The 72089-nt window shown below is 43.7% G+C and overlaps 2 protein-coding genes across 2 annotated transcripts; both read right to left on the bottom strand.

The window, feature by feature from the left end:
• Nucleotides 1–25502: 25502 nt before the first annotated feature.
• LOC123449839 lies at nucleotides 25503–29315 on the bottom strand. The gene is made up of 7 exons (XM_045127182.1): nucleotides 28894–29315; nucleotides 28547–28618; nucleotides 27385–27553; nucleotides 27133–27290; nucleotides 26898–26981; nucleotides 26439–26775; nucleotides 25503–26276 (listed from the first exon to the last, which is right to left on the bottom strand). The coding sequence occupies exons 1-7, from the start codon at nucleotides 29208–29210 to the stop codon at nucleotides 25689–25691; spliced, it is 1725 nt and encodes a 574-aa protein (XP_044983117.1). The 5' UTR covers nucleotides 29211–29315; the 3' UTR covers nucleotides 25503–25688.
• A 540-nt stretch (nucleotides 29316–29855) lies between these two features.
• LOC123449838 lies at nucleotides 29856–33925 on the bottom strand. Its single transcript, XM_045127181.1, has 11 exons — nucleotides 33681–33925; nucleotides 33268–33594; nucleotides 32961–33104; nucleotides 32632–32715; nucleotides 32444–32481; nucleotides 32300–32341; nucleotides 32032–32079; nucleotides 31363–31452; nucleotides 30741–30830; nucleotides 30497–30580; nucleotides 29856–30095 (listed from the first exon to the last, which is right to left on the bottom strand). Exons 1-11 carry the CDS (start codon nucleotides 33827–33829, stop codon nucleotides 30088–30090), a joined length of 1104 nt encoding a protein of 367 aa, XP_044983116.1. The 5' UTR covers nucleotides 33830–33925; the 3' UTR covers nucleotides 29856–30087.
• Nucleotides 33926–72089: the final 38164 nt, after the last annotated feature.

Here is a 72089-nt window from a genome sequence, read left to right as displayed (position 1 = left end):
TTCATCAAGATAATCATCAAGACCAGTGTTTTTGAACTCGGTTCCATTATCACTCCTGATGTGTTTGATCTTGATGCCAAAGTTCGTCGAGGCCCTTGAAGAAAATCGTTTGAAGATTTCCTGCACTTCAGTTTTATACACTATGATATGCACCCAAGTATATCTGGAATAATCATCAACTATGACGAAGCCATATAAAGATGCTGCATTGGTTAGTGTGGCGTAGTGAGTAGGTCCAAATAAATCCATATGAAGCAATTCGAATGGACGTGTAGTGGTCATGATGGTTTTAGAGGGATGCTTGGATCTGGTCATTTTCCCAGATTCACAAGCACCGGAGAGATGATCCTTGAGGAATTTGACTGATTCGATGCCGATGACATGCTTCTTCTTTGCAAGCGTGTGCAAATTCCTCATGCCTGCATGACCTAGTCTTCGGTGCCACAACCATCCTTCTGAGGTTTTTGCTAGTAAGCAAGTGGCTGGTTGAGGACCTGTAGATAAATCAACAATGTACAAATCCCCTCTTCTTACACCTTCGAAGACTTTGGATCTGTCAGATTCCATGATGACTACACATCTATATCTACCAAAGATAACAACCATATCAAGATCACAAAGCATCGAGACTGACATGAGGTTAAAACCAAGGGATTCAACAAGCATCACTTTGTCCATATGCCTATCCTTGGAAATAGCTACTTTGCCAAGTCCCAATACCTTGCTTTTACCTTTGTCAGCATGTGTGATTTGCTTAAGAGGTGATGGAGTTAGTGGCATATTCATCAGTAAGCTTTTATCACCAGTCATGTGATGTGTGCAGCCACTATCGAGAACCCACTCAGTATTTTTGGGTTTGTCATCCTGTAGATGAATTAGTACAGCTTACCATCTCACATGCTTCAGATTTGAAGAATATGATACTAATTTCATCAGTTCAGTAATTTCATCATAACAGAAATGTAAGGACGTGTGAAATATTTCTATTTCATCAATTATTAGCTAGCGTCCTATCAAGCATTTCCTCAGGTCTCCAACAAATTCTTCAGATGATGATTTTCATCTGGAGACCTGACCTGTAGAAGTGATTAGTTCGATTTCTTCACCACCCACATCTGAAGGGGTGGTAAAGCGTTCATCATCCTGCGAGCACCATATGAGAAAGGTGGCATTGAAGCTAATGCACTTATCTTAATAGTAGGGGGATTAAAGTACTCAAATGAATATGCAGAGAACTGGTTTGAAGATTTATGAACATAATGATTTGAGGAGTAACACTCATATTCATATTCCTTGTAGTTTCCCTGCATGTTAGACGCATAAGCACGGGTACGAGCATAGTTTTGACCAGTTGAGGATTTTGATCCTCTTGAAGACTTTGGTCCTCCTGATGAATTTGATCTGGAGTTCAGATTCTTCAGTGGTGGTGTCATGAGGACATTCACCTGAAGATTTTCAAGACAACTTTTGAGAACCCAGATTTTCCTCAGAGGAGGGCCATTCCTGCAGTTAGTTCCAACATATCGAGCAAATACTTCACCAGATTGATTTTTGAACAGTTTATAGTTGGAATCAAATGACTCATCCGAGGAATAGGATAATTCACATGAGAAGCCAGTTAGATTAGATGGATCAAAAGGAGGCCCAGTAGCAGCAACCCATGAGGTTTTGGGATACTGCTCGGGTTTCCAATAAGATCCATCAGCATTTAATTTCCTCTCAAAGGCAATTCCTTCTTTCCTCGGGTTCCTGTTCAAGATCTGCTTTTTGAGCATATCACAAAGGGTTTGATGTCCTTTGAGGCTTTTGTACATGCCTGTCACGTACAATTCCTTCAACCCTGCATTTTCATCAGTAACATTTGTGTTTTCCTCAACTGAGGAAATAGACACAACAGGTGCAGTTGAAGAATTTGTAGCAATGGTAGCATTTGATGACTCTGGTGAGGAATTAGCAGTTTCGCGTTCAATGCATTTAAGACATGGAGGAATAAATTCAACTTGACTAGAGCTGATCTGTTGAGATAGTAATGAATCATTTTCCATACGAAGATCATCATGGGACATCCTCAGCTTCTCAAGATCAAGCTTCCTTTGAAGAAATTCGTAGGAAAGCTTCTCATGATCAGTGAGGAATGTATCATAACGATCCTGAAGATTATCAAATCTAGACTGAAGACTTTTCATGTCATCAGTGAGGATTTGGTTAAGGTTCATTTCATCATTCAACAGATCATCACTTTTGTCTAGCAGTTTCTGAAGCTTTTCCAGAGCAGTTTGTTGTTTAGTGGCAATGATAGCAAGTTTACTGTAACTGGGTTTCTTATAATCATTAGGTTCACAGTCACTTGAATCAGAGGAGGAGGCATTATTTGATACCTTTGAACCTTTTTCCATGAAGCAATAGGTTGGAGCGAAGTCATCAGCATAGTCATCAGTATGAATGGTGCAATCATTTTCTTCAAGATTGAAGATTGACTTGCTGGCGAAAGTGGTTGCTAGTGCAAGACTAGCCTGTCCAGATTCTGAGTCTTCTCCAGAACCCTCTTCTTCATCACATTCCTCTGATTCTGCCTCGGAGTCCATTTCCTTGCCAATAAGTGCCCGAGCCTTTCTGAAACTAGTCTTCTTGTGTGATGAGGGCTTTGAAGATGAGGATTTTGAAGATTTCTTCTTCTTCTTCGAGTCATCAGAACTGTCATCCTTGTATTTCTTCTTCTTTGATTCCTTTCCCCAATGGGGACAATCAGCAATGTAGTGACCTGATTTCTTGCACTTGTGACAGGTTCGTTTCTTGTAGTCCTCAGATGCAGATTCTAATTTCCTCATGTCACTTCTTGATGATTTACCGAACTGGCCACGTCGTGTAAATCTCTGGAATTTCCTCACAAGCATTGCAAGCTCCTGTCCAAATTCTTCAGGGTCACAAATGCTGTCATCTGTGTCTTCTTCTTTAGATGAGGAAATTGCTCTAGCCTTCAGTGCACGTGGTCTGGAATAGCTTTGTCCATATAGATCTCTCTTTTCTTCTAGCTGGAATTCATGAGTATTTAGCCTTTCAAGGATATCAGCTGGATCCAGCATCTTGTAGTCTGGTCTTTCTTGAATCATCAAAACTAGAGTGTCAAATGAAGAATCCAAAGATCTCAGCAGTTTCTTCACAACTTCGTGATCAGTGATGTTTCGAGCTCCCAGTGCTTGCAGTTCATTTGATATGTCAGTGAGGCGATCAAAGGTGTCTTGGCAACATTCATTGTCATGTCTCTTGAAGCGATTGAAGAGATTACGAAGAATATCAACACGAGAGTCACGCTGGGTTGATACTCCTTCATTTACCTTGCACAGTCTCTCCCAGATCAGTGTTGTAGAGCCCAAAGCACTTACTCTTCCAAACTGGCCAGGGCTTAGATAGCCACATATGATGTTCTTCGCTTGAGAATCGAGTTGCTTGAGTTTCTTCACATCAGCCGCAGTGACACTGGCAGAGATGATGGGGACTCCATTTTCCACAATATACCAGAGATCATTATCAATAGCTTGTAGATGCATTTGCATTTTGTTCTTCGAGAAGGGAAAGTTCTTTCCTTCGTAGGTAGGACATGCTGCAGTCACCTTAAACATGCCTGCAGTCGACATAACTAAAACTCCAGGTGGTTAAACCAAAATCACACAGAACAAGGGAGTACCTTGCTCTGGTACCAATTGAAAGTGCGTTATATCGACTAGAGGGGGGGGGTGAATAGGAGATTTTTAGAATTTCATCACTAAGGAAATTCCTTATGAGGAAATTCCTCACTGATGACTAACTTACAGTGGAAACAGTAAAGGATCAGACGTGCAAACGTTCACACCAGCAGTATTTCAGAGTGAAGAATGTAAAAACAGATTGCACAGTAAGCAGGCACGCAGAATACAGATGATGATTAACTATTGTGAAGAATTTCGGGTTGAGGAAATTTAGAGAAAGTCTTCAGCAAATTCTTCAAACAGTCACAGTGAAAGTCATCAACACATAATACAGAGAAAGTACAGAGTTGAGGAATTAGAACCCATTTCTCAGTGAAGACAGTCATTGATGACCCAGTTCCAACTGTTGTGACAGTTGTACATCTCGTTTGGAGCGGCTTGGTATTGAAACCAAAGGACACCCAGTCCCGAGACACACAGTCCCTACCGTATTCTCCTTGAGCTAAGGACACACAATCCTCGCCCAACACTCGTGGTAACTCTTCAGGGCAGACTTCCAAACCCTCACAGACTTGGTCACTCGACGATCCACAATGAACTGCTGGAACGTTCTAGACCATGACGCCGAACCGTTTGGAGGATGCACAGTCCTCAAAGGTAAAAGGCTTCAGTCCCACACAAGAGTAACTTCTTCAGTGATGCTCAATCGCTAGGTTTGGTTTGTGGTTTCGGTGGGTGGTGTATTTCCTCACTGATGAATTACTCTCGAAGACTCTGAGGAATTTGGGTTGCTCTTATGACAAGTGTCAGTTTATAACGGAGCAGCCAACCAGCTAGTGGTTGTGGGGGTGGCTATTTATAGCGTGGGAGCATCCCGACATGATTTGACACTAATGCCCTTAAATAATATGACCGTTGGAGTGGATAAGACCAGTGACTTGGCGTGGCTATCGAAACGGTCGGAACCCTCAACTGTGAGAGTCCTCATGTCACTCATATTCCTCACTTGAAGCTTTTGGTAGGATTAGGCTTGGGTTGAGCATCATGAGGAAATCCATTCCATAGTGTTACTTTGACCCCCTTTAACAGTAAGGTGTTCCTATTCATCAAATGCGAAGAAAGTATAATAGAAAGCGTAAATCTTCACGCTTCAATTTCTTCAGAATGATTTTCTTCAGGAACCACCGGTCTTCTCAATATCAGTATCTTCATGAGGAATATCAATTTCATCGCAGATTCCTCGTGATTCATTTCTTCAGCTTCAGACCAATTTCTTCAACTGAAGATATACATTTTTACGGGTCGATATTCTTCAAATATCTCAAACTCCTCAATGACTTATAGATCATGTGTACACTTATAAACACATTAGATACTTAACCTATAAGTCTCCCATTCATTCTTACCATGCATATAATCAGGGGGAGCCTCGTAACAAATCTCTCCTAAGCCACACATGTTTATTACTATGTTGGAGAGCTATATGTACGTTGTCATCAACTACCAAAAATGGGGAGATTGAAAGTGCAGTCATGCCCTTAATCGTGTTTTGGTGTTGCTGACAACACACATATAGATAACTAATCACTAATCCCCTTTAAGCTGTTGTTAATGATCATGTGTTGATAAGGACAAGCTCATGTGCTAACAAGGACAAGATCAAGATAAGCATTCCTGAGTACTACATGCTTGAATCTTGTGGATGCTCACATGATGGACAGATGAAGATGAATACACAAGCTAGGATTTCCACATTGTGTATGGGAGAGCTTCTTGAAGACTTCATCATGTCTTGCTTTCAACTTGAGTCAAGAAGGAACAACACCAAGCTCAAGTGAAAGGCTAACTCAAAGGTATCAGTTCCTTTGACGTTAGTGGTGCGGAGTGATGATCAGCGAATAAAAGTATACACGCAAGTATAGATCATCGGTACCCCTTCTTTTTATGATTCTTGAGTCTTTAGGGATCTCGCACTATTAAGAGGGGATCACTGGGTATTGCAATAAATTTGCTCAAACTACATCTTTACTTTTCTGCTCATGCCACATCTCCACTGCTCTGCTTTGATCCCAAAACAGAACCAATGCCTCGGACATCCGGCTTCCTCCGGACGTCCGAGGGTTGGACGCACAACCACTTCGGAAATCCGGAACCTTATACCAGAGCCAAAGTCTCGGACATCCGGCTTCCTCCGAACGTCCGAGGGCCGGACGCCCGACCACTTCGGAAAACCGGAACCTTGCACCAGAATCAAATAACTCGGACTTCCGGCCTCCACCTGTCGTTCGAGGGCCGGACGTCCGACCACTTTCAGAAATCTGGTGCCCTTGAACAGAGCTGAACTCTCGGACATCCGACCTTCTCTTCGGACGTCCGGTCCCTGTTCGACTACACAGTGGCAAACTGATATGAACACTCCTTCGGTCGTCCGACGCCTGTCAGAGTCTGGCAACCGTCGGACGTCCGACCACTGTCAGACTTAAGTGGCCCCAACGGTTACTTTAGTCTCCCCACTATATATATACCTCCCTCCCACTTCGTGAGAAGGGGTCCAACACATCCATATCTTCACAATAACACATTTCTACCTCACACTCATTTGCTCACACCAAATCTTAGATCCCAAGAGCATTTGTGAGCCCCTTTCAGAGTTGTTCCAATCAAAAGATAGATCGTCTCCCTCTCCTCCTCTCAACCCAAGCTATTTGAGATTTGAGCAAGTTTTGAGCATTCCCCGTGATCTTGTTACTCTTGGAGGTTGGAGACTCCTAGGCGGCAGGAGTTCTTCGGAGAGGAATCAATCCGTGTGATTACCCCCGGAAAAGTTTGTGAGAGTTTGGAAGCCACCTCAAAGGCTTACCACTAGTGGTTGAGAAACGCCTTCGTGGTGTTATCTCAAAGGGATATTAGGGTGAGACTTCGTGGCGTTGGTGTGCCTTCGTGGTAACATCCACCTCTCTAACGGTGACTAGCTTCCCTCCAAGGAAGTGAACATCGGGATACATCTTTGTCTCACTGACCTTGGTTATCCTTAACCCTAACTCCTTACTTGTGGTTTACTGGTGTTACTTGAGCATATATACATTGCATATTGTCTGTGCTCATCATATTGTGTTGGCTATTTCTTTGTACAAGATTAATCGTTCAAGCATACCCTCTATATCCACACGTTCACACTTGAAGTTTTTGATATATTGTGTGCTATAGTGTGATCTAGTATCTTATGTCGTTCACCTACTCGTCGTGTGATATAGCTCAAGTAAGTTTGTGTAACTTACTTGTGTTTGTTAGTAACCGTGTTGTGTCCATCTTGGTAGATCGTGTTGTTGGTGCATGTTGCGGTGCCTATTGCATTTAGGATTTGTGCTTGAAAAGTATCCTCCTAGTTTATTTCCGCATTAGGTTTAAGCTAAATCCGAAGAAATTTTTAAATAGCCTATTCACCCCCCCTCTAGGCATCATCGTGGTCCTTTCAATTGGTATCAAAGCAAGGTCTCTCTTTAATTAGGTTTCACGACCTAGAGAGTATCGATGTCGACTATTGGATTAGTGCACAATGACACCTTTTACTTTGATGGCACAAATTACACCCTATGGAGAATTCGTATGCTCCATCACTTTCGGTCCATGGGCCCAAATACTTTATGAATTGTTCTTGTAGGGATTGCCAACAAAAAGGATGATGCATCTTCATCTACTAATGAAATTTATCTTGATTGTGAGGCTTTTCTTGCCATTCATCGAACCATAAGTCTGAAGTGTTTAAGTCTATCTCGACTTGCAAGTCAGCTCATGAAGTTTGGACTAAACTTGAAGATATATATGGTGGGTCCAATCTTGATGAAGACGATATTATGATGAAGGAGTTGGTGCATGAGCTCTTCACTCTTTTCGATCATAAAGAGTCCACCACTACTTCCATATCCAATTGCTTGCACACCTCAGCATCTTCAATCTCACAAGGTAATTACATGGTGAGTGAAGAAATATATGTTGATGAAAATGTCATAGCCTCTATGGACACGAGCATATCTAGCACCACACATAGTGTAAATTATTGTGCTGATAGGTCATGCATTTCACCTAAAGATCCCTCGACAAATGTTTGTGGTGATATGCCTGCTTTCCCGTGTCCTCTTTATCAAAATATCTTGCTTCTCCCTAGTATCATCTTCCGTATGCACTAACGATGATATTTGCGATGAGGATGATGATGATGATGATGATGACTTGACTGAAAATATCTATGTGATCAGTAAAATTCTTCATAAAGCTAAAAATAACGCTCTTCAAAGATTCCAAGATGTTCTTGCTTACTTTGAAAATTGTAATGATTCACTTAATCATGAACAAGCTAAAAGTGAACAACTTAAACATGAACTTGAGAAGAGTCATCAAGCATATAGAGACTTAAGATCTTCAAAAGGAGAGATTGAAATTGCTCATGATAAACTTAAAAAGGATTTTGAGGTCGTTCTCCTTGAATGAAAGAATGTCAAGGGAGAGCTCATCAAAACCTCTAAGATCTATGAGGAGCTTCAATCCACTCATGAGAAGTCTCTATTTGCTACTTACTCCTCTCATATTGTTGATGATACTTGTGCATCTAACTCTACCTCATTTGAAGTATCAACATTGAAGGAAAATGTTGAGCTACGTGCTCAACTTGATTTACTAACTAGCAATTATGGGAAGTTGGAAGAAAACCATGTAATGCTCACAAGCTCTCATGCCGATCTTCTAACATCCCATAATGTGCAAAAATTAGCTCATGAGGCTATCATCACCAAGGTAACATCAAGTGAGCCTCATGTGGACAATGGCACTACTTCTAGTCAAAGTACTATATCTCCATGTGTTAGTCCTCGTAATTCGTCTACTCATAATGTTGCTACCTCGTGTGATGAATTACTTTCCTTGCCTTGTTGCTCTAACATTGAAGCTTACACTTCCTCTAGTACTTGCGTTGATACTAACCATGCAGAGGAAATCGAGGAGCTCAAGGCCCAAGTCACTTCTTTGAAGAAAGACTTGGAACAGTGTCATGAAGGGATGTTCACACTCAACAACGTCCTGTGTGAGCAAACATCTCTGAATGACAAAAATGATGTTGGAGTAAACTCAAACAAGAACAAGAGGGGCCTAGAACAAGTCAAGAATTCGGCCAAAATCATTTGCTTCAAGTGCAAAGTTAAAGGGCACCATGTTAGATCTTGCCCTCTGAAGACGAAGTCTCAAAGTCACAAGCAACAAGGGAAGCGGCCACAAACTCAATCACATACTCAGCTACAAGTTGAAGGAAGGCCTCTTCCCAATAAGACCCAAGCCAACACTCCCCGAGGTGAGAAATCATTTGGGAAGAAAGCAAAGGGTAGATGTTGCTACTTATGTCGTGAGAAGGGTCACGTCGCTTCATCTTGCACGAGAGGTAACTTATCCAACCCAATCACTATTGATGATATCTATTCCCTTGGGAAGGATAAGGTTGGCAATGTGTTTGCCAAGTTTGTTGGTACTCAAAATGGTGTAAAGAAAAGAACCATTTGGGTTGCCAAGCCTATTGTGACTAACCTCTTAGGACCCAACGTAGTTGGGGACCAACAAGCTCAAACTTGATCAATAGGTGACTTTGGAGGACATTGGAGACTTGGATACACAATGAGGATTTTAGGACTCTTCATCATTTGTATTATCTCAAGCCAAGTCATTTGGATTATCGAGCTCATATCCCATATCCAATGTGCCTCTTTGCGGTAACTTGTACTTAAATTGATTACATTTAAAGTTGCCTGCTCCACTCCTTCTCATGTCTAGGTTTGGTACCTAGCATGTACTTTGACATGTTGTGCCTACTAGTATGATTGTTATGTGTTATCTATCATGTGTAGGTCGTTATGTATGTCATATAGTTGTGTGTAGTCCTGATCATTACTTGCATCCTAGTTGCACCGTTGTGTGGGTCTTTTGAGACGTTAATAGCTCATCACATTAAGGGGGAGTGTTCTGCTCTACGCACATCACTAACCCAAAATGTGTATATATGTATTGGACTCCATCTAGTATCCACGGTGCAAGATTATCCAATCATTTCGTTGGATGTCAAAGCCATCCGAAGTTCAAATTGGCATCCACTTATCAGCTTAGTTGGATGATTGATTGCCTTGTATGATAAATACATGGATTATCACATTAAGGCAGTGTGATATGCTTTGTGCACGTCACAACCCTTGGTAAGATAAACATCCGATGTATGCCACTCAGAATCTACCACATGGGGTTATCCTATAACTGTGTGGCTTGTCGTGCTCCACGTGACTTAATTCACATAATAACCCTTTTTGTGTTTAAATCCCTTAGATGTGCGTGAGTATGACATTCTACTACACCTATACTCATGTCTTACTCGCTAGATCGTACTTGAAGGAAGGGCATATATGATGCAAGCCTTTCAAATTATTTCTCTACACTATGATCTAGCTAATTGGGATGTTAACATATGGTATCTAAACATTATGCTTATGGCTAAACTCCCATATCACACTTGTGTGAGTATAAAACGATCTGTGTGCTCGTTTGGCATCTACCACCACTGATAATTCCAAATACCATTGTGTTCACTCACACATGGTATCTCTTGCTTGGTAGTGTTTTCATGGTCATCCTATTTCGGCCTTTCCTCCATTTGACCTACATAACTTGCCGAGAAATTAATGTGTCTTCCGGTAATCTCCCATGCATGTGTTTGAGGTTGTATTATTTACTTTATAATGTTGTGGGAGTTATAATCGTATTACCTACACTGATATATCTACTGGAGTGAGACATGCATGTAAGTTTATGCAAAATGCATACCTTACATGGTGTGATGCTTTTACCGGTTCATGTGTTGAACTTGGGGTGCTATCATATGTTGATTTGTCACCAGGATCCATCTTGGGCAACATGAATGTTCCGTAATTAACAGTTATGTGTTCATTTGTCCAATTTGTATATTCTTGGTTTTTGATAGGCTTGTGTAGGCATATCTACTATGTGTAGATTCACATGCCTTGTCTATCGTATCTTTGATCCAATATATGTATATGGTAAATCTAACATATCCATTAAAAGGTTAAGGTGTGCATGAAAGTAAAAGTTATATCTATGAGCACATAATTAAGTGATTTTACCCTATATATATGGTAGTTGTACTAACTACTTCGGACCCAATGAGTTTGGGGACCATATTGTACTTGAATGGTGGTTTAGGTACTTTGGAGAACATTGCTATCTTGACTTATTCTCAGAAGAAGTTGGTGGTGCTGGTCACGAAGAAATTAGAGTCAAGGCAGGACTCCGCTACTCCTACGCCATATCAATGCTTTTCGGTAACAAGTATTTACTTCATGCATGTATAACATTAGAGTCAACCCTGTGTAGGTTGCATCATCGCATGAACATAATACTTTTTCCACTGTGTAATTTCCTGCATGTCCTTGTCAATCACACTGATGAAATGCTTAGTGTTGGTGCTCTCTTAGCTCTTCATGGTCATATGTATGAGACAAATTTGTGCCATGGCCCTTGTGTCATGTGCCTTGCTCATATAATTGGTTAACATGTGCATAACACTATGCACTCATGCGTCTAACCGTATTTTGGACCCACACTTATCATAGTAATCGAGTTAGAAGATTTACAGCATACCATGTCCAAAATATGTTAGTTGAGAGGCTCTTGGTTGCTACACACGCGAAAATGCTCCTTATCACTTCACCATCATGAGCATGACAGAAAATGCTTAAGTGTCCCTGTCTCGATGTAGCACTTGAACTTGGTGGTTAAACCCACCACATACTCCATTGTTCGAGCGATGGGAAGGTATAGTTACTATATGAAATAATTGTTGGATGCTACCTCCGCTCAATTCACTCAAATCACCTCATCATCAAGATTCCAGAAATTGCCTCTGCCTACTTCCCTCTCGGACGTCCGACGCGTCTTGGACGTCCGACGGCTGACACACTCCGGACGTCCGGCACCTGTTGGTCATCCGACGGCTGATGCCCTCCAGACGTCCGACGCCCGTCGGACGTCCGACACATCGGGAGCCTCTATAAATAGAGGGTCGCGGGCTGGGCCTTGCCCTAGCCATCACGCGCCCTCTCTCTCTCCCTCCACAGCCGCCGCCAGCCGCCATAGGAGCTGTACCCCGCGATTTCTTCTTCCGGTTGCCCTCTTCCTCCGCGGGATCCTTCTTCCGGCCATACCCTTGGTTGATTCCATCCCTTTCTCCTTCCGATCTGCAGGTAAATCTCGGATTCCCTCTTGATTGGTTCCCCTTCTCACTAGTTCATGTGTTCGTTCATGTGTCTTGACCATGACCGTTCCCCATTGGGTTTCCAATCGTGTAGGCCTTCCACTCATGCCCAAGATTAAGCACACTGCCCGGAAGAACTCTGCTGGCTCATCCGCTCGTGCCGCTCCTAGCAAGGGGTCGAATGACACCGATGTACCACGTCGTCCCTTCAAACGGCTCGCCCGGCGTCCTCCTCCACATCCCAACTCCTCGTTTGATGGCTCTGACTTCGAGGATGAGCTTGCAGCGGAGGAACGTGCTGACTACGTTGCCGTTCGGAAGACTGTGCCGAAGCCGGGGACTCGCAGGCCCTCATATATGCCACCGCCTCCTCCTGAACAGCCAGCAGGTGATGCTCGACGTATCTCCTTAGAGCCTCCTCCCTCCTTGGGTCGTGAAGTCATGGACTTCACCAAAAAACCCAAATCCGCCTATTTTACTTTCTGTAGAGATGTCAACCAATTCGATGCCGAACGTGATTCTCTGGATTCACGGTTTCGCACAAATGTCCAAGCGGACATTTTCTCTACTGTCATAGTTCCTAAAGGTATTTCAGTTCATCATTGCATTGACCTTGAGCACATCCGCACTCACCCGGCGAAATATCCGGGTGCCATTGGGCTTCTTGAGTCCTCGGGGCTAGCTGCTCCCCTTGCCTTTAAGTGCGATTTTAACAGTGGCGCCATCCACCAATTATATGCCACTTGTTACTTTCATTCTGATGACTCTGTTAGCTGGATGACCTCTGATACGGAGTTTAGGGCCACTTATGCGGAGTTTGTTGCCGCTTTGGGTTTTCCCGACACCGGTTTCAAAATTCACAAAAGTGACCCTAACCATGCTCCCAAATCCATTGCGGCATGTGGTTCTCTTCTCAAACCACGTCATGAACTTGATGCTGATGAAAAACAAAAAGATCTCAACCAAGTGTCTCTCTGGCGGTCTCCATACTTTATCATTTTTCAATGCCTTATCCGCACCATCTACCCCAAGATGGGTGACAGGGGAACCTGCAGCGGCTACTGCATTGATATCATGTCACACTTGCATGATTTTCCCAAGCGAAGCTAAATGTGCCTCATTTTCTGTGGCATGAGATTCGCCTCGCTAGTCTTCAATACAAGCGAGCCTTCCCTCATGCCCCCTTCATCCAGGCCTTCATCAACTTTATTGCTGCTTTCTCGCTTGCTCCTACTCACACACACCACAAATGGGTCATCCCCACTCATATGGCGGATGACTATGCTCCTAGGAAAACCCCATCCACCTCCACTCGTCGTGCTTCTTCCCGGTCAAACACTCCTTCATCCAGCTCTGCCCCTCTCAGTCGCTTTGCCAAATTCATTGGCAAAGCCCATTCTGCCATGATGAAGGCGTTCTCCTTTCAGTGCGCTCAGAACCACGATGTGGTTTCGCGCCTGATCACCTCCAAGAATGCCCTCAAGGCTCATATGAGAGACTCGGGAATCTTGATGTCAGTGACGATGAGGCTCTTCCTGCTATTCCTCCTTCTGATTTTGGCTTCCCATCTGGTCCTGAGTGGGCTGATTTTCTTGGCGAGGCTGGTGGCAGTGGCTTGCCTGAGGATGAGGATGATGGTGATGATGATCTCTGAGCATTGTGGATGTTTCTGATGCCTCCCTTTTCGGTACTTGATGCCAAAGGGGGAGAAATGTATCCTAGTTTTAGTCTTTGGAGTTTTAGCTTTTGAACTCATTTTCATGGTGGAACTACGATAATGTATGGATAAACGACTATGATGTACTATGTATGAATGCCGCACATCATCGTATGCTATTATGTTTTGTTCTATTACTCCATGTGATGATCTGCTGCCATATGATTTCTTCGATACACATATTAAGGGGGTGCTCCCGCATTTACCTGTTTTACCATGCATATAATCAGGGGGAGTTTCGACAAAACTCTCACTCTCCCATTCATTCTTACCATGCATATAATCAGGGGGAGCCTCGTAACAAATCTCTCCTAAGCCACACATGTTTATTACTATGTTGGAGAGCTATATGTACGTTGTCATCAACTACCAAAAAGGGGGAGATTGAAAGTGCAGTCATGCCCTAAATCGTGTTTTGGTGTTGCTGACAACACACATATAGATAACTAATCACTAATCCCCTTTAAGCTGTTGTTAATGATCATGTGTTGATAAGGACAAGCTCATGTGCTAACAAGGACAAGATCAAGATAAGCATTCCTGAGTACTACATGCTTGAATCTTGTGGATGCTCACATGGTGGACAGATGAAGATGAATACACAAGCTAGGATTTCCACATTGTGTATGGGAGAGCTTCTTGAAGACTTCATCATGTCTTGCTTTCAACTTGAGTCAAGAAGGAACAACACCAAGCTCAAGTGAAAGGCTAACTCAAAGGTATCAGTTCCTTTGACGTTAGTGGTGCAGAGTGATGATCAGCGAATAAAAGTATACACGCAAGTATAGATCATCGGTACCCCTTCTTTTTATGATTCTTGAGTCTTTAGGGATCTCGCACTATTAAGAGGGGATCACTGGGTATTGCAATAAATTTGCTCAAACTACATCTTTACTTTTCTGCTCATGCCACATCTCCACTGCTCTGCTTTGATCCCAAAACAGAACCAATGCCTCGGACATCCGGCTTCCTCCGGACGTCCGAGGGTTGGACGCACAACCACTTCGGAAATCCGGAACCTTATACCAGAGCCAAAGTCTCGGACATCCGGCTTCCTCCGAACGTCCGAGGGCCGGACGCCCGACCACTTCGGAAAACCGGAACCTTGCACCAGAATCAAATAACTCGGACTTCCGGCCTCCACCTGTCGTTCGAGGGCCGGACGTCCGACCACTTTCAGAAATCTGGTGCCCTTGAACAGAGCTGAACTCTCGGACATCCGACCTTCTCTTCGGACGTCCGGTCCCTGTTCGACTACACAGTGGCAAACTGATATGAACACTCCTTCGGTCGTCCGACGCCTGTCGGAGTCTGGAAACCATCGAACGTCCGACCACTGTCAGACTTAAGTGGCCCCAACGGTTACTTTAGTCTCCCCACTATATATATACCTCCCTCCCACTTCGTGAGAGGGGGTCCAACACAACCATATCTTCACAAGAACACATTTCTACCTCACACACATTTGCTCACACCAAATCTTAGATCCCAAGAGAATTTGTGAGCCCCTTTGAGAGTTGTTCCAATCAAAAGATAGATCGTCTCCCTCTCCTCCTCTCAACCCAAGCTATTTGAGATTTGAGCAAGTTTTGAGCATTCCCCGTAATCTTGTTACTCTTGGAGGTTGGAGACTCCTAGGCGGTAGGAGTTCTTCGGAGAGGAATCAATCCGTGTGATTACCCCCGGAAAAGTTTGTGAGGGTTTGGAAGCCACCTCAAAGGCTTACCACTAGTGGTTGAGAAACGCCTTCGTGGTGTTATCTCAAAGGGAGAATAGGGTGAGCCTTCGTGGCGTTGGTGTGCCCTCGTGGTAACATCCACCTCTCTAACGGTGACTAGCTTCCCTCCAAGGAAGTGAACATCGGGATACATCTTTGTATTAGTAACCTTGGTTATCCTTAACCCTAACTCCTTACTTGCGGTTTACTTGTGTTACTTGAGCATACATACATTGCATATTGTCTGTGCTCATCATATTGTGTTGGATATTTCTTTGTACAAGATTAATCGTTCAAGCATACCCTCTATATCCACACGTTCACACTTTCAGTTTTTGATATATCGTGTGCTATAGTGTGATCTAGTATCTTGTGTCGTTCACCTACTCGTCGTGTGATATAGCTCAAGTAAGTTTGTGTAACTTACTTTTGTTTGTTAGTAACCGTGTTGTGTCCATCTTGGTAGATCGTGTTGTTGGTGCACGTTGCGGTGCCTATTGCATTTAGGATTTGTGCTTGAAAAGTATCCTCTTAGTTTATTTCCGCAATAGGTTTAAGCCAAATCCGAAGAAGTTTTTAAATAGCCTATTCACCCCCCTCTAGGCGTCATCGTGGTCCTTTGAGTGTGAGACAGAGCAAAGAAGGCCTTAAATCGCATTGACAAATGGGTGGGAGGGAGGTGCATTACCTGTTCGAAGGTGAATCTGGTGGCTCCTTCTCGACCCGACCATGGGCTCCTCTCACCGCGCCGCCCCCTCTCACCTTCTATCGATTTCAACAAGCAAAACAGAGAGCTCAGATCTACAAACTCGCGGAGGGGATTGGGGCTAGAGTATCGAATTCACTCACCACCATGGCCGCCGCCGCCGAAAGGGGGCTCCGCCGCCGCCAAGAAAGAGGGCTCTGCCGCCGCCGGATCTGAAGAATGGAGCGCGGGCAGTTTGGGACAGTTCAGGTCGGGTGGGTGGAGCGCGGGCAGTTTGACGGGATGCGGTGCTAATTAATTTGGGGGGGAAATTAGTTAGGACATGTCTTAATGCAAATTGGACTAGCTGACTAAGGTTTTAATGCATGTGTGGCCGTGGGCTATTTACACGCTTCAGTCCGTCGCACGAGAGCTATTATGTCGGAAAACGTCGCACTCCTTCCAATTCGATGGAAAGAAATCGCATCTGAGCTATTAGCCTGATAACATTAGCGGAAGCAGCAGCGAGCAGGGATGGCGAGGAGCAGGCACGCGTGCAGGAGCTTGAGCGAACTCCGGTCATGGTGCGTGGCAGCAACTAGCAAGAGCATCAGCAGAGCGGCATGCAACAACAATGGCAAAAGCAACAACAAAAGCGGTATGCACGCACACGACACAAGATCTCGGGCGAGCTCGAAGACGGCGAATACGGAATGAATATGAAGGGGGAAAGTACGGGAATCGGGGAAGAAGCTAACCCCGAAGCTCATAGACGAGGTTAGAGGGCGCGGGGGTGGCCGGACGTAACGAGCGCGACGACGAGGGGCGGCGATCGTGGTGGGGAAGACGACTCAATCCTGAAGCTCGACGGCGCCCCGACTCGAGCTGGTCCCCGGGACGGACAAAGTCGGCCGGAACCTCCTGGACGTCCTCTGAGGCGACGAGGCGCGTGGTGGCCGCGGCTATGACGACGGCCATGGCGACCACGTGCTCGGGCGACGAACAAATGACCGGGACAAATGAGAGAGAGAGAGAACGGGGACACTAGGGTTTGTCTATGGGGTTGGTGGTGGTTTTATCCTCCTCCTACATCCCACGGATGGTACGAGCAACATTCGAGCGTGGACGGGCGATCGAGTGCCACACCATGGCACTTCCTCCTCCTATGGCAAGAGGAAGGAGAAGGGCCTGGTGGGTTGGGCCGAAAGCATTGTTCATTAGGTCGGTTAAGTAAACAGTGGTTCTTTCTGTGCTTGTCTTTTCGTTTTCTGTCAATTAAATCAGCAGCTATCTTCCATTTATTAAAAATAAAAAATGATTTGTCTTTGAGTTGAAACTTGGCACATAAGTATTGCGTAATATTCTAGGGCTGCACAACAAGTTTGGGGCTGTTTAAACATTTTTAGAATTTAAAATGATCAAGTTACTTGTTTTTGGACCACTTATTAATTTCCTAGGGATTTATGTGTGAGTCAAAATTATGTTGGTTCAACATCATAATTCCTTAGTGAATATTTTCAAACCAACCAACATTTTAGTTTTACTTTTTAAGAATTAATTTATTTGGCATTATTTTAAATTTGAATTTGGCTTTGATTTTTATCAAGGGGCAAATTTGGTTTTGTTAACCTCATGACATGGCACCATTAGGGTGATGTCACTGTAGCATGCCACTGTGGGTGTTACATCATGTCGGTGACAGAACTACAGACAAGGTATTACAATCCGGCTTGTGTTGGCCCATTCTTTTTAAAGATGTTCGTAAGTATGTTCTTTCATGTGACGAATATCAAAGAGTTGGTAACATTGGTAAACTTTAGGAAATGCCTATGAATTATTCGCTTGCTATTGAACCATTTGATGTTTGAGGCTTCGACTTTATGGAACCTTTTCCTTCCTCTTATGGGTATACATATATTTTAGTTGTTGTTGATCACGTTACTAAGTGGGTAGAAGCTATTCCAACTAGTAGTGTTAATCATAACACCTTTATTAAAATGCTTAAGGACATTGTTTTCACGAGGTTTAGAGTCCCTTGATATTTAATGACTGATGGTGCTTCACATTTTATTCATGGTGCTTTCCATTAACTTCTAGCTAAATATGATGATAACCATAGAATTGCTTCAGCTTATCATCCTCAGTCTAGTGGCTAAGTTGAATCGAGTAATCGAGATTTTTTTTTTGCAGAAGACAGTTAATAGATCGAGGAAGAATTGGTCTAAGAAACTACATGATTCTCTATGAGCCTATAGAACTTCTTATAAGAATCCAATGGGAACGTCTCCATATAAAATGGTCTATGGAAAAGCTTGTCATTTACCTCTTGAGTTGGAACATAAAGCCTATTGGGATACTAAAGAATTTAATTACGATTTAAAACTTGCCGGTGAAAAGAGGTTATTTGCTATTAGGTCATTAGATGAATGGAGGACACAAGCTTATGAAAATGGAGGTTATTTAAAAAAAGGGTTAAAAGATGGCATGACAAGAGGATTCAAAAATGAGAATTCAATGTATGAGAACTAGTACTTTTGTACAATTCTCGTTTTAGATTCCTTTCAGGGAAACTCCCCTCCAAATGGGAAGGCCCATATGTTGTCGAGGAGGTCTATCACTCCGGTGCTATAAAAATCAATAACTTTGAAGACAAAAATCCGAGTGTGGTAAATGGGCAAAGGATTAAGCACAACATTTCAGGTACACCCATTAATGAGGAAACTATTATTATTCAAGTAATAACACCGGAGAAGCACATAAAAGAGACCTTCCCGAACTCCTGAAACGTGAAAAGGAGTATGTACATGGTGCGGTAAGTAAACTGACTCCAAAAATTCCAAAACAATATGTTCTGTTAGTTTTGGTATTTTAGAAAAATCCAAAAATAAAAAGGAGTTAGGGGGACCCATGAGGGAGGCACAAGCCAACCAGGCACGGCCACCCCCTCGCCGCGCCCAGATGGCTTGTGGGGCCCTCGTGTGCCTCTCGGACTCCGTTTTCCTTCGAGACTCGTATTCTGACCCAGAAAATTTTTTATACTCCCGTACGTTTTGACCACCGCATCGCGAGATTCTCCTCTGTTCTTGTTTCATATTGTTTGTGTGGCCTCTCTAAGAATATGTTGTTCTAGAATTCAGATGGAGAAAGCTATGTTTCTCACTATGTTGCGGATTAAAATATCTTTGGGGATATTTACCCCTACGTATGGGCCACATATGAGGAGGAAGATAACGATTTGGAGGAGATGGAGGATGCCGGTCCAGATGCCATCTCAGATCAAGATGAAGTTGCACTACCTCAGCCTGGAGATATGCATGTGGAATTCAAGAAGTCAAGCCTCCCAAACGGGGTAAACAAACTAAGATCCAATTTATGTCGTCTCATTTTCCGCACGAAAGCAAGGCAGCCCTATGCAAAAGGACACTAAAGCTTGAGTAAGAGAACTATGACTTAAGGGAGGAAAATTTTATCCTCAAGCGTGAGCTGGGGAAGAAGGAGGCCACCGCATCACCACCATCATGACTCAAGGAGGACGCTTGAGTACATGGGTATGGGCACCACCATTAGCTTGTTCCAAGCTTGGGGGAGGTGTCCCGGTATCATATCATGCAACATCACTTTTTTTATCATTATCTATCTTAGTTCGATCCTTAGTTTTCAATGATTTAGAGAAATAAAATTTCAGATTTGCTTTGCTTAGATTTTTTTAAGATCTATTTATCCTTGTAATCAAGTGTGAGAGTTATATAATAAAGATTACTTGAGTTCGTGTGCTTTACTCCAATGCACCCCATCATCGTAGCATGGCAATGAAAGAAATAAAAAAGATCATGTGCTTATCTCATGAGGATTAATGACCTCACAATATAAAAAGGTATAAGTGAACAAAGATGTTGAGAACTAGCAAGCATAGCATTAGTAACTGATATGATCTATACAACATTATGATAGAAAAGAGGAGATTTACATATAAATACACTATCTTGGACACCTTTTATGATTATGAGCCCCCATAAAATATTATATACTGATTAAGTGTTGATGTTGGACATGGAAGACAACATAATGATCATTATTTTTTACATTTGCATAGAAGTTATATTGTCTTGGATCCCTTGACATGTGATGCTTGTCTTAGATCTTTTGTTGGCCAAAAACTTTAGGAATACCCTTTAGGCCCAGTTTCTTTCCATGTGAGTCCACCATACCTACCCATGGATTGAGTAAGATCCTTCAAGTAAGTTTTCATCGGTGCACAAGGCAATAAAAATTGCCTCTAAATATGTATGATATTTTATTGTAAGGGAAAATAAGCTTTGTACGATCTTGTGATAGCGAAGAAATAAAAGCGAGAGAGTGAATAATAAAGTTCACTATCACAAGAGACAATGTAAAGTGACATTCCGTTGCATTAAGAGCTTGCACATATCAAACAAATAAAAGCGCATGACAACATCTGCTTCCCTCTGCGAAGGGTCTATCTTTTGTCTTCTTATAAGAATTTATTTTCATGCAAAAGTCAATAATATTTCCCATTGTTCCTACCTATCAACTCCTTAGTTAGCAAGCATTATATGTTGAGGAAAGATCCAAACAAATATACCTAGTTGAATGTAGGTGATCATGATTCATTATTGTTGACATTATCCTTGAGGCAAATAAGTTGGGTGGCTAAGATAGTGAATCCCCCCGTCTTCCTATGTGTCATATGGAAACACTAGTTCCAAAAAATATGCAATGTGTGTCAACAATCATAGAAGCCTACATGATAGTTGAGTATGTGAACTTGCTAGAAATAAAAGCTCTTACATAGACTCTTCTATTAAATATGATGAATTATGATTATCTCAATGACTAATGACATTGTTTGTTGGTTCCCAGTAAATTTTATGCTTCATACTACCTCATTTGTGAATAGATTGTTACTTGTTTATGAGAAACTATATGATGAAAAACTTGCTGCTATGTTAAAATTCATGATGCTATCATGTTCATATTCTGTTTTTATCGACTTCTCTCTCTCAAATCATGTGATCATTATTCTTGAGTTCGGCTTTTGCTTGAGGACAAGCGAGGTCTAACCTTTGGGGGGGGGGGTTGATACGTCCATTTTACGTCATGATTTCTTATTGATATTTATGTTATTCTTGTCCATTATTCCCTATTATCATATAATTCTTATGCCCTTTCTCTCTCAATATGGAAGATACATCACAAAGAGGTAAATATCTGCAAACTGGAATTCTGGACCGAGAAACCAAGAAAAAGGGAGAAAAATCACCAGACTCCAAATGACCTGAAACTTCACAGAGAATTTTTATGGAATAGTTAAGAATTATTGGGCCAAAAATATACCAGAGGGGGGCCACCTGCTGGACACAAGACAACAGGACGCATCCACCCCCTAGCCGTGTCGAGATGGCTTGTGGAGCCCCTGCAGGCCTCCAGACCCCATCTTCATCTATATGGTGTGTTTTACCCTAGAAAAATCATAAGCAATCTCTCGGGACGAAGCGTCGCCGTATCGAGGCGAAAACCTGGGCAAGGGCCCTTTTGCACTCCAGCGATGAGATTCTGCCGGGGGAATTCCTCTCCAAGAGGGGTACATCAAAGCCATCGTCATCACCAATGTTTCCTCCCTCGTGGGAGGCCCAATCTTCATAAACATCTTCACCAGCACCATCTCATCTCCAACCCTAGTTCATCTCTTATATTCAATCTTTGTCCCAAAACCTCAGATTGGTACATGTGGGATACTAGTTGTGTTGATTACATCTTGTAGTGGATGCTTGTTAGATTACTTGGTGGAAGATAATATGTTCACATCCTTAATCATTATTATTATACCTCTCATCTTGAACATGTTGATGAGGTGTGAGTAGTTACTATTGTTCCTCGGGGCATGGGAAAAGTTTTGTTATAAGTAATCTTGTGAAGTTGGTATTCATTCGATATTTTGATGATATGTATGTTGTTACTTCTCTTAATGGTGTCATGTGAACATCGACTACATGACACTTCACCATGTTATGGGCCTAAGCGAAGTCACTGTGGAGTAACAAGTAGATCATGGGCTGCTAGAGAGACAGAAGCTTAAGCAACAGTTTACGCGTTGCTTCATAAGGGGTTGATTTGGATCCATGCATTTTATGCTATGGTTAGATTTATCTTAATTCTTATTTCATAGTTGCGGATTCTTGCGAGATAAGTAATTAAGTAGGTTTTTAGTTCAAGTAAGAACAACACTTTAGCACCGATACACCCACATATCAAATCATCAAAGTAGCGAATGTGAATCAACTCAACGTGATGAACATGGCTAGACAGAAATTCCCATGTATCCTCGAGAGCGCTTGCTTAATATAAGAGTACTTTCTGGCATGTCCTTTTCTATAAAAAAGATTGAGCTACCTTGCTGCACACTTGTTCCTATTGCTAGTTTTCACTTGTTACAAATTATCTTGCTACAAAACTATCTGCTATTGTTACTCACAGCACTAAGAGAGAATACCTTGCTGAAATTCACTTGTTATTTCCTTCTACTGCTCGTTGGGTTCGACACTCTTACTTATCAAAAGGACTACGATTGATCCCTTATATTTGTGGATCATCACGTTACTACTTTACATACTCGGATGGGCACATCGTAGCAGCAGTGCGATTTTTTATCCCATGCTACTGCTAAGTGTGTAGCAATAACGCGTTTTGCTGTCCTGCGCTACTGAAAAAAAACAATAGCGTGTTTCTTTGAGGCACGCTACTGTTAAGGCTCCACCTTTATAGGTTTTTAGTAGTGTTGGGAGCCGGCGAGACGCGTCTCGCATCGTCCAACTCGGCATCCACACACGCTATGGCATGCGACACGACAGGACCCGCTGACCACATGTGACGCGGCCCACTGATCGATTCCCAATTCGTGATGCGACACGAGGCGAGGCGGCGCACATACGCCGGTTCTGGTGTACATATGTATGTACACCCACGCGTACCGTCGAGGACACTGGTGGTGACGACTTTAAAAGAATAATAAGAACGCATTGTTCGTTTTTATGAATGGGTATATGCTATTTGTCCTTATGTGTAGATATCCATAATGGAGTAACTTCAACGGTAATATAATATCTAACTCAGCAAATTTGCTTCTGAATTAAATAACATAACTAGTTACACACTATAAGTAACATCACACATAGAAAAAAAAAGATGAGTCTACAGACTATTAAATGAAGTGTATCATAACATCACATATATGTTACTTCCCACTATGAAGACATTAATATAAACTAGTAACATATTACTAGTCGAAGTTACTCCCCATTATAAGTAGTCTTAAAAAAGTACTGAAGCAGAAGCAGACATAATAATTGACTGTTATTATTGGGAGGGAGTAAGGGTAGACAAAACGGTCCGGCTCACGGTCCGCTCAGTTCGGGCTGGCTCGGTCCAAGTCCGCTAAAAATAAACACCGGTCCGGTCCCTTAAAGTGGACTAAAAATACTTCAGCCTGGTTCGGTAAATGCCCGGTCTGATGAGGACATGACTAGCTTGGATATTATCACAATCATTGCATATGCGTATTTATTTAAGGTTATTTCTGATAAAATTCATGCAATTATTTATTTATGTTATCCGAAACAAAAATACTTCACCTGTTTTTATTTTATGCCTAAATGCAGAATGGCCGAATACTTGTATGAACCACGTGTGATGACAAGGGAAGATGAAATGGTTGGGTGCTATTCAAGAGGTCATATCATGTCAAAGGAAATAATTAGTTGTTGTTCTAGATGTTCTTTCACATTACTTTTAGCCCAAGAGAAGATAGAATCCAAGTCTTTCACGTTGTGGACTCAGATTCGGACTGCACATACATACCTGTACCAAAACACCAACGAATTTTACATTCAGACTCCGAATTGGGTGATTCGTTTTGGGATGCAAAATAGATTTTATGTGCTTTCCAGCCCAATTTGATTCATCTTCCAATTCGTTCGGAGCATGGAGATATCGACCAAACAATATGACGTTGCACCAGAATCCGAGTCAAACAACAAATCCAAAGGTGTTGCACCACCTCCACTTGGACCCATAGGCCTTGTACGACTTAGGGTTAATTTTATGCTGCCTTGGGATGTCCTCCCACCTCCTTGGCCGACATCCTTTGCTCCTATATAAGTAGATCAACCTAGTAGCTTTTTTGCTTGGGGATTTGTTTAGTTAAAAGTTTGTCATTGCAATTTCGTGTACTTCGTTTGTGTCCAACGATCAGATTAAGACCGCTTTCGGATCCCCACCCTTATCAATACTTCATCTATATTTGCAATATTCAGATTGCAATATATAATTTTTTGCTTGTTCTTCGATTGCTTGCAGGAATAGACCTTCGTGGTCAGGTTGATCGTGCTTCGGCGTGGTCAATAACCTCTTGGAAATTGGTTTAGCGATTGCTAAGGCGCAACGTCCTGCATGTTTGTAGTCGGATCGTCAAATTCGTCTCCACCAAATCGATAGCCACCATCTCATCGAAAGATTGGGACCCTCGCCGATATCATGGTCCGGCCAAGCGGATCGAAGAATAGTTATTTCTTTTGCATGAGGACGAGGCCCGACCTATTTTGGCTCTTAACCTAGCTCCCTCCATGCGCACCCGCTCTCTCTCGTGCCCCATCACTCCCTTGCGCACGCCGCACCGCTTCATCTTTCCCCCCACGACACTCCCTCTCCTTCGTACCCCTCTCCGATGTGCCACTCCCCTCTCCCTCGCGCAGCCGCTCGCCCTCTCCCCCGCCTGGCCACGCCGCTCCCTCTCTCTTCTAGGCCTCTTCGATGTGCCGTCGCACATTAGATGCATCTTCTCCACCTCCGGACGGTGTGTTGCTTCTCTGACGACCTCTCCGACATCCTGGGCCCACATGGCAGCGACTGGGTATCACCGGGAGCACGAGGACCGTCGACCCGCACCAAGTTTCACGTCCACCAGTCCGGTCCTGAAATCGGGACCGACAGACTTCTAAGTCCGTTCCGGCTCAGAGCGCCAACAACCGCTCCAAACGACGGCTCGAACCGGGACCGTACCGGCCCGGACCCTGTCCACCCTTAGGAGGGAGGAGCGACTTTGGTAAAGCTTCTCTTAGGTCTTAGCCCTGGGTAGATCATACTGACTCAAAGCGGATGATATATATGCTTAACTTTCAAGTTTTACAAAAGAAGGACCAAGGAGAAAAATTACAAACTGAAGTGGGAGATGATTTAGAACAGAGAAACAATTTAGTATTATTATTTGGATAGCTTACCACATGTGTCACGTGGTAGAAAAGAGAAACGACTTTGACATGCATGCCATGGTTAAGAGGGGGGAAAAGCGAAGTTATGATGCGTTCCCTCGATCTCATGCCAAGTACAACCAGGAGACCTTAGCAGATATATTGATCATTCGTAACTAACTAGTTTCAGATTAGAATAGCAGACAATAGCTGTTTATTGTTGAAAGTTAGCAGAGGAATCATCCATGACCATCGTGAGTCTTCTCAATCGAACAAGTCCACGGCTGCATAGCAGGCGCTTGACCCGAAGCATAAGCACTGCTACAGCTCCGGCAGCTCGGGGAGGAATTCGCTATAGTCAAACGCCGAGTAATAATCAGGCACACCGTCTTCAGGTGCAGGAGCGGGCGGCGGAGGAGGCACGACCGCGCCTTGCAGAGCAGCAGGAGGCACCGGAGCATCTTGGGGTAGGCCTTGTAGTTGTATAGCAGGAGGGAGCGCCGGAGCATCTTGGGGTGCGCCTTGTAGAGCAGGAGGAGGCGCCGGAGCATCTTGGGGTGCGCCTTGCAGAGCAGGAGGCGGCGCCGGAGCATCTTGGGGTGCGCCTTGCAGAGCAGGAGGCGGCGCCGGAACATCTTGGTGCGCAGGAGGAGCAGGGGCAGGCGCCGGAGGGTTAGCTGCAGCAGGGGCAGGCGCTTGGAGTGGCACTGGCACGGCGACAGCGATGACGGCCTGAGCAGGAATAGGCTGTTGCGCTTGTGGAGGAGGTGCGGCAGCTTGACCTTGCATTGCCAAGGCGACAAGGCCCCCAATGCTTTCCAGGATTCCGTCAAGCGAATTGATCCCTAAGTTGACATCTGCTTGTTGATTGCTCCTCATGGTATCCAGCACTTGTCTTCCGTCTTGCACCTGCAATGCACGCGCACTTGAGTTCAGTTACCGATTGATCCCTCCATGTTTCATGTTCCAGTTTCAGATATATATATATATAGAGAGAGAGAGAGGACGGGACAGGGACGGGGGGAGCAGTTAGTTAATTTGCAGCATGCATGATCGGATGGACTCACTTACCTTCTGGTGTATGATGTGAAGAGTATGACTTGGAAGGTTCGCAGTCAGCTTGGGAGCCTTTGAGACGCTGACGTCGACGACGTTGGCGAGGTACCTCTTCTTCTTGCTCCCACCTTTCCTGAGTGCATCGCGGTAGCGCCTCTCCGCCTCTGGAGTCATGCCAGGGCACACCTGCAGGTGCTCCGTCATGTCCACTCCGATCTTGCATCCCTTGAAGTCCGTCACACTGCAGACTAGGCACCGGACATGTGGGTGTTTTTTGAGTCCACGAACCGGCACGCTCAAACTCAGAGCAAACTCCCACAATGCAGACTGCTTCCCTTTCGGACACCGGTGACTGAAATGCAACGTTAGAGATATTTATACATATGAGAGGTCTCATGAGGAGCAATTGACATGCAAATGCATGGTACAGTAGTAGATGCAATCATGGGTTACGAGTGTATAATATGTACATACCCAATGACATCTGGCAGATAAAGCCGCATGTAATCGTTGATGAGCTTCATCATAAGCTCTGTCCCACAGTGGGCATGAGCAAAGCTGGATTTACATACATAGACAGAAGAGAACACACGTTTTAATTAGTTATCTACTGTAAATGCATGTTACAAGCCTACAACATAACGGCGCTGCCTTTGCATGCATGCTTTGGTGAAGAAGAAGGATCAAGCAAAGGAACAACTTTGTGTACCTTGTCCTCGAGCCGACACTTCTCTCAATCTGGGCTATCTCCTCGGACAGCTTATCAGCATCAGCATAGGCGGTAACAACAGTTTTCAGTGGCACAACCTTATCAACAAAGATCTGTGCTGCTTCATCGTACCTCCCTCCACCAATCAGATCCATCACCTGGGGCGTGCGGAATGTTTGATATGTAGACCGAATCAACACAAGTAAATTTGAAAGAAAGAAAATATGTTGTATGTGTGGCTCAAAGCGATACCCGGCGTCTCCATATGGTGATGAAGGGCGTGGGATGAACGAGAGACGGGTGGGCATTCCGCTGAGATCTAGGCATTGCACTCACGAGGTGTTCCTCAAGCAAGTTCCACTCATTCGTTTCAATAAAGTTATTAACTTGAGCTACATCATAGACCCCATCAACAAACATCCTACACATATTTACAAGAAGAAAGACAGAAGAGTTCTAGTGTCAGTTTGCACATCAATTAGAATCAAAGTGAGGCACACACAAAAAAACATGGGGTCTTCTCTGTTGGCCTGGCTAGCTAGCTAGGGTGATGGTCGTCATAGATTGAAACTGTAAAAGAGTTGCATCATAGCAGGCCCAATGTTGGCTGCTACTCTAGAATTGCTCAAATTGTGATTTCAGTGAGTCAATGGATTCAGCATTGCTGACTAAATCAATGAATAATAATGCTAATCAATTGCAACATCTACAGGTATAGAAAGAAAGAGGGACACAACACTGCTACCGCTAGCTTGTACGATGGAGGTTACATGAGCAGTGTATCAATTCATCTACGGAGAATCAGTTTGATCCACTTAAATAACCAGAGCATGATCACCTTGAGGCACAAAACACGGGAGGCAAAAAATCCAGCTTTGGAGACTCATTGGTGGTGCTGCTAGTTAGTATTGGCAGAACCAAAACCAGGGCATGAGCTAGTAGCCTAGGACAGAGCATGATCATCCTGAGGCACGAAACATCGTAGACAAAAATAAAGCCAGCTTTGGAAACTCATTTGTTCTGCTGGTTAGGATTGGCAAAACCAAAATCAGGGCATGAGCTAGGAGCCTAGGACAGAGCAAGATCACCCTGAGGCACAAAACATGGGACACAAAAAAAAAACAGCTTTGGAGACTCATTGGTGCTGCTGGTTAGGATTGGCAGAACCAAAATCAGGGCATGAGTTAGGATCCTAGGACAGAGCATGATCACCTTGAGGCAAAAAACATCAGAGACATAAAAAAGAGCTAGCTTTGGTGACTCACTGGTGCTGCAGTTTAGGGTTGGCAGAATCAAAACCAGGGCATGAGCTAGGACACAACATGATGAAGGCAAGGCACCCTCAAAGCTTAGCTAGCAACCACAGATATATAAGCAGATTCTGGGGGGCAAAGGAGACAGATTTGTAACTTACGGTTGCTCCTCGTTAGGATCCCCAAGGATCTCATCCTCCTCATAGTCGACCAGAAAGTTGGCCGGATCAAACCTGCAGACACACGGGTAGAACAAAATCGATCACTAGGAGGAGAGAAAGTGAGAGAGAGGTCGGCGCCCGTGCGCGTGGAAAGATTCGTGAGGGACGTTCATCCCGCGCCCGCGCCACCACAGCCACAAGGGTGGCTGCCGGGGCGGGCCGACGGCGGCGCCATGTCCAAGTCCAACGCAAGCAAGCAGCCAAGCGTGGTGCTTCGATCCTTCCCGATCTGCCTCATGCGGCTCGGAGCAGATTGAAGGAGTCAATAGAATTCCAAAAGAAGTTACCTTTCCTCTGCGGCGGCGTCCTCCTCGTCGGCGCCCTGCTTGCTCCCTCCGACTCCGAGTCCGAGGCCATAGCCGGGCGCGGGCGCATCCATGTCGAGGCTCCGCTGCTGCAGGACGGGTGCAGGGAGGTTAGGGGAGAAGGAGGAAATGCGCCGGCAGCCGAGAAGCAACCTGTGGTGGTATTTGTGCGCTGCGCTGCAGGCGTCGGAGAAGCGAAGGAGGGAGGAGGAGAGGACGAAGTGGAGTGGTGACGGTGGTGGGTTGTGTTTGTGGCAGTGGCCAGGTCTGCCCTCCTGGGCCGCTGCCTGCCAGCCCATGGGCTACATGAGCGAATATTCAACCCTTTTTTTTTTTGCTGGACAGTTTTTTTTTCTTCAAAAAAACAGTGCATTCTCGTTGGTCCTAGCGTCACTGCTTTGCCAATATCAAAATCCATTTCCTGACCATCAAATCAGAATATCCCAGTGTTGAATGGACCTTGATTGTTGCCGAAATAACATTGTTCAGTTAGACCCCAAAGGAACATATAACATGTCTAATTTTCCAAATATGCATTAATTATACTTCCTCAGAGTGAGTACATTACATGCATGCATGCATTTGCTGCTGATACTTGGCATCACTACTGTCTGCTGCCTCTGTACGAAAATACTTGTAGTTGGGGAGAACAAGACTTTTCCCCAACTACAAGTATTTTGGTACAAAGGGAGTACAATCAAAGCGGTGCACCCCAAGCATGCATGTATATATCAGTAGCTACAACAACAAAAGGAACTTCCTCCTGCGTCATACTTGATACTCCCTCCGTTTTTAAATATAAGTCTTTTTAGAAGTTTCATTGGAGGACTACATATGGATGTATATAGACCTATATTAAAGTGTGATTTCACTCATTTTACTCCGTATGTAGTCCCTTTGTGAAATCTCTAAAAGAACTTATATTTAGTAACGGAGGGAGTACATTACATGCATACATTTATTTATTTTCTGCTGATATTTGACCATAACTCATCACTGTGTGTCTATAAGCAAAACGGTGGCCATTACATGAACGGATGAACCCAACCCTGCATCAGTAACAACACCAAGGTAAAAGTCTCTCTATCTTGTGTCTTGAACCAGCAAGTCCACAAGGAAACACCACCCATCCCATGGACTGGACTGGACAAGCTTTCATGCATCCCTCCTCAAGCTTCACATGCCTGCACATCAACAATTAAGTACACCAGCTCTTCTTAGTACAGGAACATATATACATACATGCATGCATGCATACTTACATACATATATAAACTTCACGTGAAAAAAGCAAAGCCTCCTTCCTTCCTCTTTACCAAGTGCACCCAGCACAATACATACGTACATACATATATACATACCTTGATGTAAATATACACATGAATATATACATACCTTGATGTGAATATACAAATGAATATGTACATGTTGGTGTTATATCTAATAAAAACTAGCAATGTATTAGCAATGTAAGCAGGCACTTGACTATATATTTGTTGTTCTATGACAACAGGATTAGGGATGAACTGAGCAAATGGAGTTTCATCCATGTATGCAAACAACTGGCGGTATCCAACTAATTTACCTGCATTTATCGCTGGTGCGGTTCCAGTGTTCTGATCACTCTCTGCCACGTTCACAGTCTGAGAAACTGAAGCAGCAGGAGCACCTGTAATACATTCGTATTAGAGACGTTAGCAGGTAACTAAGTACCGGTGAAGTGAAGACTAGCAAAACTTGATTGTTGACGGTCTCTAACAATTAATATTTCAGGAATTAACTAGGGAAGTTTGTTCATGTGTGAAAAACAGGTGCTCAACCTTATTTACCTGGATTTGCCACCGATGAGACACCAGATACTTCAGAACATGTTGTCAAGGTACTGAACATAGTCTGCAAAACTGGAGCAAAAGCAGCACCTGCAACAAATCTGGCAGTTAGAATTGGTAGCAGATAGCAAGGCGCCAATATAAAGTGCAAATAACAACATCAAGCAAACAATAAAAGAATGACAGAATGGAAAACTCCAGGGGAAAATGTTCCAACAGTACCCCCAGATCTTTTAGAGATAGGCCCCAATAATAAATAAGGGCACACAATGCACATATGAACCAAACTGTAAGGGCTGGAAGTGGAACAGAGCTTAGCACTACAAGGTATTACAGGTTAACCGAATCAACTTCCACTATGATTCAACTAAAACTTTACCAATGTGTTTTCAAAGGAAGTTTGGTTATTATTTATAACTGATATACTTTTCATTATTATAAAATATTAAAAGAAGGCCTAAGTGGCATATCAATGATTATTTTGGTCATCTAAACCACCACGCAGCAATGACGCATAGCCCTTTCACACATACATTTGGTGATAGCTAGAAACAAATAATTGAGGATAAGTTGCGACGCAAATTGAGGTTTGATAATGATTGAGTGTGTTCATCAAAATTACCTGAATTTGTCAATGACGAGGTCTCAGAATTTTTAGTAAGATGTGTTGCGGTACCAGACATGGTGTTTGTGACTGGAGCACCAGGAACACCTGCAAGAGGTTCAACAGTTAGAACTAGTAGTATGTAGCGAAGCACTAATAAAGTAATAAACTGCAAGACAATGGTTCTGAACTTACCATGCACAAAAGCAGACACACAATGGAAAATAACTAACCACAGAATGGAAGAATGCAAACGCAAAAGGGAAATGTATTTCTACCAGGCATCACTCAAAGAAACGTGTTGCACCGGATCATAGATAATGGCCACATAGCCACATAGACCACAACATAGGAATATCCAAAACATAAACATCACGGAGCACTTTGGAAGCAGCAAATAATAAAAACGACGCACCAACACAAATATGGAAATTAGACACAGTTGAAAAATATCAGTGCAGCAAGAATTAATTCATACTAATTCTGCATATAATTAATCAACAGGGCTATGGTCTCCAAACTATGACATTAAGTGCGATACTAAAGTTGGAAGGGAAGTAAACATTCAGACTGATTTAAGATATTGTGGCAGATGTCTGCCAAAAGGATTCAGCCAATTAGGCGGCTAGTAGGGAGCCCATATAACCAGTGGAGACAATGAAAATGACTGGACTAAGCGAAGGTTACCTTCATTCCCACTTGACTGAAGTTCCAAACCAGCTTGCAAACTTTCATCTGAAGATATATGACACAGGTTGATCAGTTTATATGCATTCACATCATCATGATGCAAGAGGTTTTTCAAAAGAGCGAAGGGGTAAAATGAAAGGGCCTCATAGCTTGCTGCCAAGTGCCAAATACGTATATCTGAATTGACACTAAGTCGAGCACAGCAATAGATGTGTAAAGTGCAAAGTAAATAAGATAAGGACACAAGGGCAGAGGCTAGTTTTACCAATAAGATCTACCAACCACTTCCTTGTCTTGTCTGTCAATCCTGCCACAAAAGCAGTAACGATGGCATTTAGCATCACATATATAGAATCTACAAGGAAGTATATTGCTTGATCATAAGATGCTTGTAAATAGGGCATTGTACCACTGTTTAACTCGTCACTGCGAGTCGACGAAGGCACACTGCAAAACATGGAAGATGTGCTGAGTTGGTCAAGAAAGAGCCATTAAGAGCAGAACCGAGAGACGCCTTAAATTCGCCATGCTTTTTTAGGACGCCTCAAGAGGGGCAGGGGGTTCAAAATTCGCCTTGTTTCAAGATCATATTTTTACCTCTTTTTGGTCCTAAGGTAGATCTTGGCGAGAGTTTTAGGTGCTGGCAGGTCTTGTTCCTTCACGTGACGCCTCCGACGGTACCTAGGCAAACAAGATTGCAGGGAAATCAATGTGAGACTTTATATTTTTATGGTATCAAAGTTACTGTATTGATACAATGAAATTGGTAGGCGTGACGCCTCTGACGGGACCTGGCCAAGCAAGATTGCAGGGCAATCACAATGAGTTACAGTGAATTCGACAGGCTAATTTTACACATTTCCTAGAATGGAATACATCAAGTGAACATGGGCGACCAAACTGATGGAGTATGGAGCCGGAATCACCTGAATCCGATGGGAAGCACATCGTGAGGCATCGTCGGGCCGCCCGGCAACAGGGCCAGGTTTCTCAACTCTGGAGCCTTATAAGCCAAGTGTTGGGCGATTTGAGACGCCTTGCAACGAACGCGGTCCCAGTCCAGCGACGATCTTCTTGCACGAATCGACAGACAGACATCAAGTGAAGTGACAGATCATATTAAAGTTGAGAGGTAGTAGTAATTAAAGAGGGGAATTTTGGGTAGTAACTGAAGATGGCTTGAAAATTGCAGGAATCGACAGACAGACAGACAGACGCGGAGAATAGTAGTACCTGGCTTGCTCCGAATGGAGAATGGAGAGGACGATGGAGCGGATCCGGATGGTGTCGGGGGAGACGGAGTCGTCGTGCTTGAGGTACCTTGTGTTGAACCTGCTGTTGAAGTAGCTGAGGTTGCGGTCGGGCTTGCCGGCGACCATGCTGGCGAAGGCCGCATGTTGCATGAGGAAGTGGAGGAGCACCTGGGCCTCGTCGCTCTGCGGGTGCGAGGCCGGGCGCAGGAAGCGGGAGACGTAGGCGACGGCGTCGTCCCAGAGGCCCTGCTGCACCAGCCGCGACAGGTGGATGACGCTCATGTACGCGTCCGTCTCGTTGAGCAGCCTGCGAGTGATTCATTGGCCAATGGCGGCCGCCGTTGAGCGAGCGAAGCAGCTTAGGAGGACGGAGGGGGATGCGCACGTACGTACCCTCGCAGGGCGTCGCGGAAGCCGTGGAGACAGAGGTAGGTGGCAAGCCGGCGGTGGCGGCACCGGCGAACGCAGCCGTAGTCCACGGGGCCGACGGACTCGCCCAAGTCGCCCACCCAATCGGGGATGACATCGACGGAGCTCCCCATCGATCGATCACGGCGGTGCCGGCGAGGTCGACAGGACAGCGGCGGGCTGGTTATTTGGGGGCGGGGGCAGAATTCGTTCGTTTGTTTGTTTGTTTTGGAAGAGGAAGGGGGAAATATATGTATAGGGGAGCCAGCCTCGCCACCGGAACCCCACGCCACCCCACCCCACCCCACCCCACCCCGCCCAAGCCCCTCTGCAATTTTTTTGAAAACGTCCTTCTATATTTTCGGAAACGTCCCAAGGCCACCCCACCCCACCCACCCAGGTTGTGGCCAAGTCCCCTATGACACTTTTTGAAAACGCCCCTCTTTCTTTCTTCCGTTGATGAGACTAGGATATCCTAACTCACGCTATTTGTATGTGTCTAACATTTTTAATAAAATAATTATTAAGATATTACATTGTTAAATGATAAGATCTTTTATTTGAATTAATTTGAAGGTATTCAAATTAATTTAAGTTCGAAGGAGAGGAGAGCTGGTACTCCACCACGTTCGAATAGCTAGAAACATTTCCGCCAAAATATGTCTTTTGGATTCTAAATATGTAACTTCATTTACGAGAAAATTCTAGACTGGTTTGAATTGGCATTTGGTATTTAAATTTGCGTAAAAATAAAAGAAACAAATCAAGATTTGTTACCCTTTTTTAGAAGGGGACAACTTTAGAAGGGTCTGGAACCGCTTCATTCCATATTTGCAATACAGTACACCCACAAAGGGAACCCAAAGAAATACAAAATTACAAGTCAACCCAAGTACTTTAGAGAAAAGACAGTAGACACAATAGGAATATTGCAATGTGATCCATGATCCATCATCTTCGAGCTTCACCGTCAGGCCAAGAACCCCCTCTCACGGGGGAGAAAACTACTTGGGAAGGAGACCTCATCGTTCCTTTGTCGTCATCGGGACAAACAATGAATGGACGGTGTGCCTTCGTTTCAGCACCATGGCCGGGAGGAGAAGAGTCGTAATCTGGCTAGAACAATCAACAGTGGAGCAATCGAGGCCACTGCAGAATACCGTCGAGGGTATGAGGAAGACGGAGCCTCCGTAGGTACTCCGTATCACACATCGGAAACCATCGTCTTCTCATTCGTCACCATGATGACAAAGGACGCATGGAAAAATTCTTCCACTCTTGCGAGATTAAATTGGTCCATGAGCTTATTCATGCAGCTATCACCTGATCCACCAACCTCCGCTCTCCCCATGAATAGTGAGCAAAAGGGGTGCAAGTCGTCAATTGGAAATTATTATCTAGCCCTAAATCTAACTACGAACTAGGAAAGGGAACCATATGGGACCCTCACCCAACTCCCCGACGGCAAGGCTAGGCGAGAGGGAAGGGGTTGTAGCGGCCGGGAACGACGAACTATCTCGAAGCAGGGGAAGAGAGAATGAGAGCAGTCGGAAAGAGGTCCTTCGGTTTTTCCTTTGATTGTGTTCACATCCAGTGACCTATGCCGGACAATCACCATTATACTTTCAGAAAAGGACCGCCTCCCCACCTTCAAGTTAGCCCTTGTTACATAATCATATCTTTAGTTGAATTAATTTGTTAGGATTTGAATTAATTTGAGTTAAAAAATAGTAAAGGAGAGTCGTTCCAACAGGTATAAACAACTAGAAAACCGTGCTCTGATTTGTGTTGTGTGGGGGGGTGTCAGGGAATGTTGCACGGGAAACAAAAGAATTCCTACGAACACCGAAGATCTATCTATGGAGTTGCATAGCTACGCGAAGGAGAGTGTGTCTACATACCATTGTAGATCACTAAGTAGAATCATTAGAAACATAGTTGATGTAGTCGTACGTTTTCACGATCCAATCGCGATCCATCCCGATCCAGCGCCAACGGACGACACCTTCGCGTTCAGCACATGTGCAGCTCGATGACGTCTCTACCTCCTCGATCCAGGGAGCGAGGACGGAGTAGTAGATGGGTTCTCAACCAGCATGACGGCGTGCTGGAGGTGGTGGTGGATCTAGTTCATCACGGCTTCGCCAAACACTACTAGAACTACGAACGTAGGAGCTACGGAATAACATGGGAGAGAGGGGTGCTAAGGGCTTGGTGTGTCCTCTTGGGGCGCCCCCTACCCTCTATATATAGTTGGAGGGGTGTGAAGGACAACCGGTCCCTCAAGCCCTAGGGGTGCAACCAAGGGGGAGGAGATGGAATCCTAGTCATCCTCCTCTCTCTCCATACAAAGGTGGACTTTCCACTTTTCCCAACTGCATGGCCTTCAGGGGCTTGTGCGCCTGGCCCAATAAGGCTAGGGCGACTCCCCTCAACCCATGCTGACCCTTGGGGCGTGGTAGAACCCTTGGTGGACTTCTAGACTCCTCCGGAAGTTTCCAAAACCTTCTGGAAGCTTCCTGGTACAATGCCGTAAAAACTGAAACTTTTTCCGAGACCGTTGATAACCCACAAGTGTAGGGGATCGCAACAGTCTTCGCAGGTAAGTTAACCCAATTTATTGATTCGACACAAGGGGAGCCAAAGAATATTTATAAGCTTTAACAGTTGAGTTGTCAATTCAACCGCACCTGAAAGATACTTGCTTGGCAATGAAATATTAGTAGCAACAGTGATATGGAAGTGATGGTGGCAACGAAAATAATAGTGGCAAAGCAACGAAAGTAAAACGGCGAAAGTAAAGCTGCTTGTGACCAGCAGGATTAAAACACTGTAGGTTAAGGAGATGGATGGTTGGTCATGGATGAGAAATATCATGTATTTAACTTGGGGCAAGGCACATAGAAAAGTAATGATCATCTAGGCATATATCAAACATTAGGCATGTATCCCGCGGTAGTCGTGCGTGCTTGCAATAAGAACTTGCACAACATCTTTTGTCCTACCATCCCTCTATCAATGGGGCCAAAAGGAACTTACGGAGATTAAGGTGCTCGTGTCAAAGAGCACCGGAACAAAGCATTAACAATCAATGGATACATGGAATCCTCAAACTATAGTCTATCCCCTTTGGTGTCCCAAGTTGTCGCCATTGGGATCGCCGGTTCCGGACTGTAATAGGTGCATACTACTCATAGGTAGGATCTAGAACACAAATATATTCATGAAAACATAAGGTATTCAGATCTGAAATCATGGCACTCGGGCCCAAAGTGACAAGCATTAAGAGTAACAAGTAGTAGCAAAGATGATAAACACCATAGTAAATGATAGGCAACATGCCCCCAACAATCCGACGAGCTATTACATGATCTAACTCATCCAATCTCTCACATCCCCTTCGCCTATAGCAGGGAATTACTCACACATGATGGGAGAAGCCATGGAAGGATGATGGAGTGGTGATCGTGATGATGATGGCGATGATTTCCCCTCTCCAGAGGCCAAAACAGCCTCCAAATTAGCTCTCCCGAAGAAGAACCGAGGGTGGCAGCGGCTCCGCATCGCGAACTTGCAAAATGACTTATGTTCTGGAATTTCCTCGTCACGGGTAAAAATAGGAGCCAAAGTAGGGCACCAGAGGGGGTGGGCCCCACCCAGGCGGCCTCCCGTGCGGCCAGGGGGCAGGCCGCGCCAGCTGGTCGCCTGGGGGCCCTATGGCTCCCCTCTGGCCCATCTTCTGGCCCATGGTCCCTCCCGGTGCGTGGATTTTCTCTAGTTTTTATGGGAATTTTCCGGGACGTCTAAATATCCATTTTCCCGCACACAAGAAAACCATACACGCAGCTCTGCTGAAAATAGCGTCAGTCCGGGTTAGTTTCATTCAAATCATGCAAGAATGAGGTCAAAACAATAGCAAAAGTGTTTGGAAAAGTCGATACGTTTGAGACGTATCAACTGTGAAAACAACTTTCCATATATAAATCTTTGCCTCGGGCCATTCCGAAGCATAGTGAAGAAACCCTGAACATCAAAGTGAAGAAACCCTGAAAATCAGAGGATGGAGCAAGGCAATGAAAGCATCCACACAACCACTTGGACATGATATCTTGATTGCTGGAGATAGGTTGATCACGCCACAAGTTGGAGATAGGTTGATCTGTATTTTCAATACGAAGATGCAAGAGTTTACCTATTTATGTTATTTTACCTAGGAGAGAGCACTTATTAGTGTTTCTAACTTGTGATAACTTGATCACTTGCTAGTATGATAACAACCAGAATGATGATGAGTTCACCTTTTTATGCTATTTTACCTAGAATAATAAAGAGTTTATTAAGATGCCGATGAGTTGTTATATGACATATACCAGTACAAATTAGATGGATGCAATAGACCAAGTTGAATTAGAGGAAAATACGATGCTGCGAATCGCAACATCGTCTTTTCCTCTAATTCAACTTGGTCTCTCGCATCCATCTAATATGTACTAATGTTGGATATTGTTCTTCCATAATTTGTACTAATGTTGTATATCAATATGTGTGACGCGTCGGTCGACCCATGCGTTCACGGATTAACCCCCATCTAAAAAAAAGTAAACCCCATGGCTTAGTAGTGCTGACGCATGAGTGCCTTTTAGTCCCGATCGGTGTTACCAATCAAGACAAAAGGTCCTCCTGCGTCCCGATTGCCGTGTCCCGGTTCGTAACGCAACCCAGACTAAAAATTGGTTCTTTTGTCCCGATTGCCCTATCCCGGGTACAGAACCGGGACTAAAGGCCCTTGGGAACCGAGACCGATGCCCTGTTTTCTACTAGTTCTAGTCCTGTGTGGACGTAAGCCATGGTGGAATAGACATGGCCGCTTCTTCGTGGACCTCTTGTGGGTGGAGCCCTCTGTAGACTCTCGCAGTTGTTAACCTCCGTGGGTTGAAGTCTCCACTAACATGGACGTACGATAGCACCACCCATCAGAACCACGCCAAAATTCGACGTGTCAACCTTTGCATTTGATCTTCCTATCCCTACCCTCTACTTACATTTGCATGTCATTACTTTCCACTATTATACTCTTAGATATGCACGTGTAGGGTGCACTTGACTAGTTACAATTGCTAAAACTATACCACAACTAAAATTGGGAAATGTCTAAGTTTTTATTTGGTCAAGTAGTCTAATCACCCCCTCTAGACATACTTCAGATCCTACAAGTGGTATCAGAGCTTTGGTCTCCATTGCATTGGTTTCACAACCTAGGAGAGTATGGCATCTAATAAGGGAAATTACAACCATAGAGATCCATATTTTGATGGTACAAACTTTGCTAGTTGGAAGCATAAGATGAAGATGCATATTCTTGGTCATAACCCTGTCGTTTGAGGTATTGATCGTGTTTGTGTGCAAGGTGATTTATTCGGTGATGGAAGGGAACCAGATCATGATGTGACACCAGAAGAATTGAAGATGTTGCAATACAACACTCAAGCATGTGACATTCTATTCAACTGCCTATGCCCCGAAGAATTCAACAAAATCGGTCTTCTTGAGAAGGCAAAGAAATTTGGGATACTTTGGTGATATGCACGAAGGTACCGAATTCGTCAGGGAATCTGAGTTGGATGTGCTACAAAGTCAGCTTGACAAGTTCAAGATGAAGGATGGTGAAGGAGTCGTTGAGATGTACTCTAGGCTAGCTCTCATCACAAATGAGATTGCCGGCTTAGGAAGCGAATAGATGGCCGACAAATTCATCATTAAGAAGATACTTAGAGATTTTCCTTGAAAGTACGACACCTTGCGCACATTGATCCAAACGATGTCAAACTAAAAGGATCTCAAGGCAACACAAATCATTGGAAGGATTGTCATTCATGAAATGTCACTCAAGACAAGGCTGAGCTGCACAACAAGTCAAGCGGTGCTTACAAAGCTTCAAGTGATACTCCAATTACTTCAAACGACAACCTTGTTACCAATGAAGATAAAAGACTCATGGTCAATAAGTTCAACAAGTTCTACAAGAGTAGAGGCAAAGAGAGAAGCTCTAGCTCAAGATATGAAGATAAGTGCTCATCTAGCCGTGACAGAAACTGCTACAATTGTGGAAAGCCCGGACACTATTGCAATGAGTGATCGGCTCCCCACAAACGAAGAGAAGAGTCACCTAGAAGACGAATATCAATAGAAGAGTCACCTTGTAGAGAGAGGAATAGAGAAGATGGCTATGAAAAAAGACACTCTCGGAGAAGTAATCGAAGAAGAAGGACAAGTACACCAAGAGCCTCTCAAGTAGAAGACATCAAGATCATGTTGGTGAATGGGTATCCGGCTCCGAGTCTGACAACCAATCTGAGAGAATCTACCACTCCAACTCCGACTATAGTCAAGATGAAGGTGTTGCCGGTCTTGCACTCGTATCCTTTTATTCCCACACTAGTAGAAAATAGGGCTATCGTTCGGCCCTGGCCAGCCCATTAGTCCCGGTTCTTCAAGAACCGGGACCAATGGGGGGTATTAGACCCGGTTCGTGAGCACAGGGGGCCGGCCGGTGCCTCGTGGGCGTTGGTCTCGGTTCGTGTGGAACAATTTGTCCCGGTTCGAGCCACGAACCGGGACCAATGGTCCTCACTGCTAGCCCACAACCATTGGTCCCGGTTCGTGGCATGAACCGGGACAGAAGGGGCGACTTTAGTCCCGGTTCATGCCACGAACCGAGACAAATAACTTGCCTATATATACCCACCGCCGCGGCAGAGCACTCCACAGTGCTCTGTTTTTTCAATCCGGCGAGGAGAGGGCATTTGGGTGCTCTAGTTAACCTCCTATGCACATGAGGTGTTCGATGAAATGCCCGAGCCACACTAGTTAAGCTTTATCCTCTCGAAGCTCGACCTAGGAGCTCCATTTTTTTGAGATTTGTCTAGATTTAGGGGTCCGTCACGCCCCGTCCCCGTTTTCACCACCGTTGATCGCCCGTGCCGATCTCGTCGCCGGCACCACCGTGGTGAACCTCTTGTTCTTATCTTCTTTATGATACTTGTCTGATTTTCTTACTTTAGATAGATATTTGTCTGATTTTCTTAATTTTTACACACATAATTATATGTAATGCACGCAGATGAACCGGCAATGGATGTATGGTGACAGACACACCTCCGAGTACATTAAGGGCGTGCATATTTTTCTCGAAGTGGCTGAGGCAAACAAGCAGAATGGTTTTATGTGTTGTCCATGCAGTAAATGTGGGAATACGAAGTCTTACTCTGACCGGAAAATCCTTCACACCCACCTGCTTTACAAGGGTTTCATGCCACACTATAATGTTTGGACGAGGCACGGAGAAATAGGGGTTATGATGGAAGACGGCAAAGAAGAAGAGGACGATGACAACTATGTGCCCCCTGAATACGGTGATGCTGCAACGGGGGAGCTGCTAAAGATCAAGAGGAACCAGACGATGTGCCCGACGATGCTGCAACGGGGGAAGCTGCTGAAGATCAAGAGAAACCAGACATGTGCCCGATGACGATCTCCGCCGGGTCATTGTCGATGCAAGGACGCAATGCGAAAGTCAAAAGGAGAAGCTGAAGTTCGATCGCATGTTAGAGGATCACAAAAAAAGGTTGTACCCCAATTGTGAAGATGGCAACACAAAGCTGGGTACCGTACTGGAATTGCTGCAGTGGAAGGCAGAGAATGCTGTGCCTGACAAAGGATTTGAGAAGCTACTGAAAATATTGAAGAAGAAGCTTCCAAAGGATAATGAATTGCCCGACAGTACGTACGCAGCAAAGAAGGTCGTATGCCCTCTAGGATTGGAGGTGCAGAAGATACATGCATGTCCTAATGTCTGCATCCTCTACCGCGGTGCGTACGAGGATTTGAACGCATGCCCGGTATGCGGTGCATTGCGGTATAAGATCAGACGAGATGACCCTGGTGATGTTGACGGCGAGCCCCGCAGGAAGAGAGTTCCTGCGAAGGTGATGTGGTATGCTCCTATAATACCACAGTTGAAACGAGACTGTTCAGAAACAAAGAGCATGCCAAGTTGATGCGATGGCACAGTGAGGACCGTAAGAAAGACGGGAAGTTGAGAGCACCAGCTGACAGGTCGAAGTGGAGAAAAATCAAGAGAGAGTACTGGGCTGAGTTTGCACGTGACCCATGGACATATGGTTTGGTTTAGGCACGGATGACATTAATCCTTTCGGGGAGCAGAGCAGCAATCACACCACCTGGCCCATGACTCTACGCATGTATAACCTTCCTCCTTGGATGTGCATGAAGCAGAAATTCATTATGATGCCAGTTCTCATCCAAGGCCCTAAGCAACCCGACAACGACATTGATGTGTACCTAAGTCCATTAGTTGAAGAACTTTTACAGCTGTGGAATGGAAATGGTGTACGTGCATGGGATGAGCACAAATAGGAGGAATTTAACCTGCACGCGTTGCTGTTTGTAACCATCAACGATTGGCCCGCTCTCAGTAACCTTTCAGGACAGACAAACAAGGGATACCACGCATGCACGCACTGTTTAGCTGACACCGAAAGTATATAACCGGGAAGCTGCAGGAAGAATGTGTACCTGGGCCGTCGTCGATTTCTTCCGATCAACCATCAATGTTGAAAGAAAGGCAAGCATTTCAAAGGCGAGGCAGATCACCGGAAGAAGCCCGCCATGCGTACCGGTGATCACGTACTTGCTATGGTCAATGATTTACACGTAATCTTTGGAAAGGGTCCCGGAGGACTAGCTGTTCCGAGTGACGCTGGGGGACACGCACCCATGTGGAAGAAGAAATCTATATTTTGGGACCTACCCTACTGGAAAGACCTAGAGGTCCGCTCTTCGATAGACGTGATGCACGTGACGAAGAACCTTTGCGTCAACCTACTAGGCTTCTTGGGCGTGTATGGGAAGACAAAAGATACAACTGAGGCATGGGAGGACCTGCAACGTTTGCATGAAAAAGACGGCATGCCTCCAAAGCAGTATGAAGGTCCTGCCTGCTACGCTCTTACCAAAGAAGAGAAGGAAATCTTCTTTGAATGCGTGCTTAGTATGAAGGCCCCGACTGGCTTCTCTTTGAATATAAAGGGAATAATAAATGTGGCAGAGAAAAAGTTTCAAAACCTAAAGTCTCATGACTGCCACGTGATTATGATGCAACTGCTTCCGGTTGCATTGAGGGGGCTTCTACCGGAAAACGTCCGATTAGCCATTGTGAAGCTATGTGCATTCCTCAATGCAATTTCTCAGAAGGTGATCGATCCAGAAATCATACCAAGGCTAAGGAGTGATGTGGTGCAATGTCTTGTCAGTTTCGAGTTGGTGTTCCCACCATCCTTCTTCAATATCATGACGCACGTCCTAGTTCATCTAGTTGATGAGATTGTCATTCTGGGCCCCGTATTTCTACACAATATGTACCCTTTTGAGAGGTTCATGGGAGTCCTAAAGAAATATGTCTGTAACCGCGCTAGGCCAGAAGGAAGCATCTCCATGGGCCATCAAATAGAGGATGTCATTGGGTTTTGTATTGACTTCATTCCTGACCTTAAGAAGATAGGTCTCCCTAAATCGCAGTATGAGGGGAGACTGACTGGAAAAGGCATGCTTGGAGGGGAGACAATAATATGCAGGGACGGATATTCTTGGTCTGAAGCACACTGCACAGTTCTACAGAACTCTACCTTGGTGACCCCTTATGTCGATGAACACAAGAACAGTCTGCGCTCCAAACACCCGGAGCAGTGCGACGACTGGATTACATGTGAACACATCAGGACTTTCAGCAGTTGGTTGGAAACACGTCTTAGAGATGAAAACATTGTTTGTGATGAATTGTACTCGTTGTCCAGGGGACCATCTTCGACTGTTATGATTTGGAAAGGATACGAGATAAATGGGAATACATTTTACACGATCGCCCAAGATCAAAAGAGCACCAACCAAAACAGCGTGTCCGCTTTGATGCAGCCACCGAGAGGGGAAAGGACACATATTATGGTTACATAGTGGACATATGGGAACTTGACTACGGAGTAGATTTTTAAGGTCCCTTTGTTTAAGTGCAAATGGGTCAATCTGTCAGGAGGCGGGGTACAGGTAGACCCACAGTACGGAATGACAACACTGACGAACCGTTCGTCCTAGCCAATGATGTGGCACAGGTTATCTATGTGAAGGACATGTCTACCAAACCGAGAAAAGGAAAAAATAAGGAAGCGAATACATCATACGATGAGCCAAAGCGCCACAAGTTCTTTCAGGAAAAAGGGACATCTTGGGAATGGAGGGCAAGACAGACATGTCCGAAGATTATGAAAAGTTTCATGAAATTCCTCCCTTCAAAGTCAAGGCTGACCCAAGCATCCTGATAAATGATGAATATCATCCATGGTTACGACGCAATAAGGAAAGGACACAAGCGAAGAAAAAGTGAAAACTTCCTCCACAACTATTATGATGATACCATGCCAACTTTCAACCTTTCTGTAGTTCATTTGAAATGCATGTTGTAACAGACAAGTTTCCGTATGAATATGCATGTTTTAACAGACAAATTTCCGTATAAAATGCCTTTGTAACAGCCTTAGAACTGGTACTAAAGGAATCAACTAAAAAGCTTTTATAAACCTCTAGTATTATTGAAACTAAAATTATATAGAATTTTGTTACAAACTTTAATAGCAAAAACAATTATCATAAAAGAAAATAAATAAGTAATTAGAATTTTGTTCAAAACATTAAAAGAAAAAAGAATTATTATAAAAGAAAATAAATAAGTAATTAGAATTTTGTTACAAACTTTAATAGCAAAAAGAAATATTGTAAAAGAAAATAAATAAGTAATTAGAAACCACTCCGAGCCCCTCTCGGCTAGCGAGGTGGGACTAAACATAGCACCCCACCGTGCGAGCACACGCCCTTTGGTCCCGGTTGGTATTTATTTTTTAAAAAATGGACTAAAAAGAATGAATTAAAAGGAATCAAATAAAACATTAATAAAAAGAATGAACTAAAAAAATCAAAAAATATCAACTAAAAAAAGTTTTCATGAAATCAAAAAAAATTGCAACAAAATAGATGCGCTTATAGAGAAAATTCAACCTAAACACCCTTCGATTTTTAGGTTGATTTTTCTTTATAAGACACTTCGAATAAGCAGCCGTAGAGGGGCTTATAAACCATTAACACGGCACATCGCTTGGTGAGGTGGGACTAAACTTCTTCGAAACTGCCGCGAACACATCTTTCGTCCCGGTTGGTGGCACCAACCGGGACTAAAGGGGTGCATTGGTCCCGATTTGTGCCACCAACCGGGACCAAAGGTCTTTGTTTCCCGCCCTTTGGGCTGCTGAAAAGAGGCCTTTGGTCCCGGTTGGTGCCATGAACCAGGACCAATGCCTTTGCTATATAAGCCAACACTTTGGAAATTTTCAGATTTCACGGTGCCGCGAGCTCATCCACGCCCGACGATGCCGCGAGCTCATCCACGGCACCGCGAGGCTGCCCCGTCGCCGTCGCCCTCCGACCCCCGCCGCCGTCGTCGTCGCCCTTGCCACCCACGTCATCGCCCCCGCCGCCCCCGATGTGAGCCGCCGCCGCCACGGCTCTGTTTTTTTTTGATTTATTGTTTTTAATTTTTGATTTTTGGTGATATTATTGTTGAATATGCATGTTTGTATGTTCATATATATGCAAAGATCGAATATGTCAAATTTGTAGTCATCCAGATCTTTGTTCGAAACCTTTCTTTTTTTTTAAATTAAACTAACAATGTTTTTAATTTCTTGTACCATATGTTTGTGTTCTAGTTTGCAAGATGTTATCTAGATAGTATGCATCTGGTAATAACTAAAGAAAATAAATTTGCGTATTAGTTGATTAAGATCAAGGAAGGAGATATTGACATTTTTCCATAACAGGTACAAGTACTTATGTTAGAAATTCCATGGAATAATGCCTACTGTTAAAAAAGAAGTGACAGTTATAGGATAAAAATAATTATTGTAGGCACGAACGTAGAAGAAACATATAGCATTATTTTGGTAGTCCTACGAATCTGATACTTGTGCATCTCGACCTATTTTGATAGTCCTGCATATCGGATACTTGTGCATTTCGGATACTCTAGGAACATCATTTCCTTTGATATGCTTATCCTATGTTGTCCTGCATGAGCAATGGGATTAGATATGCAATTTTTGCTCACTGGAATAAACCTTTCTGCCACTTTGGCAAAATTTATGGTAGTTGAATTAATCTAATATTGTTACCAACCAAAAGATGGCATATATTAATTCTTGTTCATTAGATTGTTAGTTGTAGTGCAATATGAGACAGATAATTAACAACTAGTATTACCACCATAGTGAATATAGTTTTGGTTTTATTTATTTATAGTAAGTGCTTAGTAGTTGAACTAGTTGATTTAATAAAACTACTTTATTTTACTATATATAGAAGTAGTTTATTTTTAGCAAGAAAATTAATAGAACTAGTTTATTTTTTAGTTCATTTTACGATGCCTATCCCGCATCCTCATCGTCGACTCGGCGGAGGATACCTGCTTGATCAGAGGGGCCCTGTCCGGGACTGAGCTCCGCCCGGCTGGTATTGGGAGGTGCTACCTTCCGGGGAGCGTAGGTTGGTGAGGAGGCAGCCCGTTGTTGACCCGATCCTTGTTTGGTGGCGGTCGCGTGGGCCAGTGACGGTGCCGAGGCTTCCGGACACCGCGGATGTGGTACGTCACTGTGTCAGCGAGGAGGACAAGCACGTCCGTCGCTACATGGTTGCATTGGAGGGCAGGTTCTCCAATACCTGGCAGGTTCTTCAGGGATCTCACTGGAGCTATGATTTTGTGATGGTTCCTTCTCTTTCGGTGTCCACCGCCCGCGACGATACCCATCGGGTGCTACGGTTCTACCTGTATTAGTGATGCTATATGTATGACAAGAGATGATGTAGTTTTGCTTATAATTGAATGCATGCTAATTTGAATACTACTTTATTTTACGATTTGGTTTTGCTTATTGAATGCTCAAATTGGAAAAGTAGTCCTACTTTGAATGCTAAAATTGGAGAGCACTATGCAGAAAAGTCCTACCTAATACTGATGATCATGTTGCTGTAAATGTTGTATGACAATGTTGTAAAGGGTAGTAATTGGTCTCTTCAGCTGCTTTTCAGAGATGGAGTTCTTCACGATTATACTTGAGAAATCCTCTAGCAGGCAGGTGCTGCCGGACAATTTTGTGAAGATGTTGGACGACCATCGGCCACAGAACATGAAGCTGAGGCAGGCCGGCAACGGGCTTCGCAAGCTGTGGGACGTGGAGGTGGTGTTCGACACCGATGGAAGCATTTACCTAGATCGTGGCTGGAAGCAGTTCGTCCGTGCCTATGACCTGCGGCACAGGTACTTCCTTGTCTTCAGGTACGACGGCAACGCCACGTTCGCCGTGAAGGTGTTCGACACGACTATGTGTCGGAGGCGCTACCAGGACGACGACGATGCCAATATGCTCTGTCTCTTCTTCCTCTCCATTATGCTATGTCTCACACCCATTTAATTTATTTTTTTGCATTTGGCAAGACAATGGGAGCAGGAGCAGCGAGTACTGACAATGTTGTAAAAGGGTAGTAATTGGTCTCTTCTGCTGCTTTTCAGAGATGGAGTTATTCACGATTATACTTGAGAAATCCTCCAGCAGGCAGGTGCTGCCGGACAATTTTGTGAAGATGTTGGACGGTCATCGGCCACAGAACATGAAGCTGAGGCAGGACGGCAACGGGCTTCGCAAGCTGTGGGACGTGGAGGTGGCGTTCGACACCGATGGAAGCATGTACCTAGATCGTGGCTGGAAGCAGTTCGTCCATGCCTATGACGTACGGCACGGGTACTTCCTTGTCTTCAGGTACGACGACAATGCCACGTTCACCGTGAAGGTGTTCGACACGACTATGTGTCGGAGGCGCTACCAGGACGACGACGATGCCAGTACACAGTGTCTCTTCTTCCTATCCATTAGGCTATGTCTCACACCCATTTAAAAAAAACTTTTTTGCATTTGGCAAGGCAATGGGAGCAGGAGTAGCGAGTACTGCGACAGGTGCTATGTCTACGGCAGCAGCGACTCTGGCTATAGCAAAAGCAGCAGCGACTCTGGCTACAACAAAAGTAGCAGCAACGATGGCCTCGCGATGGTGATCCCACAGCTGGGCGACAGGGCCATGCCAATTCTGGTAGAGGAGTACATCCCACAGCCTGGCCTGGGGCTTCGCCGCTCTAAGCGCATCAGGATGATGAAGGAGAAGGTGAAGAAGCAGGAGTGAAGATCTTAAGAACCTGATGGAGCTTTAATCTTTATAGTGTAAACCTTTTAAGTACGATAGTGTTGAACTGCTACTGCACTTTTAAGTATGATGGTGGTGTGCCTGATAAAATTTTGTGCATGCTCATGGATGCTCATTGACGAAAGATAAAATTATTTCTTTTTGTGCTTGCTCATGGATGCTCCTTGGTTGGTGTATATAACAACCTAAATTAACCCCTAAACCAGCCCCTTTCAAAAAAAAACTCAGCTTCAGCCAGGTGCTGACGCGTGGATGCCTTTTGGTCCCGGTTGGTGTCACCAACCGGGACTAAAGGCCCCCCTGCCTGGCCTGGCCGCAGTGGCCACGTGGATGCCCATCTGTCCCGGTTGGTGTAAGAACCGGAACTAAAGGCCGAGGGCATTAGTAACGACCGTTTAGTCCCGGTTTCAAAACCGAGACAGAAGGCCCTTACGAACCGGGACAAAAGGCCCTTTTTCTACTACTGCTATGACATATTTGATTCACCAAATGAGTTGCTTCATGGCAAAAGGCGCCAAGGTATCACACCCAAAGTACTTTGACTTTAACAATGATGAGGATGACTTGCTAGGAGAAGATGACTTGCTCTTTGATAAGACTAGTGATAATTGATACGTCTCCGTCGTATCTATAATTTTTTTATTGTTTCATGCCAATATTCTACAACTTTCATATACTTTTGGCAACTTTTTATACTATTTTTGGGACTAACATATTGATCCAGTGCCTAGTGCCAGTTCCTGTTTGTTGCATGTTTTTTGTTTCACAGAAAATCCATATCAAACAACATCCAAACGGGATAAAAACTTACGGAGAATTGTTTTCGAATATATGTGAACTTTGGAAAGTGGAATCAATAGAAGGCGGTGCCCGAGGGGCCCACAAGACAGAGGGGCGTGGCCCGGGGGTAGGGCGCGCCAAGCTGTCTTGTGGCCACCCCGTAAGGCGGTTGGTGCCCTTCTTTCGCCGCAAGAAAGCTAATATCCGGATAAAAATCATGTTAAAGTTTCATCCCAATAGGAGTTACGGATCTCCATGATATAAGAAACGGTGAAACGCCGAAATCTGGAACGCAGAAAAACACAGAAATGGAAAGAAACAGAGAGAGAGAGATCCAATCTAGGAGGGGGTCTCTCCCCTCCGCCGCCATGGAGGCCAAGGACCAGAGGGGAAACCCTCCTTCCATCTAGGGGGAGGCCAAGGAAGAAGAAGAAGGAGGGGGTCTCTCTTTCCCTCTCTCCCGGTGGCACCGGAACGCCGCTGGGGCCCTCATCGTGACGGCGCTCTACACCATAAACTTCGGCGCCGTCATCACCAACTCTCTCCCCCTCTATGCAGTGGTACAACGCCTCTTCTCACTGCTGTAATCTCTACTTTAACATGGTGCTAAACGCTATATATTATTTCCAAATGATGTATGGCTATCCTATGATGTTTGAGTATATTCGTTTTGTCCTATGGGTTGATTGATGATCATGATTGGTTTGAGTTGCATGTTTTATTATTGGTGTTGTCCTATGGTGCTCTCCGTGTCGCGCAAGCATGAGGGATCCCCGTTGTAGGGTGTTGCAATGTGACAGAAGCATAAACCCGAGTAGGTGGGTTCTATGGTTGGGTTTTACCTTAATGATCTTTAGTAGTTGCGGATGCTTGCTAGAGTTCCAATCATAAGTGCATATGATCCAAGTAGAGAAAGTATGTTAGCTTATGCCTCTCCCTCATATAAAATTGCAATAATGATTACTGGTCTAGTTATTGATTGCCGAGGGACAAATAACCTTCTTGTGACAAAAAGATCTCTACTAAGACCAACTTAGTTGTTTCTTTATCTAAACAGCCCCTAGTTTTTATTTATGTGTTCTTTATTTTCTTGCAAACCTATCCTATCACCCCTACAAAGTACTTCTAGTTTCATACTTGTTCTAGGTAAAGCAAACGTTAAGCGTGCGTAGAGTTGTATCGGTGGTTGATAGAACTTAAGGGAATATGTGTTCTACCTTTAGCTCCTCATTGGGTTCGACACTCTTACTTACAGAGAAAGGCTCCGATTGATCCCCTATACTTGTGGGTTATCAAGACATTTTTCTGGCACCGTTGCCGGTGAGCAATAGCGTGGGGTGAATATTCTCGTGTGTGCTTGTTTGCTTTATCACTAAGTAGATTTTATTTGTTGTTTAAGTTGTTCTCTATCTATAGTTATGGATATGGAACAGGAAATACCAAAAAAAAATTAGGTGTACTTGCTACTCATGGAGATGGGGAACCTCCTAAAACCCTCGATGCTCATTATGTCGAAGATATTATGCACTACTTTAATAATCCTGAGAAAACCCCATTCAATTATATAATGGGAGACACGTTGGATCTACGTGAATACTTTAGGGATTGTCGCTTGACTCAAAAAGGGAAACTGTTATGGGATCAAATTCATATGTTGAAATGGTATGCTTGGAATCTATGCTTGAGATATGATATTACTTGTTGCTCTAGGATGAAGGCTAAACACCTTCCCTTTTCATGTAAATTTGATGATAATGAGACCTTGGCTTCTTATGCTAATGGTATATATGATTACTATGATGTGGAACAAATAGAAGAGTTTGTTGCTTTTAAGGGTGCTTATGAAATTGAAGCTTTATTTGAAAAGTATGAAGATTATGATGATGTTGTTTACCGATCTCAAAATTTGGCTATGCTTCATTATTTTTATGCCAATTATGAATATAATGCCCATATTTATCGATTTATTGATAAAGTCTCCGCTATCCAAGAAGAGACTAATATTTTACAGGAATCTATGAAAGAAGAAATTGATGTCACTGTGAGCTCATTGGATGAAAAAGATGAGGAGGAGAGCGAAGAACAAAAGGAGGAAGAGCGGATTAGCTACCGGTGCCCACCTTCTAATGAGAGTAACTCTTCAACTAATACATTCTTTAATTTCCCTTCGTGCTTACCAAAGGATGAATGCTATGATAATTGCTATAATCCCTTGGATTCATTTGAAATATCCCTTTTTGATGAACTTGATGCTTGCTATGCTTGTGGCCATGATGCCAATATGAATGATGATTATGGAGATGAACTTGATATAGTTCCTTATGTTAAGAATGAAATTGTTGCTATTGCACCCACACATGATAGTCCTATTGTATTTTTGAATTCTCCCAACTAAACTATATTGAAGAAGTTTGCACTTATTAAGGATTATATAGATGGGTTGCCTTTTACTGCTACACATGATGATTTTGATAGATATAATATGCAGTTTCTTGCTTCTCCTACTTGCAATTATTATGAGATAGGAACTACATCTTCGCCTCTCTATGTTTCCAAGACGATAAAATTGCAAGAAATTGTTTATACCATGCATTGGCCTTTACTCTGTGTGCATGAATTGTTCTTTTATGACATGCCGATGCATAGAAAGAGAGTTAGACTTCGTTGTTGTGTGATATATGTTACTTTGTTCTTACTACTAAATTACAAATCATTGTTAATTAAAATTGGTTTTGATATACCTTGGGATCCGGGTGGATCAATTACTTGAGCACTTTATGCCTAGCTTAATGGCTTTAGAGAAAGCGCTGTCAGGGAGACAACCCGGAAGTTTTATAGTCATTTTTTTTTCTGTTGTGTGCTTTTATATAGTTTAAAAAACAAAAATAAATAAATAGGGGAACCTACAGCTTTTTCAAAAATAAAAGTGAAAGTGAGAGAAACGAGCATTGTTAAAATGGGAGCATGCCTTGAACTTTGTTCATGCCCATGGAACCCTTGTGAATCTTAATTACAGAAATTTTTCAACAAAAATAATTATCCCCTTGTATAAATCCATTGTATTATAAAAATAATGTGCCAAGATTTGCCTTTAGGATGATTAGATTGCTTGTTTGGTGTGTGCAGTGCAAAAACAAAAACTTTGGCTGTAGTGCGTGAATTTACATTTTTTTACTGGAATGCCAAAAGTTTCTGAAATTTTTACACAGTACTTCTATGCAATTTTTTTATTTCGTCCTAAGTTTTCAGAATTTTTGGAGTTACATAAGTATGGTGAATGTACAGATTACTACACACTGTCCTTTTTTTGACAGATTCTGTTTTGATGCATTGTTTTGCTCGTTTTGATGAAACTATCGATTGTATCGGTGGTATAAGCCATGGAAAAGTTATATTACAGTAGATACAATGCAAAAAATGAATTGGTTGACAGCAGTACTTAAAGTTGTAATATGTTTTATTATTACTAACGGATCTCACGAGGGTTTTGTTAAGTTTTGTGTGATTGAAGTTTTCAAGTTTTGGGCGAGATCACGATGGATGAAGGAATAAGGAGTGGAAAGAGACTAAGCTTGGGGATGCCCAAGGCACCCCAAGGTAATATTCAAGGACTCCCAAGCAACTAAACTTGGGGATGCCCCGGAAGGCATCCCCTCTTTCTTCTAACAACCATCGGTAATTTTACTTGGAGCTATATTTTTATTCGTCACATGATATGCGTAAATCTTGGAGCGTCGTGTGATTTTTATTTTTATTTTAATAATGCACCATTCTGGTATGAGGAAGTCCTTGGTTGATTTATAGAAGGCTCTTTGCACCTCACTTATATCTTTTGAGTATGGCTTTATAGAATGCTTCATGTGCTTCACTTATATCATTTGAAGTTTGGATTGCTTGTTTTTCTTCACATAGAAAACCGCCATTTGTAGAATGCTCTTTTGATTCACTTATATTTTTTAGAGCATGGTCATATCTTTTTTAGAAATAATTAAACTCCCATGCTTCACTTATATCTATTTAGAGAGTTAACAGGAGTTGGTCATTCACATGGTTAGTCATAAAATCGTACATAAAACTTGTAGATCACTGAATATGATATGTTTGATTCCTTGTGATAGTTTTGCGATATAAAGATGGTGATATTAGAGTAATGCTAGTGAGTAATTGTGTATTGGTAGAAATATTTGTGTTCAATTTTGTGATTCCCGTAGCATGCACGTATGGTGAACCGTTATGTGAAGAAGTCGGAGCATGATTTATTTATTGATTGCCTTCCTTTGTGTGGAGGTCGGGGTCGCGCGATGGTTAATTCCTACCAACCCGTCCTCTAGGAGCATGCGTGTAGTACCTTGTTTTGATGACTAATAATTTTTTGCAATAAGTATGTGAGTTCTTTATGACTAATGTTGAGTCCATGGATTATACGCACTCTCACCCTTCCACATTTGCTATCCTCTCTAGTACCGCACAACTTTCGCCGGTGCATTAAACCCACCTTCCTCAAAACAGACACCATATACCTTCCTCAAAAACAGCCACCATACCTACCTATTTTGGAATTTCCATAGCCATTCCAAGATATATTGCCATGCAACTTCCACCGTTCCTTTTATTATGACATGCACCATCATTGTCATATTGCTTTGCATGATCGTAAGATAGCTAGCATGATGTTTTCATGGCTTGTCCATATTTTGATATCATTGTTATGCTATATCATTGCACATCCTGGTACACTCTCAGAGGCATTCATATAGAGTCATATTTTGTTCTAGTATCGAGTTGTAAGTAAATAAAAGTGTGATGATCATCATTATTAGAGCATTGTCCCATGTGAGGAAAGGATGTTGGAAGCTATGATTCCCTCACAAGTTGGGATGAGTCTCCGGACCTTATGAAAAATAAAAGAGGCCTAAGAAGCCCAAATAAAAAAAGAGGCCAAAGAAGCCCACCAAAAAAAGGGAGAAAAATGATTAAAAATGTGGTAAAAGAGAGAAGGGGCAATGCTACTATTCCCTTTTCCACACTTGTGCTTCAAAGTAGCACCGTGATCTTCATGATAGAGAGTCTCCTATATTGTCACTTTCATATACTAGTCGGAATTTTTCATTATAGAACTTGGCTTTTATATTCCAATGATGGGCTTCCCCAAATTGCCCTAGGTCTTCGTGAGCAAGCTAGTTGGATGCACGCCCACTTAGTTTCTTTTTGATCTTTCATACACTTATAGCTCTAGTGCATCCCTTGCATGGCAATCCCTACTCACTCACATTGATATCTATTGATGGGCATCTCCATAGCCCGTTGATACGCCTAGTTGATGTGAGACTATCTCCTTCTTTTTGTCTTCTCCACAACCTCCACCATATTATATTCCACCTATAGTACTATACCCATGGCTCACGCTCATGTATTGCGTGAAAGTTAAAAAAGTTTGAGAACACTAAAGTATGAAACAATTGCTTGGCTAAAACCGGGGTTGTGCATGATTTAATACTTTGTGTGATGAAGCTGGAGCATAGCCAGACTATATGATTTTGTAGGGATAACTTTCTTCTAACCATGATATTTTGAGAAGACATGATTGCTTTATTAGTATGCTTGAAGTATTATTGTCTTAATGTCCAATGATAGACTATTGCTTTGAATCACTCATGTCTTAATATTCATGCCATGATAAGATTATATGATCAAGATTATGGTAGGTAGCATTCCACATCAAAAATTATCTTTTTTATCATTTACCTACTCGAGGTGGAGCAGGAATTAAGCTTGGGGATGTTGATACGTCTCTATTGTATCTATAATTTTTATTGTTTCATGACAGTATTCTACAACTTTCATATACTTTTGGCAACTTTTTATACTATTTTTGAGACTAACATATTGATCCAGTGCCTAGTGTTATTTCGTGTTTGTTGCATGTTTTTTGTTTCGTAGAAAATCCATATCAAACGAAGTCCAAATGGGATAAAAACTTACGGAGACTTATTTTGGAATATATGTGAACTTTGGGAAGTGGAATCAATAGAAGGCGGTCCCGAGGGTTCCACAAGCCAGAGGGGTGCGGTCTGGGGGGTAGGGCGCGCCAGGATGTCTTGTGGCCACCCCATAAGGCGGTTGGTGCCCTTCTTTTGCTGCAAGAAAGCTAATATCCGGGTAAAAATTGTGTTAAAATTTCAGCATACTCGGAGTTATGGATCTCCGGAAATATAAGAAATGGTGAAACGCCAGAATCTGAAACGCAGAAAGGAAAGAAACATAGAGAAAGATCCAATCTCGGAGGGCCTCTCGACCCTCCGCCGCCATGGAGGTCAAGGACCAGAGGGGAAACCCCCCTCCCATCTAGGGGGGGGCAAGGAAGAAGAAGAAGTAGGGGGCTCTCTTCCCCTCTCTCCTGGTGGCATCGGAACGCCGTAGGGGCCATCATCGTGACGATGATCTACACCAACAACTTCGCCGCCGTCATCATCAACTCTCTCCCCCTCTATGCAGCGGCTAAACACCTCTTCTCACCGCTGTAATCTCTACTTTAACATGGTGCTCAACGCTATATATTATTTCCCAATGATGTATGGCTATCCTATGATGTTTGAGTAGATCCGTTTTGTCCTATGGGTTGATTGATGATCATGATTGGTTTGAGTTGCATGTTTTATTATTGGTGTTGTCCTATGGTGCTCTCTGTGTCGTGAAAGTGTGAGGGATCCCCGCTGTAGGGTGTTGCAATGTGTTCATGATTTGCCTATGGTGGGTTGCTTGAGTGACAGAAGCATAAACCCGAGTAGGTGGGTTGTATCATATGGGAGTAAAGAGGACTTGATACCTTATAATGCTATGGTTGGGTTTTACCTTAATGATCTTTAGTAGTTGCGGATGCATGCTAGAGTTCCAATCATAAGTCCATATGATCCAAGTAGAGAAAGTATGTTAGCTTATGCCTCTCCCTCATATAAAATTGTAATAATGATTACCGGTCTAGTTATCGATTGCCTAGGGACAAATAACCTACTTAGTTGTTTCTTTATCTAAGCAGCCCCTAGTTTTTATTTCCGTGTTCTTTATTTTCTTGCAAACCTATCCTGTCACGCCTACAAAGTACTTCTAGTTTCATACTTGTTTTAGGTAAAGCGAACGTTAAGCGTGCGTAGAGTTGTATCGGTGGTCGATAGAACTTGAGGCAATATTTGTTCTACCTTTAGCTCCTCGTTGTGTTCGACACTCTTACTTATCGAGAAAGGCTACAATTGATCCCCTATACTTGTGGGTTATCAATAACATTGAAAATGAACTTGATAATAATCTTGCTAGTCAAGATAAATAATGATGATGATAAGAAAGAGACTGAACAACTAACTTAAGAATTAAACACATGAATCTACTCTAAAAGATCATAGAGAGCTTGCAAGAACTCATGAGAAGCTACGCTTCGAGAAGCTAAATTTAGAGCAAGAGCATGAGTTTCTAAAAGCAAAAAATGATGATCTTTAAAAAAAAAGGGTTCTTCTTATCTAGCCAAACGATTACTCTTGTCTACTTTTGTTCCACAAGTTAAACCTAAGCACACTAGTAACAAAGGTATGAAAGTCTCTTCATCTAGTAAAAACAATGCTAATGTTAAATCAAAAGGTGTTGCTAGTAGCTCCCTTTATTCCACTAATGATGTTCTTAGGCAACTTACACTTGAGCAAGAAAACGATTTATTGAAAGGAACTATAGAGAGAGGTGTCTTCAAGAGTCTTCCTGGGAGTAAGCAATTTGAGGAAATTGTACGCAAGCAAGGAGGACACCGGAAGAAGCAAGGTGTTGGCTACTTTAATGCTAACAAATTTTAATGGGAAGTAGGTCAATACCCCTTCCCGAAGTTTGTTCCCCAAAAGGAGAAGTATGACCCTACTCTCCCCAAGGGAACAAGCTCTCAAGATGACCTTCCACCACAAGACCACAAGGGCAAGGACAAGCTTCGAGAGGAGATTGGCTCATTTGAGGAAGAACCCCAAGCCAAGGCCAAGTGGATTCCCAAGGACACTACTAGCTCTACTTCAACAAGTGCCACCACAACTCCAAGGATCTCCATCAGGCTGATGTGGGTCCCCAGGAAGAAGAAATAGAGAAGTTCTTGAGGGGTGACTCCGCCAAAGAAATTCACTCTTATTCATTTTGGCAAGAACTATATGCGATCAACTCCAACCATATGCATTAGTTAGAGGAGTCACACATTCCCTTAAAGGTAAGTAGGGGACAAGGCAATTAATGTATCAATGGACATTGACTCCGTGTGACAACAGACCTTCCCTGCAATGGCACCGAAAGAATGCTGCTAGCACTCCCCGACAACGAAACCAGAAGAATGTTATTGACGGCCCACCAGCGCGTGGGATCACAACAGTTTTCGAGGGTAGAGCATTCGACCCAATTTGTTGATACGCCAAAAGGAGGTGAGAGGATACTCTCAAGTATTTGCAGCTGAATGTGTCAGATTCAACCACACCTGAACTATTAGTATCTACAAGCAAAGAGTCAGCAGCAAAGTAGTATGATAACAACGGTGTTAGAAACGATCTGTTGACGGTAGACTATTCCTAACTGTCGTATCAATGGCGCCAGAAGTTGCCCGTTGACGGAAATTGTCTGTTCCCGTCAACGACCAGCGAATCAAAATTGTAGCAGGTAGCAGTAGTGTAATGAGTAATGGCAGTGGCAAGGAACAGCAGTAGTGACAGCATTAGCAAGTAGCGGGGTCCAAAAGGATACTATGGGATATTAATGTTCTCCTTTTAATAAAGAACCAGAACAACGCATTAGCACTTGGTGAACACATGAACTCCTCAAACTATGATCATCACCGGGAGTGGTTCCGGTTATTGTCACTCCGGGGTTGCCGGGTCATAACACATAGTAGGTAACTACAACTTGCAAGATCGGATCTAAAACACACATATATTGGTGACAACATAATAATTTCAGATCTGAAATCATGGCACTCGGGCCCTAGTGACAAGCATTAAGCATGGCAAAGTAGTAGCAACATCAATCTCATAACATAGTGGATACTGGGATCAATCCCTATCAAAACTAACTCGATTACATGATAGATCTCATCCTACTCATCACCGCCCAGCGAGCCTACGAATAGATTACTCACGAACGATGAAGAGCTTCCTGGAATTGGAGAGGGAAGAAGGTTGATGATGACGATGGCGACGATTTCCCCTCTCCGGAGCCCAAAACGGACTCCAGATTTGTCCTCCAGATGAAGAACAGGATGTGGCAGCGCCTCCGTATCGCAAACACGACGAAATCTTCTCTTCTGATTTTTTTCTGGGCGAAAGTGAATTTATAGAGCTGAGATTGGGGGCGGCAGAGCCACGTGGGCCCCACAAGCTTGGTTGCCGCGGCTAGGGGGATGGCCGCGGCAACAAGGCTTGTGGCCCACTGGCCCACCCCCTCTGGTGGATCTTTGCGTAGGTATTTTTCATATTTTCCAGAAAAATTATCCGTAAATTTTTAGGACGTTCCGAGAATTTTCATTTCTGCACAAAAACAACACCATGGCAATTCTGCTGAAAACAACGTCAGTCCGGGTTAGTTCCATTCAAATCATGCAAATTAGAGTCCAAAACAAGGGCAAAAGAGTTTGGAAAAGTAGATACAATGGAGACGTATCAAACTCCCCCAAGCTTAAAACCTTGCTTGTCCTCAAGCAACTCAGTTGAAAAACTGAGAGAAAAAGAAAAAAACTTTGACAAACTCTGTTTGATCTTGTTGTTGCAACTATATCTAACTCATAACCAGAATTTCAGCAAGATCACAAGTTAACCACATAAGCAAGTTATACAAAGGTCTCACGGTAAACTAATATCAATGGAATAATCAGCTAGCGAGAAAATAATAATGAGTTTCAAATACCAACAATTCAATCAAAACAAGCATGAAGCAATATGAATAGGTGGTATCTCGCTAGCTCTTTCTGAGACCGCAAAACGTAAATGCAGAGCACTTTCAAAGATCAAGGGCTGACTAAACATTGTAATTCATAGCAACGAAGATCCGGTCATAGTCATACTCAATATCAATCAAAAGCAAAGCATAAAAATGAGAGAGGTGCTCTCTAATTGGTGCTTATAAGAAGAGGATGACTCAACAGGAAAATAAATAGACAGGCCCTTCGCAGAGGGAAGCATTGATTTGCAGAGGTGCCAGAGCTCAAGCTTTGAAAACAGAGATAATAATTTTGGGTGGCATGCTTTCATTGTCAATGCAATGACCAAGAGTTCTCAATATCTTCCACGCTACTCATGCTATAGGCGGTTCCCAAACAGAAAAGTAAAGTTTTAACTCCCCCACCACCAATCAATCACACTCCACAGCTAGTCGAATCCTCGGGTACCGTCCATACTAACATCAATCCAGGGGGAGTCTTGTTTTACAGTTATGTTTTCGATTTAAGCGTGGAACTGGGCATTCCAATTACCGGCCCCTTTCTCGTGAATGACAGTGAATAAACACATGTCGAGGATAACACGCCTAACATGGAAGATACCAATAGCCCCCTGTCACCACATGAGCGGTTCGGGCATGCAAAACAGATTATTTCTTGAAAGTTTAGAGAATGGCACATGCAAATTTGCTTGGAACGGCACGTAAATACCACAAATAGGTAGGTATGGTGGACTCTCATGGAAGAAATTTTGGGTTTATGGAAGTGGATGCACAAGCAGTATTCCGCTTAGTACAAGTGAAGGCTAGCAAAAGACTGGGAAGCGACCAACTAGAGAGCGACAACGGTCATCAAGATGCAATGAGTTTGACTAACATGGAATGCAAGCATGAACAGGATATAAATCACCATGAACACGGACATCATAGAGGCTATGTTGATTTTGTTTCAACTACATGCATGAACATGCGCCAAGTCAAGCCACTTGAAACATTAAAAGGAGAATACCATCCTATCATACTACATCATAGTCATCTCAAAATCTATGTTGGCATTCAAGACAAACCATTATAAGCTCCTAGCTAAATAAGCATGGCATCAGAAACTATGATCTCTAAGTTGTCATTGCAAACATGGTTCTCTCACAACAAAGCTGAATCTAGGACGACAAGCTAGTCATATTTACAAAAACAAAATAGATAGAGTTCATACCAACTTTTCCAGTCTCATTCACTTCATCATATATCATCATTATTGCCTTTCACTTGCACGATCGAATGATGTGAACAATAATAAGCGTGCTCGTGCAACTGACTAAGCTGAATCTGCAAGCAAACACAAAGGAGAAGACAAAGTAATATGGCTCTTTGAAAGCTAAACGGGTATGCATGCAAGAGCCACTAAACATTGTAACCAATATCTTTTACCTTGACCCAAAGAAAAAGAAAACTATTTACACGGGAAAGCTCCCAACAAGCAAAAGAAGAAAGGAAAATCTTTTTGGGTTTTCTCAAAAGGACACAAAACAAGAAAACAAGAAAATGAAAATAAACTAGCATGGATAATACAATGGCAAAGTGTGAACAGCGACGAACAAAGTGAAAGCATAAGCATGAATGTAAGGTCGGTGAGAACACGTACTCCCCCAAGCTTAGGCGGCGTAGCTTGGTCTACTCCCAAGGCGGGAAATAACCAGCTCCGGGATACTCCGGAGCAGACTGTGGATGCCACTGCTGTCTGAGCTCCTCTGGCTCTCACTGATAAACTGGCGTCTGGTACTCGATTGGCGGCTCGGGCACGGGCACCTGTGGTTGGGCTAAGCCCCAATATGCGTAGATGTCCGAGGGCATAATAATGTACCTTCCTGCATGAAGATCGAACAAAGAAGGAGCAGGCAAAGTAATAGTCTCTCGAGTACCCTGACTAAATACCAGGTTATAAATCATCCGTCTACTAGCATCTCTATCCAAAAAATCATGGCGAACCATGCTGTCATAATCCAGATATTTCTCAGGAAGAAGCATCTCTTCTTCCTCGCAAAGTCTAATGGGTATCTCAAAGTGTCTAGCAAGACGAGTAGCATAGATACCTCCATAGACGACTCCTTTGGAACGGTTTGTGTTCAACCGCTGAGCTACTTAGCACCTAGGCTATAAGTCTTAGTGCTATATAGGCCTTCGCGCAAAACCGCAAGGTCTAGAGAGCTAAGTGATCCAGCCTCCCCTCGGCCAATCAAACATTTTCCCACAAATAATGAGAAGTACCGAAGCACAGGAAAATGTATGCTAGCAATTCTAGCGCGAGACACTCCTCTCTCCTCTCCAACTGCAATAGTACCTATGAAATCCTCCAAGTCCCGTGGACGAGGATCATGAATATCCCCAACATAAGGTAATTTGCATGCATTGCAAAAATCCTGTAGTGTCATGCACTGGGGGATATCGTACAACATGAACTCAACCATGGGAGGATTCTTCCTCGGATAAAAGTTGAAGCTTTGAACGAAAATATTGGTGAGGAGGAGGTATTGTGAGCACTTATCTCCAACGAACGCGGTAAGACCTGCGTTCTCCACCAAGTAATAAAAGTGCTCATAAAGCCCGGCGGCGCGCAAAAATTCATCACTTGGCCACTCGCACGCTCGAACTTCTATGACTCGAGGAACCACGTACTTGGGGTGGTTCTTCTCATCCTCCTTGGGGTTACGGCTTGAAGAGCCTCTCAAGAACCTCCTCATCTTTTTCTATTTTTAGCTCTGAAAAATTCTGAAATTTTTAGAGACTTTGAAAGAAAAGTGAATAAGGATTAACCCAACTCGTAGCAACTACTCCTACTAGTGCTTAGAGACCGTATCACGCGCTAAAACTACTTGGGACCAGCTAAAATCAACATTTCAAGCTCAAGAACAGGGTCACCAAGGTAGCAAGAATACGCGAAGGATAAACCACTAGAGAAAAAACTAATTGGACCAATGGAGGAGTCACTTACCAAGGAGCAATTTCCCCAAAACGGTTCGGAGAATGATGCTTTGAGCAAGGAGATCGAATATCACAGCCAAATGAGCAAGAGCACGGGTTTGAGCTGCCAAACAATTTTTTCTAGAGGAAGAAGAAGAGGATAGAGCTGGAATGAGTGGAGGGCCCCCTGTGGGCCCCACAAGCTTGCTCCCCGCGACCAGGGGGTAGCCCGCGGTGACAGGGCTTGTGGCCCACTGGGGTGGCCCCTAGGCCAGCTCTCTGTCCTAGTATTTTTCAAACATGGGTAGCCCGCGGTGACAGGGCTTGTGGCCCACTGGGGTGGCCCCCAGGCCAGCTCTCTGTCCTAGTATTTTTCAAATATTCCAGAAAAAATCATACTAGATTTTCAGGACCATCGGAGAACTTTTATTTTCGAGGTATTTTTCTCCGGGACGCTAAAACAGGAAACAGGGAAAACTAAACTAAATCTATAATTTTTCTTCTAAGCAAAAGAAAATGAAAGCTTAAAACAGAGGTATGTGACTCTTTGGTTCATCCATTTCATGGTCATTGAAAGAAATCTGTCAATGGGGTTGATCAAATCCTTATGACAAAACTTTCTCGAATCGCAACACAGAACGGAGAATTTTCGAATAGCCACTAAGTCACCTCAATGGGGATATGAATCTCCCCAACAAGCAAATCACACTTCATCTTAACACGAGGAATAGGGCATTCAAAGCTCCCAATAAGAATCGATGAAGTTTTTTCGATAGCATTGATGCAATGTACTTGATATCGTTTCTTCGGAAAGTGCACGGTATGCTCATTACCATTGACGTGGAAAGTGACATTGCCTTTGTTGCAATCTATAACAGCCCCTGAAGTGTTTAAAAAGGGTCTTCTAAGGATGATAGCCATGGCATCGTCCTCGGGAATATCCAAGATAACAAAGTCTGTTAAGATAGTGGTGTTAGCAACCACAACAGGCACATCCTCGCAAATGCCAACATGGAAAGCAGTTGATTTGTCGGCCATTTGCAGAGAAATTTCAGTGGGTGTCAACTTATCCAGTTCAAGTCTACGATAAAGAGAGAGAGGCATAACACTAACTCCGGCTCCAAGGTCACATAAGGCAGCTCTTACGTAGTTTCCTTTAATGGAGCAAGGTATAGTGGGCTCCGGGAACACCAAGTTTCTTAGGAGTTCCACCTTTGAAAGTGTAATTGGCAAGCATGGTGGAGATCTCAAGATCAGGTATCTTCCGTTTATTGGTCACGATATCTTTCATGTACTTGGCATACGGAGACATTTTGAGCATATCAACTAACCGCATCTGCAGAAAGACGGGTCTTATCATTGCAATGAAGCGCTCAAAATCCTCATCATTCTTTTTCTTGGATGGCTTAGGAGGAAAGGGCATAGGTCTCTGAACCCATGGCTCTCTTTCTTTACCATGCTTCCTAGCAGTGAAGTCATTCTTATCGTATCTCTTAAGTTGTGGGTTATCAGGATTAACCGTAGGTTCAATCTCCACATCCTTATCATTGCTAGGTTGGGCATCATTATGAACATCGATGTCCATATAGTCACCAGGTTCATGTTCATCACCATATTGTGTTTCTGCATCAGACGCAGAAATATCATTTGGTTCTTCAGGTGTGACAGTATTTGGTGAACTAACATGCAGGTTTCTATCATCCTTCTTCTTCTCCTTAGGACGACTGGGTGCATCTGCATTAATTCCTTGAGAATCTTGATCAATTCTCTTAGGATGACCTTCAAGATACAAAGGTTCCTCAGTCATTTTGCCTCCTCTAGTAATGACTCTAACGGAATTGTCATTTAATTCATTGAGCAGGTCATTCTGAGCTTTAGGTACTTGTTCTACCTGAGTAGTAATCATAGAGGCATGTTTACTCAGAAGCTTCATATCATTGACATTTCTGTCTACACAAGCACTTAAATGGCTAAGCATACGAGTAATTTGTTCCAAATGTCTGCTAACATAAGCATTGAAACTCTGTTGTTTGGCAACAAAGTTGTCAAATTCATCAAAGCATATGCTAGCAGGTTTATCAAAAGGAATATCACTCTCATCAAACCTACGCAGAGAATTTACTTCTACTACCTGTATCGGGTTATCGAGACCATGGATCTCTTTGTCAGGTGGTAGATTTTTGACATGTTCAGATCTAATGCCTTTCTCTTGCATAGATTTCTTGGCTTCTTGCATATCTTCGGGACTGAGGAATAGAATACCTCTTTTCTTCGGAGTTGGCTTAGGAGGTGGTTCGGGAATACTCCAAGCATTATCGTTGATCAAGATGTTATTCAGTAGAGTCTCAGCTTGTTCTACAGTTTGTTCCCTAAAAACATAACCGGCACAACTATCTAGGTGGTCTCTAGAAGCATCGGTAAGTCCGCTATAGAAGATATCAAGTATCTCGTTCTTCTTAAGAGGGTGATCAGGCAAAGCATTCTGTAGCTGGAAGAGCCTCCCCCAAGCTTGTGGGAGACTCTCTTCTTTGAGTTGAGCAAAGTTGTATATTTCCTGCAAGGCAGCTTGCTTCTTATGGGCAGGGAAATATTTCTCACAGAAGTAAGAGACCATGTCCTGGGGACTACTCACACATCCAGGAGCAAGAGAAGTGAACCAGGCTTTAGCGTCATCCTTTAGAGAGAAAGGAAACATCTTAAGGATATAGTAGTGGCGGATCTTCTCCTCACTCGTGAAAAGGGTGGCTATATCATGTAGTTTGGTAAGATGGGCTACGACCGTCTCAGACTCATAACCGTGGAAAGGATCAGATTCGACTAGAGAGATTATCTAAGGATCAACAGAGAATTCATAATCCTTATCGGTGATAAAGATAGGTGAAGTGGAAAACTTCGGGTCGCATTCCATCCTAACTTTCAGAGATTTTCCCTTCCACTTGAGAAGTAATTTCTCAGCATCATAGGCATCCTTACACGCAAGAAAATCCTCACCTATATCTCCCTCCATAACGTAACCCTCAGGTATATCAGGCAATTCATATCTAGGAGAGCTAGATCTAGCAGGAGCAAAAGCAGGTTCTATCTCTATAGTATCGACAGTTTCAGAAGCATCACGAGCATTGGCAGTAACTCTAGCAATATGAGCATCAAGGAATACCCCTAGTGGTATATCAGGCAAAGTAGTATCTCTAGCAGTATCAAGCATAGCATCATCAGGCAAAATAGCATCTCTAGCATCATCAGGCAAAACAGTATCAAGCATAGCATCTCTAGCAATATCAGGCATAACATCTCTAGCAGTATCAGGCATAGCATCAGGCATATTATCTCTAGCAGTAGCATCATAAGAATCATCAAGCACAGACGACATATCAAGATTTCTAGCAGGAGGTGATGTTGCAAACTTACTCATAACTGAAGGTGAATCAAGTGCAGAGCTAGATGGCAGTTCCTTACCTCCCCTCGTAGTTGAGGGCAAGACTTTGGTCTTTGGATCCTTCAGATTCTTCATAGTGATCAGCAGATATAAATCTCAAGTGACTCAGAGAATATAGCAATACCTCCCCGGCAACGACACCTTTAAAATGTTGACTCCGTGTGACAACAGACCTTCCCTGCAATGGCACCGGAAGAATGCTGCTAGCACTCCCCGACAACGAAACTAGAAGAATGTTATTGACGGCCCACCAGCGCGTGGGATCGCAGCAATTTTCGAGGGTAGAGTATTCGACCCAATTTGTTGATACGCCAAAAGGAGGTGAGAGGATACTCTCAAGTATTAGTAGCTGAATGTGTCAGATTCAACCACACCTGAAAGATTAGTATCTGCAAGCAAAGAGTCAGCAGCAAAGTAGTATGATAACAACGGTGTCAAAAACGATCTATTGACGACACACTATTCATAACTGTCGTATCAATGGCGCCAGAAGTTGCCCGTTGACGGAAATTGTCTGGTCCCGTCAACGACCAGTGAATCAAAATTGTAGCAGGTAGCAGTAGTGTAACGAGTAATGGCAGTGGCAAGGAACAGCAGTAGTGACAGCATTAGCAAGTAGCAACAGTAGCAAGCGACAGTAGCAGCAGCAGAGCAAAACAAGTAACAACAGAAGCGGGACGAACTCGTAGGCAATGGGTCGGTGATTTGTTTGGATGACATTCATCATGCAACAGTTATAACACGGAGAGATATGTGGCTAGCTCCCGTTCGTCAATGTGATGTAGGCATGCATTCCGTGTGTAGTCATATGTGCTTAGGGAAAAGAACTTGCATGACATCTATTGTCCATCCCTCCCGTGGCAGCGGGGTCCAAAAGGATACTACGGGATATTAAGGTTCTCCTTTTAATAAAGAACCGGAACAACGCATTAGCACTTGGTGAACACATGAACTCCTCAAACTATGATCATCATCGGGAGTGGTTCCGGTTATTGTCACTCCGGGGTTGCCGGGTCATAACACATAGTAGGTAACTACAACTTGCAAGATCGGATCTAAAACACACATATATTGGTGACAACATAATAATTTCAGATCTGAAATCATGGAACTCGGGCCCTAGTGACAAGCATTAAGCATGGCAAAGTAGTAGCAACATCAATCTCAGAACATAGTAGATACTAGGGATCAATCCCCGTCAAAACTAACTCGATTACATGATAGATCTCATCCTACTCATCACTGCCCAGCGAGCCTACGAATAGATTACTCACGAACGATGAAGAGCCTCATTGAATTGGAGAGGGAAGAAGGTTGATGATGACGATGGCGACTATTTCCCCTCTCCGGAGCCCAAAACGGACTCCAGATCTGTCCTCCAGATGAAGAACATGATGTGGCGGCGCCTCCGTATCGCAAACGCGACGAAATCTTCTCTTCTGATTTTTTTCTGGGCGAAAGTGAATTTATAGAGCTGAGATTGGGGGCGGCAGATCCACGTGGGCCCCACAAGCTTGGTTGTTGCGGCCAGGGGGGTGGCCACGGCAACAGGGCTTGTGGCCCACTGGCCCACCCCCTCTGGTGGATCTTTGCGCATGTATTTTTCATATTTTCCAGAAAAGTTCTCCATAAATTTTCAGGACGTTCCGAGAACTTTCATTTCTGCACAAAAACAACACCATGGCAATTCTGCTGAAAACAACATCAGTCCGGGTTAGTTCCATTCAAATCATGCAAATTAGAGTCCAAAACAAGGGCAAAAGAGTTTGGAAAAGTAGATACGATGGAGACGTATCAGACATCATCTCTCTTGTACTCTGCTCCATGTCCACATATATCCTTGTATTTGTTCCTTGTGTTTTAGGAGTAACCCATGTAGGTGAGAAGAGTAACAAACAACTAGGATTGCTCCCAACTCAAGATGATCTTCATTAACAACGAGAATCCACCACTACTACACCTGCGTGAAGTCTTTTACTAGAAAACCCAAGGTTCGTTTATCCCTCTTTGGGGGGATATCACATCAAAGGGGAGCTTTACTCTAAGACTTGAGTATAAGCATCTCTTAAGATGTGAACACATTAAAAGCTTTATGTAAAAGTGGCAACCCCACTTGTGATTAAACGATGAGTATGACCTATGATCAAGTATTCTTGCTTGGCTCCTATGCCAATATACTCATATATAGATGACTTTGTCATCACCAAAGTGCTTGGTAAATACTAGAGTGGTTGTGCATTATTCACCATGTTTTATGTCACATCTTATTGTGTGAGCTTGTTGGTATTTATATCTTTGCTCATTCGAGAATATCCAATTGTTGTTATTTGGATTTCTATTTTTATTTGGCCAATTTGATATACAAGAATGCATAAGTACCTCTCTCTAGCTATCTATGCTTTCTCGTCTCAAATTCTATTCATGTTGCATCACAAAATTTGAGCAAGCACTTTAGGGATACTCTATGTGAAGAGCACTCAGGGACCGTCTCGACAAGGGCTAACTTCCAACCCCCCCCCCCCCCCAAGTGCATTTTGGTGTGACAAACTTCAAAATCTCTGTTCCACCGATGCCTAGGATTGATCTGGATTTCCCATCTTGGTACCATCGATCGAAAGTTTTCAGCCTTACCGAGTTTCACTATCACGTGACACATACAGAACTCTGTGTCAACTGACAGTGGGTATATAAACTCCGCGGACCCGATGTTTGAAATTCTTCCTCAATCGTCGCCTTCCGTACCTCCTCGCTGTCGAGCCCTTGTCCCCAGGACATCACCATTGTCTCGAGCGCGCCCTCACTGCAGGAGTCCTTGCCACTGATGGGAATCTCATATGTCGTCGTTGCCATTGCGTGACCTTCACCAAGTTCGGGTAAGATTTCAGCCCTCTTTGCGCTCTCTAAATCCAAATCTTGGTCAAATTAGTTTTCTCCATGTTCAGTCCACGATTGCAATGCTCCTACCAAGTAGAAGATTCCATTAGATTAGAGAACTAAGAAATTCTAGGGTTAACCGTCCGCAAAACTGAATCTCGGTGCCCCCAAGTCTGGAAAATCAATTTGACCGATTTTAGTTTTGGTCTACTGAGAACAATCTAGGTGAAACCGAGCTACTCTTTTTGGTGGAACCAAAAAGTGTGCCAAGTTTGTGTTAAGGAGATTGTCTGTCTAAGTGGTTTCAAATTTTTTGTCTCAATGGAACAGAAATCCCTTTTTGCAGAAATCTAAACTTAAGGTTTTCTAGTTCAAATTTTTGAAAACGTATATGTTTTGTGATGCTCATCCACTCCTGCTCTTCTACTTCCATTCACATGGTCAGCTTGATTTTTTGGTTGCTTGTTAGTATGTCAGGTTCAGAGGTTAGCCAGAATGTCCCCAGAGAGCCCGGTGTTGAAATGGACTCACGCACTAGTACTGAGACGATTGCTTCTGACCCAGGTACTCCAAGTTCCCATGATATGCCCAAGGCAGCTACCATGTCAAGGAAGAAGCTTAAATCAGACGAGGAGGATGTTGACTCGATACCAGAAGAAAGCATTCCCCAAAAGAAAAAGGTGGAGATCATATTCAAGAAAATTGTGATAAAGGAGCATGCCAGACCTGATTTAATGAGAGCTTGAGAGATTGCTCAGAAAGGGAGGAACCTCACCCTGGAGAACCCCTCTTCCAAGTAGACTAAGAAGCAAGGGCAGAAGAGACCCATGAAGAGAGTGGTGCATGTTGCTGGAAGGCCAACAACTACGAAGATCCAACAGATGTTGTTGAGGGAGAGGAAGAAGAGGTTCCTGCTAATGCACCTCCTTCCAAGTAGAAGAAGATCATGGCAGATGCTATGCCAAGCAGGTCTGCACCCAAGACAAAACCTTCTGCTTCTAAGCCTAAGAAGCCAGTTGCTCCTAAGAGGACTACTAGGGATATACCTGTAACAAAGAAGAACATGGGCTCTGCATCCAGAGATGTTGTTGTAGGGGAGGAAGAAGACACTTTTGTGATGAGAAAATTGAGAGCTCACTTGCCATTGCACAATGATGCTCATCCAATTGCTGAGGATATGAAGAAGAGAAGGGATCAAGGTCTGAGACAGTGGAGAACTGCATATCCATATGCTCTTAGGAGAAGAACTGTTGTTGATTCTCGTTTTCACGCCAAGGACAAACAAGAGTTCTCCACTGAGATATGAGACAGTGTCATTGGACAAGAGTCCTACAGTTAGTAACATGAGATATGTAGACTGGGAATACGTTAAGGAACATGAGGATTTCTTCCCTCGTGTGAGAGAGAACTTCACGACAATTGACATTGAAGATTTTGTTGGCAAAGAGATGAGTGCCCGGAATTATGAGATGATTATGCAATTATACTCAACTGCCCATTTTTATCCAGATGGAAGGATTGTGTAGATGACTGAAGGTTACATGTATGACTCTACTATGGAGGAGTGGGCTACGATTATTGGTGCTCCAAAAGCATAAGAGGTAGACTTGTATGTGTACCCTAAGCCAAAGATGAATCATAACACTATGGCTAGCATGTACAATCATGTGCTCCACAAGTACATGAAAACTCCCAAGTTTGGCTCTGTCTACTCTGTGCAAGTTGGGATACCCACTACCAACACCATTAGGTACACCATGATGCCAAAGTCAGGAGATGAGAATATGATCATGTTGGGTAATGTCGCATGGGAAACAAAAATTTTCCTACGCGCACGAAGACCTATCATGGTGATGCCCATCTACGAGAGGGGATGAGTGATCTACGTACCCTTGTAGACCGTACAGCAGAAGCGTTAGAGAACGCGGTTGATGTAGTGGAACGTCCTCACGTCCCTCGATCCGCCCCGCGAACAATCCCGCGATCAGTCCCACGATCTAGTACCGAACGGACGGCACCTCCGCGTTCAGCACACGTACAGCTCGACGATGATCTCGGCCTTCTTGATCCAGCAAGAGAGACGGAGAGGTAGAAGAGTTCTCCGGCAGCGTGACGGTGCTCCGGAGGTTGGTGATGACCTTGTCTCAGCAGGGCTCCGCCCGAGCTCCGCAAAAACGCGATCTAGAGGAAAAACCGTGGAGGTATGTGGTCGGGCTGCCGTGGAAAAGTCGTCTCAAATCAGCCCCAATACCTCCGTATATATAGGTGGGAGGGAGGGGACCTTGCCTTGGGGCTCAAGGAGCCCCAAGGGGGTCGGCCGAGTCCAAGGGGGGAAGGCTCCCCCCCCAAACCGAGTTGGACTTGGTTTGGTGGGTGGGAGTCCTTCCCTTCCTTCCCACCTCCCCTTTTATTTTCTTTCTCTTTGATTTTCCTTTGTATGGCGCATAGGGCCCTTTTGGGCTGTCCCACCAGCCCACTAAGGGCTGGTGCGCCACCCTCATGGCCTATGGGCTTCCCCGGGGTGGGTTGCCCCCCCCGGTGAACTCCCGGAACCCATTCGTCATTCCCGGTACATTCCCGGTAACTCCGAAAACCTTCCGGTAATCAAATGAGGTCATCCTATATATCAATCTTCGTTTCCGGACTATTCCGGAAACCCTCGTGACGTCCGTGATCTCATCCGGAACTCCGAACAACATTCGGTAACCAACCATATAACTCAAATATGCATAAAACAACATCGAACCTTAAGTGTGCAGACCCTGCGGGTTCGAGAACTATGTAGACATGACCCGAGAGACTCCTCGGTCAATATCCAATAGCGGGACCTGGATGCCCATATTGGATCCTACATATTCTACGAAGATCTTATCGTTTGAACCTCAGTGCCAAGGATTCATATAATCCCGTATGTCATTCCCTTTTTCCTTCGGTATGTTACTTGCCCGAGATTCGATCGTCAGTATCCGTATACCTATTTCAATCTCGTTTACCGGCAAGTCTCTTTACTCGTCCCGTAATACAAGATCCCGCAACTTACACTAAGTCACATTGCTTGCAAGGCTTGTGTGTGATGTTGTATTACCGAGTGGGCCCCGAGATACCTCTCCGTCACACGGAGTGACAAATCCCAGTCTTGATCCATACTAACTCAACTAACACCTTCGGAGATACCTGTAGAGCATCTTTATAGTCACCCAGTTACGTTGCGACGTTTGATACACACAAAGCATTCCTTCCGGTGTCAGTGAGTTATATGATCTCATGGTCATAGGAATAAATACTTGACACGCGGAAAACAGTAGCAACAAAATGACACGATCAACATGCTACGTCTATTAGTTTGGGTCCAGTCCATCACGTGATTCTCCTAATGACGTAATCCAGTTATCAAGCAACAACACCTTGTTCATAATCAGAAGACACTAACCATCTTTGATCAACTGGCTAGCCAACTAGAGGCTTGCTAGGGACGGTGTTTTGTCTATGTATCCACACATGTAAATGAGTCTTCATTCAATACAATTATAGCATGGATAATAAACGATTATCTTGATACAGGAATAATAATAATAACTATATTTATTATTGCCTCTAGGGCATAATTCCAACAGTCTCCCACTTGCACTAGAGTCAATAATCTAGCCCTCACATCATCATGTGAATTACATTGTAATAAATCTAACACCCATACAGTTCTGGTGTTGATCATGCTTTGGCCGTGGAAGAGGTTTAGTCAGCGGGTCTGCTACATTCAGATCCGTGTGCACTTTGCATATATTTACGTCCTCTCCCTCGACGTAGTCGCGGATGAGGTTGAAGCGTCGTTTGATGTGTCTGGTCTTCTTGTGAAACCGTGGTTCCTTTGCTAAGGCAATGGCACCTGTGTTGTCACAGAACAGGGTTATTGGATTCAGTGCGCTTGGCACCACTCCAAGATCCGTCATGAACTGCTTCATCCAGACACCCTCCTTGGCCGCCTCCGAGGCAGCCATGTACTCCGCTTCACATGTAGAATCTGCTACGACGCTTTG

Source organism: Hordeum vulgare, chromosome 4H (genome assembly GCF_904849725.1).
Source record: "Hordeum vulgare subsp. vulgare chromosome 4H, MorexV3_pseudomolecules_assembly, whole genome shotgun sequence".
Taxonomy (NCBI): Eukaryota; Viridiplantae; Streptophyta; class Magnoliopsida; order Poales; family Poaceae; genus Hordeum; species Hordeum vulgare.
This window is presented reverse-complemented; position numbering and strand designations above follow the sequence as displayed.

What these genes read in the sequence shown, in the direction of transcription:
- LOC123449838 (XM_045127181.1), bottom strand. Translation starts at nt 33,829, where the DNA reads ATGGGGAGCTCCGTCGATGTCATCCCCGATTGGGTGGGCGACTTGGGC. An exon ending in CAGTGACGAGTTAAACAGTG is followed by an intron (nt 32,342 to 32,443) that starts GTACAATGCCCT and finishes CTTTTGTGGCAG; the next exon opens with GATTGACAGACAAGACAAGG. An exon ending in CTCGTCATTGACAAATTCAG is followed by an intron (nt 30,831 to 31,362) that starts GTAATTTTGATG and finishes GATTTGTTGCAG; the next exon opens with GTGCTGCTTTTGCTCCAGTT.
- LOC123449839 (XM_045127182.1), bottom strand. Translation starts at nt 29,210, where the DNA reads ATGGGCTGGCAGGCAGCGGCCCAGGAGGGCAGACCTGGCCACTGCCAC. An exon ending in GATCCTAACGAGGAGCAACC is followed by an intron (nt 27,554 to 28,546) that starts GTAAGTTACAAA and finishes AAATATGTGTAG; the next exon opens with GATGTTTGTTGATGGGGTCT. An exon ending in TATCTGCCAGATGTCATTGG is followed by an intron (nt 26,776 to 26,897) that starts GTATGTACATAT and finishes GTTGCATTTCAG; the next exon opens with TCACCGGTGTCCGAAAGGGA.